Source organism: Neopelma chrysocephalum, unplaced genomic scaffold, assembly GCF_003984885.1.
Source record: "Neopelma chrysocephalum unplaced genomic scaffold, ASM398488v2 Primary Assembly neopelma1_72, whole genome shotgun sequence".
In the NCBI taxonomy this organism is placed as follows: domain Eukaryota; kingdom Metazoa; phylum Chordata; class Aves; order Passeriformes; family Pipridae; genus Neopelma; species Neopelma chrysocephalum.
Genome location: NW_020897732.1, coordinates 11,266,275 through 11,329,266, shown reverse-complemented (window position 1 = coordinate 11,329,266; position 62,992 = coordinate 11,266,275). Strand labels below are relative to the sequence as shown.

Here is a 62,992-nt window from a genome sequence, read left to right as displayed (position 1 = left end):
CAGAAATCACTCTTAATGGGATCTGCCAGAGGTTATAGTGTTTCCCAAATTGCGGGAATGGCATTCCCTGTATGCCAGTTTTGGTTAGGGGTAGGAAGGAGGATTGCAAATTCTCTGAATTTGCAACTGTAGTAAACAGAAATCTCTGCAAATAATTTTCATGGCAAGTGTATCCAATGCAAATGCTTGAATTACCAAAGAGTATGACATTTTATTGCTGATCAGTGAAGTTCCTTCATGACATAAATTTGTAAGAAATATCAGTTATGAGCTGGAATCCTCAGAATTAACAACTGTTACAGTGCTCCAGATCTGTGTTATAAAGAATTATCGCTCCATGTAAATCTGCTACAAATTCCCTGTGTACATATGTGTTCATATAGATGTATATAGAGCCAGGTGGGGATGCAAAAACAAAGGTCTAAAGTGGTGAGACACTATTGATTTTGAGTTTTTGAGGTCACAAGTGTTCACAAGTTGTTTTGGTACTTAATGGTCCATCTTGTTGAATACTTGTTCAGTTTTTTTGATCCACATTTGACAGGTTTTAACTTCAACTTGAAGACCCACCGAGTGTTAAAGCTCTCATTCATCTCTAAGTCTTTATGATTTTCTTTTGAGAAAATCTGTCTGTCATGTAATCAGTTGTTCAGGTTTACAACATGTAAACGGTTCCTCCTGTGTTTTGTGTGATTTTCTCTGTGAACAGTGATTTGAATTTGGTGGTTTTAATGGAGGATCATTGTCATCACTGTGTTTGTCTCAGACTCACTTGTGGTCAGTGCTGGCTAATGGGCACCGAACCATAACCAGAAGGTGCAATAAACTCTGTAATTAACAGTCATGATCTGTCTCTGTGAGAATCTTGACCTAAATTAAAACACTCAGAAAGATATTTATATGAAATTCAATAGAATTCTTCATGAGTGGATGACATGATCTAGTTGTGGATGGCATGACTTGTTTTGCAGCATCCATTCCTTGAAAATATGAAATGTCTTTCTCAGGTTTGGGTAATTTTCTTTTCAACTGTTTTGGTTAAAGTTACTGGAAGTTTTTAGCCTATAAGTAAAATGAGTTTTATTTTTCCATTGAACTTTTGATGATTGTGTGTATTTTCTCTCTGTAAAATACTTATGTACTCAAACTTCCTGTGCTTGAGTGAATAATATGTGGATAGGCCATAGAATAGGTCAGTACACAAATTTCAGGATAGATTTACAGATATATAAGTTGATGATACTCTTAATTAAACTGATCTCAAGAACATACTCTTGTTTTTCTGGAAAAATAACTTACACTGCAATTTAAAATGTCTTATTATTGCTTGCCCCACAGGACACTTAGGGTTTTATTTCTTTTAAAGCCACTTTCAGTTGTTTCCTTCCCTGATGGTACCTATCGAGCAAAGTGTTTGATCACTGTTTGTCTGTTTGCCAGCATTAGGGTGGCCTGGCTTTTAAGGACAGCATAGTTCCTTCAGTAGAATTTTTCCAGCAAAACCCACAGTAACTCCCTTATTGTCAAGAAAGATTTATATCTCACTCAATAAGGAAGAAAAAAACTTTAGAGAGTAATGGATTCTGTTGATGTAACTAAGAGCAATAACTATACTTATCACCAGGGCTTCCCATTAATGTGTTTGTGTTACTGTCCAATACCTGTTGCTAGCAGGCTTTCTACATTTAATTAAATAAATACAAGCAATTTCAGATCTGAGGATGAATGTTGTGGGGTTTTATAGTGTGATACTTAATGTATTTTGGGGTCTGATTTTGTATATAAGAGATAGTATATTTGACTTTCAGATTTTGTCTGTAAAAGGTATCATGAACATACACAGTAGCCTGGGAATATTGAAAAACAGAAAAGACGGAATAAAAACAAATAGTATGTAACTCTAATTTCTAACCAAAAGCTTTTATTACAAGGTAAATTTGGTGCCAATACTTAAGGTATGCCTGAAAATTCAGCTGCTTAAAACCTCAGAATGAAATGTGAAACAGGAAACCTTTTGCTTTCTTATATTTTACACATATATTTCCAATTGAACTAAAACCCCTCTTTGCTTTTAATAAGTGTAACTGTAATTTCAGCAGAAAGAAAATCATGGATTAATACTTAGGTGATTATTCTTCAAAGGTATCACCCAAGCACTTTTCCCTTTTTTACTGTGTTGTCAGTGAGATCACAAAATTTCATTTACTGCTGTCAGAAATTTAGCCAAACTCCTCCCTCCATCCCTCCCCCAGGCATCACAGTACATAAGAAAACTTTCTGCGTGGGAGATGGCCGGGGAGCAAGGATGTTCTTGGGAACAGAATGGTGAAGGTGAGAAAACAAGGACTTTCTGTCTCTTTGGAGATAAAAGCCAGACAACATGAGCTTCAGAAAGCAGTGTGAAGGTTTTTTATTTTGAAGAGAATGTTGTAAGTATTTTGGTTTTGCTAAATATTTTTATACTCTGTGAAATCTCAATTGCCTATTTTCCTAATTTATATCTATGTGAATTTGATCAATATATTCAGGGATGTGTGTGTACAAGTGTATGTCTATATATATAAAAATATGTACACATAGGTTTTTAAGTCTTAGATGTGGTTTTATTTGAGGTACAGGGAGCATTTGCATAAGCAAATGTGCCTTCAATGTAGAATCACTATATTGCTGTAAATATATAGCTCTTCCTATAATATCCATGTGTCAGAAAAACATTTTACTAAATATTGATATATTTTTCATTTTAATTTTTGTCTTGTTTTGTTGTATCAGCTTATGCATGGCATTCCTCAAATCAGCTGTAGTACTGTTTAATCTCAATTATACTCATCTTGACACAGTGAATTTTCTTTACCTACACAAGTCTGGAATGTTTTTCTTACAAAAATGCTGGTGGGTGATTTTTTCCAAGATGTTTAAGAAGTGCACAGTCCAGCCTATTGCATACATTTCTGATTTTGGAAGTAATGAGTGATTATATTACAGCATATTTTATTATATTGCATATTATTATTTTGATATTTTTGAATAACTTTGTATATTACATTTGTTAAAAAGACAAACCAAACCAAACAACACCCCCAAAGAAACCCCCCCAGGCAACCAGGCAGTAGATATTTATCCAAACAATCCAAACACAAAGTTTTTCTTGGTTTGAGGGAGCAAGTGGGAAATAGAGAATGACGGACAAAGTGCTAGTTGTAAGAAATGGCCATGAATATTTGAAACAGTAGTAGTCCTCTAGAACGTCCAAGTTTGATTTTATAAAGGACTAAAATCTCTTAGATCTGCTGATAACTATTGAGATTTAAATAAAGAAAATTGTGATCAGAGAGTAGAAGTATTTACCTTTTATGAAAACTGAGTAGGTGATAGCTGTAGCTTTTGGCAGGGTATTGTACAGCATAGAAAAGAGAGTTTTGTCTGTCCTGTTTCCTAAGGTGTTGCTCTGAGCTGTTTTCTCATTTTTTCTTCTTCCAGATGAAGAGACGAACACATCTTTGTTCCCACGTGGAAGAATCTACTAAATGCATCCTAAAACCAAAATAAGCTGTTAGTTTACTCTTTGTTTTTTTTCAGATCCAGGTGCTCACAGGAAATATTTGGTGAGTGGCTCTTGAAAAGGGAATGGATAGAAATAGTTTGGGACTCAGAAGTGGTTATAATACATGCTAAAACTAGATTGAAACATATATAAGGACATTTTTATGTTTATGTTCCTTCTAGTTTTCCTATCTCAAGAAACTCCTCAAAATGCCCCTTACTGACTTTGCTTGTGTTTTACTGTGCAGTTCTATGAGTTTAAATTCCACTTTTTTGGACTGTTGGAGATCTAATGGTCAATAGTTTGATTGCTGTTACCTTGCCACACTTAAAAGGAACTCCTTCTGCTTTTAGGGAACTGAAAGGAGTTTTGAAATTTGCATAAATGGGACCAAATCAAGGAGTTGTGTATAAGGCTTGAATTTGTATTTTGTTTTTCAATCCAAAAGTCTAAATCTGTTAGTTATCATCTCTAGTGATAAGTCATTACCCCAGGAAGCATCTTGAAATTGTGTCTCTAACACTCTGTATTAATAGATTCATTTTTTGGCATTACTTTGCTATTCTAGAAAATTGTCCCAAAGCCCAGCTTTTATCTTAAGAAAGTTTAATAGCAAATTGTACTTTAGTAGTGCCCAGTGTCTGCTTCTGTTAATGACTTGATGTTCACCCCTTTCTATTGCTTTCCACGTCATTTGCTCAGTAAATTTGATCAGTCTCTGTGGAATTCCTCGGGTAACACTTCACCTCAGTGTCTTAACTTAAAAATTCAGCTGGTTCAGCAGCCTGTGACGAGGTGGCTGAGTTCAGCTGAGCTTCAGGAATTCTGAGTAGTCACTCTGTCTTTTTAAAACGATTTAGCCATCTGTATCACAAGGATTTTTTTCAGTCCCATATTCTTAGCTTCCTCTTTCCTAACCCAAGTCACAATCTGTAAATACTTGGCAGTTTTTGAAAGGCCAAAAAGTCTGTTGTTCTCTATGAGCACTAGTATGTGGCTGGTACAGGTCTGTTGAAGAAATCCTCTCACGTTGTCCATGAATGCTTGTCCAACTATGACTTCTGGTCACTGTTGCTGAAGGGAATGTGTAAGGTTTTCTTGCTCTTGATCACTGCTTTTGTCAGATTCAGTCTTCACTTTTTTTTCAAAAATTTATCTCCCACATCCAGAATACTAAAACAATGTTTGTATTTGCTAAAACAGTTTTCTTTGCTTCATTTATTACAGTCAGTGTAGTTCCCTAAAAGCTCAGTCTCTCTGTTGTCTTTAAAATTGTTTTGAAGATCAAATAAATCTTCTTAGAATTATAAAAAGTGGAAAAAAAAAAAAAGAAAGAGTATCTTGATTTTCACTTTATCTTTTGGGCTTTCTACTGCAAATGGGTCTGTGTGGTTTGGCAACGTACCAGTTCTTTGGTTCCATTTTGTTACCATGGCAAATTCTAATCTCTGAGCTGTGGTTTCTGATCAGATTTGAACTTGCTTGTAAAGTCCCAGAGGAGGAAAAGAAAAACCACCCAAGTCCCATAAACCCAAATAAAATCATTGCACAATCATTCTTGCTTGTATATTCTTTTTAAAGGAATATATCAGCATCTGAAGAAGAGTCCTGTAATTACAAGAGGGTATTGATTCTCTTACATGGTCCAATATGAGCTGGCAAAACAGAAGTAACACAGCTGGACCTCAGCAATCAAAAATGCAATATTTTAAAGACTCGGTGGTGACCAAAATGTTTATTAATTTGGAGTAATCAGTCACAAAGGACAAGTCATCCTGTCCTGTAGTGAGTCAATTTTTTTTCCATCTTTCACGTAAATTGCTGTCATCTACAATAGTGTGACAAATTCAGACATTAGTAACTGAACAGTTACAGTGATTTGCCTCTGTAAAGTTCCCCTTGAATGTTCTCAAAATGCAACTGCAGAAAGCCTTCAGCCAAACTCAGTGTTGGCCTTGCTTTGTGGAGGGGAAGGGTCTGATGAGCCTTGGGGACCTTTCCAATTACACCATTCTGTGATCACATATAAGCAACAGGGGTGGGAGATGCGGAACTAAAATCTGTTTCCAGGAAGTACAGAGAGACAGTAACTGAGGTGCAAGGCTGCTGATACTTTAAGCATCTACGGAGAGAAACAACTTGATGGCTGTCAGAGTTCTGATAGAGATGTGATTTTGTCACTTCCTAGCTGGAAAGGAAAAAAATATCACTTCTGTAACCTGAATTACACAGGGTAGATCCAGAATCAGGTGTTGATCTTTGTTGGGTTTGTTTTACATTGCTCCTTCTTTTAAATGAATGAGCTTCTAGTGGTTTTTGCCTTATATCCTGGGTGCATCAAACAGAGCAAACACAGGGGTGGCCTCACATGGGGCACTGCGTGTGGTTCTGGGCCCCACAATTCAGGAAGGATGTGAAGGTCCTTGAATGCACCCAGAGGAGGGCAAAAAAGCTTGGGGGAGGGCTAGAAGGAATGTCCTGTGAGGAGGGGCTGAGGACTTTGGACTTGTCTAGTTTGGAGAAGAGGAGGCCAAGGGGTGACCTCGACACTCTCTACAGCTTCCTGAGGAGGGGAAGTGGAGAGGGAGGTGCTGAGCTTCTCTCCCTGGTATCCAGTGACAGCATGTGTGGGAATGGTTCAAAGCTGCACTGGGGGTGGGTTTGGGTGAGACATTAGGAAGCATTTCTTTACCAAGAGATTGGTTGAACCCTTGAACAGGCTTCCTAGAGGGGTGATCAATGCCCAAAGCCTGTCAGTCCTCAAGAGGCACCTGGATGTAGCATTTGGGTTCACAGACCCCGTCACTCTGGGTGTGGGCAACGGAATTAATTTTATTAAGAACAAGAAAAGCTGATATAGACAGTTCAAATCATGATACATCATAACATGTGACCACCTCCCATCACATTCGAGCACTCCATTGAGCATGTGCAACAGAGTACCGAAGGACTACAAGTCCCATAATGCCTTTCGTCACTCTTCCTGTAATATAAAACGCTACACTTGGACAGTGAGTGCCCTCACTAACAGGCTTTAACGTGGTCAGCCCTTGTCACATGAAAGGGGGGAGGAATTCACCCAACCATTAGAGAAGGGAGATTTTCTCGACCCACAGGGATTTATTTGTCTGTCAATGACCCAGGGAAAATGAAACCGTGTATGTCTGATCAGTCTGTCAGGTATCCCGCAAGGGGACTCCACCAAGCAGATTCACAAGATCAGAGGGTGTTTCAATTGCCTTTATCGGGGAAGGCCCCTCAGCGGGCCTTCTGACGTGTTGTTCCACCTCTGGAAAAATGTCAGCACTTATAAAGGGCTCACCCTAGCAGTTTACAGAAGAACACTCTTTTCTAATACAAATCGTGGCAGGTTAATATAGTTCATAGGTCATCAGTGATAGTATCTACCTGCAAAAACATATTAAAAACAATCTAACGGTGCTGTAAAGCAAGCACAAACACAAAGCCTAATGTAAAACAATCTACCAACATAGTAGGAAGCATATTATCCAGAAGTATTGGTGGAAATCTTCCTCCAACCTTTCTCCATTTCCAACTTTGTTTTATACTATTTCCTTAAGTTTAGGTGGAGTTAGAGTGAATCTAGCCATAAATACTTAATTGGGTAGTCATCCTTGGGATCTGTCTTGCTCAGTGGGCAGATATAACATGGTCTTTGAACCATAAAGTGTCACCATGTTCCCCTTCCTGCAGGATCTTTATGAAGGGAGGCTGTAGTGCCTTCATGTTACTCCCTTCTCTGTTGCATCCCACATAACAGGTGCTTATCATTGTTTTGGAGGAACTATTGTGGGGCATTGTGACCATGCTTCATATGGGAAGCAGCAGCTGGGTCTCCTCTGTAGTTCTTATTTTCTTTTAATTTTTAATCCTATCCATTACCCCACAGCCCTGAATTGCTCAGACAGTTGCACTGGATGGTTGTTGTGAGTCCCTTCCAGCTGAAATAGTCTATTCCCGTTCTACTCTATTCTCTTATATTTTCATGCAGGGTTTCATAGAAGAAATAATTTATCTAATAGATAGTAGTTTAAAGCTGTGTATTGTTTATGTTATTTTCTAATTGTTCATAACTTTTTTTCTTAAATTGCCTCTAGCACTTGAAACAAACATTCAGAAGGAAAAATGGATCACTGGTGTTGGCCATCAGAAACCAACAGCTTTCGACGTTTCACCCCTGAGTCCTTGGCAGCAATTGAGCAAAGAATTGCTGAGAAAAAAAAGCAGCCAGACAAAGAAAAAGAGAAGAATAAGGACGAAGGAGTTGAAGAAGAACAACTTACTCCCCAGCTTGATTTGAAAATCTGCAAAAAGCTGCCATCTCTGTATGGGGACATTCCAGCAGAGCTCATTGGGGAACCCCTGGAGGATTTTGATCCGTACTACAGTGATCACAAGGTTAAAACTTCCAAAAGCATTTCTTTGATTTCACTTTGTCTGCTGAATTCTTAAGAGATAGTAAAAGCTCTAGTTGGGAGACGCTGGGTTTTGATTGTTCTGCAGACAGGTCTTTTGACATTCCTGACATCTTTTGGGGCAGGAGTGCTAAGGTGTGCTCTGCTTTATGCCATGAAGAGGTATCTTCAGTTCCAGTCAGCAGTCAGATTTAATGATGAGGACATAATACACATGATTGATATACTTCTACAGGAAATATATTCTGGGTTATCCCAGATGGGATGCTTTGTTTTGCAGAGCAATTCCTATGATGCCTGTGAGGCTGAACTCCCTGTGGTATAAAGAGTGCCTGTCCAACAGTAGATCATGCTGGAATTGCAGAAACTTTCACTGAATTACAAAGACTATACCAATGAGGGGAGGCATATTTGAGATATTTCCAGCATTCTGTGTAGCAAACCCATGTATTTGCATTGTTGTAAATTAATGTTCTCTTATTTTATGTCTCGTTGGCTTTGTTTATTGTGCCATATTGATATTGCAAATCCTCCATGCGATTGCAAAGGAGTTGGTGTTGTTGCCTGTGGGAGTGTCTTAAGTAGATGCTGTAGGAATCCCTCCTCAATTAAATGGCAAAAAAAATTAGTTCATTTAAATATTCTATATCCTATAAATCTTTTCTTTTTAGACTTTTATGGTGATAAATAAAAGGAGGACCATTTTCCGGTTTACTGCAACACCTGCCTTGTGTATATTTGGTCCTTTTAATCCAGTTAGAAAAGCAGCAATTAAAATTCTGACCAATTCATATCCTTTAATTGGTTTCCCTTATTTGAATTTTAAAATATTCTGTATCATTTTCTGTCATTCTGTTCCTCTCTTTATATTAATGTGAATGTAAGCTTATACGGCTGTGATAGAGATTTTTTAGAAGTTATATTGAATCTTATGTTACAACAGCTGAGATATTTGCATAATGTTGGTGAAAATGTGAAAAAGCTGATATTTAAAATCAATTTTGCAGATAGTGGTATGAAACAACCTTTAGAGGCTATTGTATGATATTGTAGCCCTTTACCAGAACTTGTTCGAAATCTCTGCTGTGGTCACAAGGTTAAATTAAAAACATACAAACAAACAAACAAAGCAAACCAGGGACTCCCTAGTTTTTAAGATATGAAAGATGGGATTTCTGGTGAAGCTTTGCTGGAGGAGTCTCATGTTCTTCTGAGAAATATGTTCCACACTCAAGTTTAGAATGTTCTGAAGAGTGCCCATTTTTCATATTTTTGAAACAATAGAACTGTAGTTTGGAGAATGTCAGAATGTGGAGGATTTGCAGGTGCAAAACCATCAAGTGAGTAGTTTCTGCTTTTTCTGCTGAACATCTGTTTTCATTTGGAATTATTAGTTTGTAGAAATACATCCTTTTAGTGGAACTTATGTCTGACTTTGAATGTGTATTTCTGCTATTAGAAATTACTAAATTTACTATTAACTTTCAAATTAACCCTAAATTTAAGAACCATATTTGTTTAAACAAAAAAAAAGCCAAACAGTTTTATTAGATGACAGGTGAACTTTTATGAAAGAACACTAGTAATTGGTTATTCAGTGTTTTCAAATGGTTTTCCCAGGCTTAAAACCCCTATTTACTACAGAATTTTGGCCCATTTCTCTTTATTCCATCCTCCTGCTGCAAAAAAAAAATTGAGGTTTTTCAAGTTTCACATAACAGTAGACCATTTTTTTTGTTTATTTACCTTTCTCATCTCTTGTGTCAAACATGTTATGTCCCACTGAAGTCCTAACTTCTGAAACTGTCTGCATATTTTTATATGTAAATCATAAAGTTTACCCAGATGAGCAGGTTTGATCTGTTATTAGTCTCTTTGGAAAACACATGAAAAGTCCTGACCATACCCAAAACCAAAGCCATTATTTGCATGTCTGTATGCTTTTTGTGTGGCAATCAGGACCTTCTATAAACTTCATTGTTTTATAATGTAGCACTTTTTCCTTAACTTACTATGCACATGTTTTGTTGGCGTTATCATATGTACCGTGCTACTCAATTGTGTGGTTATGACTGTACGTCAGCTCCCACCAGCACTCAACTGGACTGAGTAAGTATCTCAGTGGTTGTGATCCCTCTTTTTCCATGGATATTTACACATAGGACTGAAAAATTTAAATAATGTGGTGATCTAATTCAGGGCCTTGAAAAATCTCACTCAGACCTCTGAGGAAGATTGAGGATTGTTATTATATCTCCCAGTCTTTGGTGGAGCTTCAGTGCCTTTTCTCAGAGGCTCACACCATATGCCCTTTCCTCTGTGTTGGCTAATTTTGCCATCTGCTGTGACACAGAAGGTTGGCCCATTTTTTCTTTTAAGGATTGAGCCTTTTAGAGAGACTGTGGGGCAGGATTCTAACTTAAAATCTCTCATTCTACAGAAGTAACCTGAATGTCTGTTATGGTTGGCTCAAGCAAAAACTAGAAAGGGATAAGTGTCCATTCTATTCTTTCTCCCTGTTTCCTGGTAACCCTCCTGGTTCAGTTGTTCCCATTAGAAAGGCATCTCTTTGCAATGTCTTGCTACCTTTTATGCTTGTGCACTGTATCCAGTGCAACTTGACTTAATGTTCTAGAATTAAATCTTGAAAATATGCCTGGAACCTCGGAAGTTCTATAATTTCAATTCCTTTTATCTTGGGGTAAGCATGGTGATAACAATAGCTTAATTTTCTGTAGGATTTCTTTCAGTAATAGAATATATGCTCTATTGTTCTGCCAGAATGTTGAGGCTTTGAGATTTTCCAGCCTGCTTTAGAATATAAACACAGTGTTAAAAATGTTTGCTAAGGAAGTGTGAGCTCTCCTTCACCTAGAAATAGTATTGTATGCTTATGTGAACTTTTCTAGTTACAGATTTACTACCTGAAATCTTACTAGAATTCAGGAACACATCTTCTTATAGCCATGATGCTTCTGAAAGTAATGTAACCAGTCCTATTTTACTTCACATTTTCTACCTTTTTTCCATGCAGGGACTAAATCTTAGGAAATGCCTGAATGTGCCGAATGTGACTCAATCTCATTAATATTTTTATTTCTATAACTTACATACATTTTTTCCTCCTCAGAATTGCTTTTACTACCATATATACTACTGAAATACTGATAAAAATAGTAGCAACAGGATTTGTTTGGAATGAATTTACCTTCCTTCGAGATCCGTGGAACTGCTTGGATCTGTCTGTTATCATTGTAATGTAAGTACAACTCAGTTGTTCCTTTACATCAAAGGGAAAAAGCCACAGATAAAATACTATCTGATGTTTCTGAAATTCCTTAGAGTGTTTGCCATCCTACCTGCTAAAGAGTTACTGTGCTTGAACCACCATTTGCATATCTGCAAAGAGAAAAATAGTCATAGGCTGGCTCAGCATGCTTATGCTTTGAAAAGTTACATCCTTGCCATTCAGTTATATGTGCTTTCATTTTATAGGTATGTTACTATGTTTCAAAAAATAGGCAATGTTTCAGCTCTTCGAACTTTCAGAGTACTGAGGACTTTGAAAGCCATTTCAGTAATACCAGGTAAGGAACAATCTTACTAATATCTTCTCCATTTCACCAGTGTGCTAATTCTGATTCCTCTCCTGTTCTTGTCATCAGTTTTGTGGTCATTTTTTGTGACTGCTAATGGGATCCCAAGGTGTGACTGTTTTACAGTCTGTAGTAACTCTCAGCAGCACCCTAACAGAATTGTTTTAATCATCTTTCCTCCAAATGGTTTTGACAAAGGCAAATTTAATTTCTGCATTTTTTATCCCAACGCTAATGTTCAGTTTTACTTAGTCCGATGCCTTTGTCATTTTACTTTTGTGTTCCTGGAGCAACCTCCTCTATTTATGTGTTCTCTTAACACAACATGGTTATACCCCCATATTTTTGTTTCCTTAGCTTAATTAGCTTGCTAAGATTCATTGGCTTAATCTTCCCAAGAATGATGACTTCAAAATATTTGAGACTTTCATTTGTTTCCTTGCTGACCACAGCCACTATCTGGATTCAGTGCAACACTTTCAGCAATATGTTGCATATACCATCCAGGTACTCGATATGTTTCCAAGTCATACCCTTAACTAGGATACCAAAGGATGATTTCAGGGTCTTCCTGCAAAAATTCATTTGAAAATCTTTCTATGGAATTGTAGAAGGAATGAAACCTAGAAAGTGTTTAATTTCAGTGTCAAAATCACACATAAATACTTTTTCTTTCATATTCAGCATGGAGAACAGAGATCAAATATAATTTGACTTTCTTTCTTATGAAAAATGCTGGATATCACTGTCTGTTTATATCATATCTCAAATTCAATTTTTCTCCCTCAATATTGGTCTTTAGTTTATATATAAGGCATTTTCTCTGAATCCCAGAATGGTTGAGTTTGAAAGAGACATCTGGACGTCCTCTGGTCCAGCCCCACTGCCCAAGCAGGGCCACTGAGACCTGGTTACCCAGGACCAAGTCCAGACAGCTTTTGTGAATCTCCAAGGATTGAGACTCCACATCCTCCCTGGGTAACCCGTGCCAGTGCTCAGTCACTCTCCCAGTAGAAAAGTGTTTCCTGATATTCAGATGGAACATTCCATGTCTTGGTTTGTGCCCATGGCCTCTGGCCCTGGCCCTGGGCACCACTGAAAAGCACCTGGATCCATCCTCTTTGCACTCTCCCTTCAGATTTGTGCAGACATGGAGGAGATCCCCCCTGAGCCCTCTCTTCTCCAGGCTGACCAGGACCAGCTCAGCCTTTCCTCATGGCAGAGTTGCTCCAGTCCCTTCACCATGTTTGTGGCCATTTGCTGGACTCTGCAGTGTGTCCATGGGCCAGAACTGGAGCCAGTACTCCAGCTGTGGCCCCACCAGGGCTGGGTAGGGAGAAACAATCATCTCCCTTGACCTGCTGGCCATACTTTGCCTAATGCAGCCCAGGAAACAGTCACCCTCTTTGTCATTTTAATGTGTATTTGGCATAGGGTGAAGTACTTGTTTAGTGATAATCAAGCACAGAAATCTGTCTATGTTCATTAAAGTTTGTATGACTTTTCTAGGATACCATCTTAATTTAGAATCTGCAAGATAGCAAAATTAGCGTTAGTACTAACCAGAAGCCAAAGAAGTTATGATTTGGATCATCATCATGGCTAGGCTTCGCGAATGAAGATTTGGGGAGGGCTCTATCCACATTTGTTACAAGCACGCTGGTGGCTAATAAGGCCAATACGAGATAGACACGTCGATTGCAAAAGGCACAGCAGAAAGACTCCTTAGGTGGTATATTCTGCAAAACACGGTTCTTTCTGCGTTGTCTTTTCTCCTCAAGGGTGATCCTGCGTGCTTTCTCAAGGGCATCAGCAACGTTATAAATGGTGTGTCTCCAGACCTCCCAGTTGGAGGCCAGAGTAGACCAGTTACGCTGATCAGTATGGCCAAGGCTGAGATGTTGTTTCAGGGAGTCCTTGTATCTTTTCTTTGGGGCTCCTCTCGTGCGGCAGCCAGTGGCAAGTTCACCATAAAGCAGGATCTTAGGGAGGCGGTGATCTTTCATCCTGGAGACGTGCCCTGCCCAGCGCAGCTGCGTTCTCAGCAACATGGCCTCAATACTTGTGACTGCTGCTTGTTCTAGAACAGATGTATTGGTCACATAATCTGACCAGTGAATGTTTAGGATTGTACGGAGGCAGCGTTGATGGAAGCGTTCTAGGAGACGCAGGTGGTGGCGGTAGATGACCCATGATTCGGAGCCATATAAAAGAGTAGACAGCACTATGGCTCTGTAGACACTGATCTTGGTACTTTTCTTCAAGTGTTTATTATGACAAACTCTTTTATGGAGTTTTCCGAAAGCACTATATGCCTTTGCTTACTTGTTGTCTATCTCTCCGTCAATCTTACCATCTGAGGAGATGAGGCTGCCTAGGTAATTAAACTGCTGGACTGATTTGAGCTCTGATTTGCCAATGGTGATATGGGGATGATGGAAGACTTCCTGAAGTGCATACTCTTGAACAGACCAATACCCTCTATAGCAGAAGTTCTCTATGATTAGGAAATTTAGGGAAAAATGGTTTACTCTCTGCTATGCTTTGTTTTACCTCATTTAATATTCAGAAGTTACAAACCCATTTACTCTGACTGTTTTTAACATACTTGCAGCTGTTGTGTCTTGTCATATGAGAATGTCACTGCATTCTTCTTCTCATTTTGCATATTATTGGACTTTTTTTTCCTAGGTCTGAAAATCATTGTAAATTCACTTGTTGAATCTGTTAAGAAACTTGCTGATGTCTTCATCTTGACTGTGTTTTGCTTGAGTATATTTGCCCTAATAGGCCTCCAGCTTTTTATGGGCAATTTAAGATTCAAATGTGTCCTCAATAATACTGTGTACAATGACTCATTCTGTAAGGATCCCAAGATCTATGTACCAAGTGATGAAGGTAAATGTTGTTCTTTTCTCTCTTTACATAATCTGTGTATCTTCCTATGAATGTCTTGAATTTCAGAGGTATGTTAAACTATAGTTGCATGTATTTCTCCCAAGAAGGAAAACCCGTCTTAATAGGAAGTCTCTGGGACAAGTGAATGTGAAATTAGTGAATCTTGGATTTGGAGAAAGATTAGCAGTCTGTGGGATAGAGGGGTCTGAGTTTTCTATAAGCATTTGCCTTTTTACCTGTGCATTGCACAGGGATCCTAATTTTAGGGGTACTGCACAGGGTATGGTTATTTTCCCATCAGTTTTTCTGTATTTCAGGGATTTTGCCTACTTCTCACAGAGATTCTTATTTTTACCAGAGACCAAATGAAATCTTACATTGTGAGTTGTGCACTAAATAGTTGATATTTTTTTTAATCTGTCATAGAGACAGATCCGCCGAGATACAGATCCGCCCTATACGTCCTTTGTTGTGAAAGGATCCTTCCCAGAGCTTTGATCCATCAGGGTGTTTATCAAGTGCAGTAAATGTATGGTTTCCTGTCAGAAGGCTGTGCAAACTGACAACTTCTGATTTTATGATTCCTTGATTTATTTTTTTATTAGATATATGCCACAGAATGAATGGCTCTTCTGACATATTGCTCTGTGAGATCAGTTCAGATCCTGGGTAAGTGAACAAGACATTTTTAATATTTTCTTAATTTGTTCCTCCAGATGTACTGTGGTTTTATTTCTGGTCTAAAGGAATGGTGATGATTTTTCAGGAGGATAGGTTGCTTGTGTGTCATTAAAGGCAGACATTTCACCTCAGAAAAAGAATGATGCAACCAGTATGTATGTAATTTGTTGCTAATCACTGGGAATGTAATGGTAAGGTAGAATGATATAAATGAGGAGAGGAAGAGATCAGGAACGCCCTGTTAGATATTAATAAACTCTCCTCTCTTCATCTTGGTGAATTATTTAAAAGTAAAAATAATTCCATTTTTCCCCTTTCTGTGGATTTGTTTGCACATATCCAACATCAGGGGAGACTTTTTGTCTAGTCCTAAACTAAGGTTTCTGTCTAGTTTTCTCTGATTAGACAAACGGCTTTCTAGGATGCTTTGATATAAATCAGCCCTTCTGGTAGAATTAAATTGGGGAATAATGAAATGGACTTTCAGAGAAACTGAACAAATTTGGTGTTGTCTACTGGGTGCTTTCAGGTATCGTTCAATCTCCAAGTAATTATTGTTTAATCTTTATTTTGTGGTTAGGAAAGAGTGCCCAGAAAACTATACCTGCCAGAAGATTGGGCAGAATCCTGACTTTGGTTATACAAGTTTTGATCATTTTGGCTGGGCCTTCCTCTCTGTATTCCGTCTGATGACACAGGATTCCTGGGAGCGTCTCTACAGACAAGTGGGTACTTTTATTACCTGATAGAATGACTTGACATGTGCAATTCAGAGCTTTATGTCCACTAGAAAAATCTGTACTGGTTTTAACCTTACTGACACCACATTTCCTTCAAAATCCATGTAAATATTAAGGAATTAGGTTCAAGTGACTCAGTTGTGACACCTTCTGCAAGGGACATGGAACGGGAGCAATCCTGCTGGGAATGCCCATAGTTCTGTAGCAGAACACACTGGGGTCAGTGGTTAAGAATGAAATATGAGTATGGAACCACCCAAGGATTGGGATATACAGCAGATCCAGCCAGTGAGCTCAGTGCTGCTGCAGGGAGCGTGAGGACTTGTTGCCTTCTCTGTTCCTCTTCCTTTTAAGTGCTGACACCTCACCAAACCTTTTGGCTTACCGCTTTAGTTTCAGATCATTTTTGACAACTGATACTAAAAATTTGGAGGCTTGATGTTTTGATTCAGAGAGCTGAATGTAACCTCTGAATTCTGGTGGGTTTTTTTTTTTCAGAAATGATATAAAAATGCATGTAGACAACACCCTGGATCCCTTATGTCTATGCAGTGCCTTTGCTAGACAAGAATTATACTCTGCCTTGTTCTGTAACTTTTTGTCCATTTTAACTTTTTTTTTCCATCAACTTTTATTAATTAGGACTTTTTTGAAATGGATATATCTTCTTCTTGCCATTTGAAGCTTACATGGTTTTTGGGGTTTAATGTATCAGAGCTTAATTTTGAGCCATCTCCTCTTCTGCCATTTTAAAAAAGTGTAAAGTTAGTTTGAAATTGTATTGTAAACGTTAGTTTGTTAAGAATATATCACAACTTTTACCTTTTCCTCACAGACTATCCGTACATCTGGAGTGACCTGCATTTTTTTTTTTATGGGAGTCATCTTTTTCTGCTCATTTTATCTCTTCAATCTGATCTTGGCTGTAGTAACTATGGCATATGAAGAACAAAACAGATCTAGTCTTGCTGAAACAGAGGCCAGGAAAAAACTACTTCAGGATGCCCATGAAATTATAGAGAAAGAACAGGTTTGTAAATTATTACATATAATAAGTGGTTCCTTTTGTTTTCTTCTGTATGTGAATTAGGAAAATGATGTTTTGAATTAAACATGTGCTTCTTGCAATGCTTTCTCACACTTCATTTCTCTTTTTGTCTGTATAAACGCATGTGTGTATGTATATATGTATATATGAATATGAATATATAAATATTTCTGTGATACAAAAAACCATCATTGAATTTTAGGATTTGCAGACCTGACATTGTATAGGAATGGCTTGCTGGCAAGTTTGTAGCTTTTATGGTATTGCATAGGTGCTGCACTCCATGGTTTTCCCCGTTCTTGTACACTACCATTATTGCTGTGGACAGAAATTCCTTTCTCTGGGTATTCCTTCTTGCTATTACTGTGTCGTCTCAGGAAGGAAATATGAGTGGATACACTTACCTCCATGAGAAAACTTGTCATTTCTGCAGTTCCCAGAAGCTGGAAGTTCCAGTGCTGATAGATTTCAGGCCTGATTAGAAAGCCTTCCAAGAGCCACCATGCTCAGCATTTTAAAGGTTGTCAGGCATCTTTCTCAGTGACAGCATGCAGGAGGTCTATCAGTTGATGAGAGCAGAAATAGTCTTTAGCCAGGATAATGCTGTTTGTTCCATATTAAGTTTCTTATTGACATCCAGAGACTGCATTAGTTTCTTTGCTGTTGTTTTGGAGAGTTAATAAATACATCAGATTTCCACAGTGTTTCCTCTTGGCATAGTATTGTTCCAGTCATTCATGCCTTGGTCTGTAAGGGACCAGGGATCACCTGCTTTTATTTCTGATGCTCATTGAGTCATGGAATCATGGAATGGTTTGGATTGCAAGGGACCTTCAAGATCCTCCAGTCCAGGATGGACTTGGCCTTGAACACTTCCAGGAATGGGGCATCCAGAGCTTTTCAGGGCAACCTATGCCAGTGCCTCACCACCCTGCCAGGAAAGAATTTATTCATAACATCTAATTGAAATTTCTCTTCTTTCCCTTTAAAACCATTAGCCCTTGTCATGTCACTACTTGCCCTTGTAAAAAGTCCCTCTCCAGCTCTCTTGGAACCCCTTGAGGCACTGGAAGGAGCTCTAAGGTCTCCCTGGAGCCTTCTCTTCTGCAGGCTGAATGACCCCAACTCTCTCAGCCTGTCACCAGAGCAGAGGTGCTTCAGCCCTCGGAGCATCTCCGTGGTCTTGGGCAGGTCCATATCCTGCTGATGTTGGGGGGGCCTGGAGCTGGACACAGCACTGCAGGTGGGGTCTCATGAGAGGAGAGCAGAGAGGGAGAATCAGCTGCCTTGACCTGCTGCCCCTGCTTCTCGTGATGCAGCCCAGGACACAGTTATTTCTGGGCTGCAGGCCCACGCTGCTGGGTCATCTCAAGCTTCTCATCCACCAGAAGGGAAGCTCTAAGCCAAGGCAGCAGGATGGGTTGAAAATTATTGGTAAGACCTATTGTATCTTGTAACTTTTTATAAAAGATACCTCTGATTTACTGCTTAGGGTCAAAAATGTCAGATTTGTAAGAGGTCATGCAAATATCCTGTAGCAACTATCCAATGTCATCATTAAGGTGTCATCATCATGGCTGGGCTTCGCGAACGGAGATTTGGGACCACCTGGCAGCGCATTAAGGTGTAAGACATCACCATTTTAACAAGTCCCTCAGCATTCAGCCAGCGTAATAATTTAATGAGTAAAAATTAAATTGAATATTATCCTAGTCCATGTATTGGCATTTACCTTGTGTTAATAGACAGACCTTTGGACTTTTCTTTTACAGGAGTTGGCTGCAGCAGAAAGCAGTAAGACCTTGCAGGTTGAGTCTGAAGTGCCAGTTGCTGACTTGAAAAATTCGAAAGGAAAAGAGATTAATAAAGAAACACCTATTTTAAGACAAAATGTATCTTTAGGTGATCAGGAGAAAGAGGAGCAAATATTTCATTCACAGCCTGGTCACTGCCACAGGAAGCTTGTAAGTATTCAAAATAGAAAATATATTCATTAAACTTAGGTGTGATATGACAATTCTATGAGCAGGAAAACTTTCTTTATTTCCATTTTTTTCCTCTCTGTTTTTTTTTCTCCTTCTTGCATTCATTGGAATAACTTGTTTTTTAAAGCAATCTGAAAATTATATTTTGGGACGTGAGGGAGACAGCACTGTTTGGACTTGAAAGGGAAGCTAGAAGTGGCTGTCAGTAGTTCATGTTATTATTTCATATTTAAATAATTTCACATTATAAAAGGAAAAAAAACCAAAAGGAAAACCTAGAGCATGATCCAAACAGGGTGAGATGCTCTGACGTAGAGTTCTTTTATTAGTCAAACAAATACAATCTACAACAAATGTGGCAATTACTGGTGTCTCTCCTGCAGCTGAGGACTCTTCAAACAATGTACTCTCTACTTTCAGCACAAAAGAGGCTAAAGATGCTAAGTCAAAGAGAAAAAAGCATATCAGGTAGAAACATCTTGGTAGGACTTAATCAGTTTATAAAAACTTGAATGGACCATTCCTCTAGTGCATATCCCTATTTTAAATCCCAGTTTCTCATCCCCAGTTATTTCCCTCAGCTAAAGACAGATAGCAGCAATAACCAGGCCAGTGCTGATGAACATCCTTGTCCTTTCTAAAAACACTAAGTCTGAATGCTTCTGAACAGCTGTGAACTTCAACAAGAAGACTGAGGACTTTAGTCAGGCTGGCACACACATTTTTATTTGTTTCTGTCCTACAAGACACCAAACATTAGAGAAAGGAATGAAAGGACAAGTTGCACTGGTAACTGGGACATAATTAAAATAGTCTAAATGAGCCTTTTAGACTCAGAAAAAATACAGAGAGAAAAATGAGCATTTTAGCACTATATTACAAATTCATTTGATATGTCCCTTCTATGACAGTTCTATCAGCTTTGATTATATTTTCATTAAAATATCAGAATGACAAAGAGAAATAATTATTATTAAACCTCTGAGGCCAAGAATATCAGTTTCATTCCCTGAATAACAGCTTTCTAGAATATGTTAATAAAATTCATAGTATCAAAAAAGTTTGAAATAATGGTATGATATATCCTTACTTATATACCCTTCCAACTTTCTCTGGAATTCTTTCTGATTTTCTCTGCCTCAGAGTCTCACATATTCTTTGCAGTCCATGTTTTATGATTCTCTACTTAACCCTGAGAAAGTGTGTGGGTTTTAATGTGTCTGAATATTTGATAATAATTCAGTGTATCCCATAAGATACAAGTGTTGGCCTGTCTGTCCTTGAGCTCAAATCAGGAGCACTGAGCTGAGCATTCTGTGGCTTCTAATGAAAACAAAAGTAGTGCCATTCCTAGTTTTAAGCAGTTCAATATCAGAGGAGATCTTATTAGGCCTGGTAGTGCTGGAAAAATAATAATTTTTATTAACTACATGTCTATTTTTCATATTAATAAATGTTTATTTTTTATTATCAATAATTCTTTGTTAAATAGGCAATAGTTTATTCAACCTGATGGCCAGTGTTCTTTTTGTCTGTTCTTCTCATCAGTCACTGGAAAGACGGAAGGATTCTTTTCCCTTGCCCCATTAATGTTTCTATACTTCTTCTATAATGACATTATTATTGTTATTAAATATTTTCAGAAGGAAACAACTTCATGAAGAAGTTTACTGATTTTGATGAAACGCCCTTTGCCTTCAAAAGCAAAGACCTGATGGTGTTGTATTTTTTGTTTTGCGTTCTTTCACCAAAGTAAAGCTTCCCTTCAATGTGTATTTAAAAAGGCATATTTATCTCATGCTGGACATAATTTTTGTATTGCCAGTTTTTCATATTCCCTTGGTATGTTATCTTCTGTTGTCTTTCTAACCAAAGAGGAAGGTCCTGCTGTCCTATGATGTGTCAGTGGAGTCTATTAATGATCCTTTCCGAAGACAGAGGTTAATGAGTGCAGCCACTATTCTTACAGATAATTCGAGTAAGTCATTCTTTCTTGCTATGGGATTGTGTAACGTGACCTGAGAGATCAAACTGTCTCAAACACTCAGTATTATTTTAAAAGCCATTAGGGGAAATTATGCGGCAAATGTAAATTTCAGGAAAATAAATATTCTCATCTCTCATATAATTGTGACTGTAACTCACAATTCCATCTAGAACGCTTCCATCAACGCTGTCTCCGTACAATCCTAAACATACACTGGTCAGATTATGTGACCAATACATCAGTTCTAGAACAAGCAGCAGTCACAAGTATTGAGGCCATGTTGCTGAGAACACAGCTGCGCTGGGCAGGGCACGTCTCCAGGATGAAAGATCACCGCCTCCCCAAGATCCTGCTTTATGGTGAACTTGCCACCGGCTGCCGCAAGAGAGGAGCCCCGAAGAGAAGATACAAGGACTCCCTGAAACAACATCTCAGCCTTGGCCATATTGATCACCATAACTGGTCTACTCTGGCCTCCAATCAGGAGGTCTGGAGACACACCATCTATAACGCTGCTGATGCTTTTGAGAAAGCACGCAGGATCACTCTCGAGGAGAAAAAACAATGCAGAAAGAATCGTGTCTTGCAGAATATACCACCTAAGGAGTCTTTCTGCTGTGCCTTTTGCAATCGGACGTGCCTGTCTCGTGTTGGCCTTTTTAGCCACCAATGAGCTTGTAACAAACATGGGTAGAGCCCTTCCCAAATCTTCATTCGTGAAGCCTAACCATGAACTCACAGTTACCAAGGGTAAATCATGCCTGACCAACTTGATTGAAAGAAGAGAATTTCAAAGTGTGTGTAAGCAGAAACATTGCCCATTTTCCGAGGAACAGGTTGTGCAGCCTCCGACCTGATGGCTGACCCTGCTTGGGGAAAGGAGTTGCACTACAGATCTCCTGAGCTCTCCTCCAACCTCACTTATAACCCTGTCCTCAGCTATGGACACCTGTGGCTGGGCAGGTTCAACTCACAGGAAACAGGTTGTCATTCTCCCAGAAACAGTGATTTCTCTCCTTAATGCAGATCCTTTATCATCCTTTAATAGTGTAATCATAGAATCATGGAACTGTTTGTGTTGCAAAGGACCTTAAAGATCATCTTGTTCTTCCCCCCTGCCATGGGCAGGGACACTTTCCACTAGACCAGGTTGCTCAGAGTCCCATCCAAGCTGGCCTTGAACACTCCCAGGGATGGGGCATCCACAGCTTCTCTGGGCAACTTGTGCCAGGGCCTCCCCAGCCTCACAGGAAAGAGTAATAAACATATGAAGAGGTGGATAATATCCCCTTTTTCTGATATTTGTTGATGGTGACCTGCAATAGCCTGTGATTATTTTGTGTAGTAGGAGTGAAACAACTTTTTTCAGTGATGCCATTCTGCTCACATGAGATTGATTTTTCTTTCCAATCTTTTCTCTGTCTTTTTCTTCACACTATGATATTCCATATAGGATTACTCATATACCACTTTCCCTCTTTCTCTGCTAGAGTCAAAAGTGAAATGTCCTGCATTGTGGAAACGTTTTGCTCTAAAGTGTCTAGTTTGGAATTGTTGTCCATTCTGGAGAGCAGTCAAAGAGAAGGTGAAATTGGTGATTTTGGATCCGTTTGTTGAACTCTTTATCACAGTTTGCATTATCTTGAACACCTTATTCATGGCTATGGAGCACCCTGGCATGTTACCAGAAACCAGAGCAATGATTACTATAAGTGACCAGGTAAGTGAGGTCTATGTTAGGGTGAATATGGAGTTATAACCCTGTATTTATACTGGAACAGTCCCATAAGAAGACAGACTTCTTCAGTGATCTTTTCTGAATTTTTTTTTGTCTTTCCAGGTCTTCACCCTGATTTTTACACTAGAGATGATCTTGAAAATCATTGCTCTAGATCCTTATTACTATTTTCAGAACAAGTGGAATGTTTTTGATAGCTTGGTTGTTTTGATTGGTCTACTGAGTTTTGGAACCAATCTGTCACCTTTCAGGGCGGTAATGATACCTTTACTATTTTTTAAAGCACGTGTATTGTATAGATTTGTAAAAGATTACAGTGAAATACCCTCTCATTTTTTCACTGATGAATCTGTCAAATCAGTTCTCTTTGCTGGTAAATAGGAAGCCAACAGGAACATTTCATTAAAGCAAATATTAATTAATATTAAAGAATACTTTCAGTATGTTTATTATACTGTGTATATTGGATACTACAAATCCTCTGGCACAGTGTGCTCCCAGGGAGATCTGACCCAGCAGAGAGTACAGTGGTTCTCTATTAGGTCTGTACAGTGGCACTGCTCAACTACATTTCGGACCTACAATCAGGAGCAGATATTATCTGAGTGTTTTCCTGAGCTTAAGGATAGCAAAGATTCCTTGGCAGCTTTTCCTTTTGAGCTGAGATTTGTAAAATAATGCTTTCCTCAGGGCTTAGTCTTGGCCTTGAGAGCTCTTCGGTGCTTTCCTCTATTTTAGGGAGAAAGAGGAATAGTTCTGAGACATCTATGTTTAATAGTACTTTTGTGCTTATGTCTTTCATGAATATTTATAATGCTAAATTGATTAATTACTTCAAAATTCTTCATAGTATTTCAGAGTCCTCACACCTAGAAATGCAGTTGAATTCTGTTTCACCTTTGTATCATGACTGAGAGATTTTCACAGCCCTGAATGCTAATTTGACTAAATACCTCCTTTTTACTCATGGGGGTACAGAGGGTAGGTCCCATCTGGCTTTTCAGTTTGTTTGGTGAGAGGTGTGAAAAAGTGTTTGTCTTTTACATTCCATCTAGTCCAAAACTCAGTCATTTCATAACCTTCATCCATGTATTCATAAGATATTTATATTCATGTGCTTTTTATTGCTATTAATATTATTTGACTGGCACATTCTTGTATCTAACTTAGCACAATCAATTTGAAACCTTTCTTTGATAGTTCTCTGCTCTCACTAATATTAACTGTTGGAGCTTAAGCACAGCACTTTTGCACCAAAACAATTAAAAACCTAACTTTGGGGGAAAAATAATTACTGCAGTAAAAGTAGCATGATAAATGCAGGGTCTGGTTTTTATGTGGGCTGTGCTGTCTGGGCTGTGTTTGACCTTACCTTTTTTCTCTTGTGTTTTATTTTACAGATCAGGATCTTCAAATTGGCAAAGTCCTGGCCAGCCTTAAATACTCTTATGAGAATAATTCTAAACTCATTTGGTGCTCTGAGTAACCTCACTCTGGTTTTGGCTATCACTGTGTTTATTTTTGCTATAGTAGGAATGCAGTTTTTGGGCAGTGATTATGAAAAAAAATTCCATAAAATAAGCACCAGTAAGGATTTACGCTGGCATATGAAGGATTTCAATCATTCAGTCCTGATTGTATTCCGAATATTATGTGGAGAATGGATTGAAATGATGTGGGAATGTATGGAAGTGGCTGGAAAACAGAAATGTATTATCATTTTCTTGCTAGTCCTGGTGATAGGAAACCTGGTGGTGAGTTTTAAGTGATTCCCAGTCCCCGCTAAATGCACCCAGTTACACTGGCAACTGATTTTTTCAGAGGCAAACTTTATCATTTCAAGAGTATTCACACTATTCTCTTTTCTGGATGTCACTTGACATGTTTTTCTTCTACCTTATTTTTTTTTTTTTTTTTTACTTTTCCCCTGTTTTTCTCTTTCTCACACAAGAGGTAGAAGCAATACAAAATTATTCCCTCTACCCACAGTATAGAAGTGCAGTGCTTCTGATAATGTGGTGTCTGATGTCTTCATCTTTTGTGTTGATAGGATCCAATAACCAACTGTTCAGTGCTTTTAATGCTTATCAACTTGTATTATCAAGAGTTTACCATACCCAGATTTTCTGGTTTGTATGACATACAGTAGATGGAATGTAAATGTTCTGGAAGACAAAATCTTTTTCATCTGCTTGGTTTGTTGGTCCATACCAGAACCTTTGGGATGGTGGTGTTATTAAAATTCATCTTTGCTCTTTTTCAACATATCTATCTCCTCATACGTTATGGACATCAGAGCAGGTGAAAATATATTTGATACACCCAAACCCTCACTTCCTTCCTTTTTCTCCTGCCATTCCTTCCAGAAGGGGCCAGATCGTCCTATAACAATATTGCAATATAATAGTAAATAATTTCATGGCATTGGTTGATGAAAGCAAGACTGAGGGTTTCTGAAGTGTCTTTTCTGTTAGCAGTGGTGTCTCCAACTTACTTTAACTATTTCAAGGTGCTCAACTTGTTCATTGCCCTGCTGCTGAGTTCGTTCAATACTGATGCCTCAGCGGGACAAGAGGAACCTGGAGAAAGGACTAAATGTCAGATTGCCCTTGCACAGATTTACAAGGGCCTGAAGTCTGTGAAAGACAGAATTCTGGATCCTTGTGGCAGAAAAGTGAAAGGAAGCCTCAGAAAAACAGACAAAAAGAAGACTTTGGAAGAAATTTCTGGTAAAAACATAGAGGATAATAATTATGCCATGACAGATGTCAGAAAATACATAGACAACAATTGCTTTGACACAGAGTGTTACCATAATGAAGAGAATTCCTCAATAATAAGGAAATATAAAGATCTTTCCAGCAGTCACAGTACCTGTGTTCCCATTGAAGCAGCAGAGAGTTACAGTGACAAAAGTGATGATCAGCACATTGTATTCACAGAAACAGAACACAGAAAACAGGTAAGAACTATTCACATTTAAAACAAAATACTGTGACTTACATCTGTAATTGCCATCTCAAAGACAATAGTAAATATTATCCCTTCTGTCATTTCTGCCATTTTACTTTCTTTGTTCTTCTAGTGCAAGGGCTACCAAATAGTCTTCATTTTCCAAAGAGATTTTGAATGTCCACTTTTCACCATTCTCTTCATGGACAGCCCTAATTCTGCTTTTGTCAGTTTTGTTTCCATCTATTGCTGTCAACAAATAAACGAAGTTTGATGAAGACAGACATTCCTTCTTTTTGTTTCCTTTGTCTTATACTTGGCTAGTTTCTAACACAGGCCTCTTCAGCTGCTTACATGTTGCTTCACAGTTGCATGGCATCCAAAGAAAATGGAAAGAAAAGCTGCACCTCAAAAAAGAATTATTTTTTTTAATTACCTTTTCACCTCTATGATACTTTGGACTCCCCTTTATATCTTGTGATTTTCTTGCATCGGGTAGGATAAAGTTCAAGTCTTTCTGCATGTGAGTTAGACATTTATACTGTCCTGATCATACATAGGCATGTTTGAGATATTTCAGGTGTCTGTCACACCCATGCAGAACTGTCAAATAAGACACAGGAGCTATAGGAACTCTTTTCACAGAGTTACAGAATTGTTTGGGTTGGAAGGGACCTCTGGAGATCATCCGGTCCACACCCCCTGCTAAAGCAGGGTCACCTAAAGCAGGTTACAGAGGAATGTTTACAGGCAGGTTTGGAATGTCTCCAGTGGTCAGTGTCTAGGTGGACTGCTAGGATGCATTTCCTAGGGTTTTGCTCATATTAGGAAGCATTGTCAATGGAATATCTTTGGACAAGTTCTCAAAGAAGCAAAAATTGCTGATCACCTTAGAATCATCTGTGACCATTTCAAATATGTTATCCAGAAGCATTTGATGACAAAAACTGCTGCAGTGGAATCTGGTCTTTCTTGGAATTTGTGGAGGCAAAAGGACTCAGAACTGATTGGGATCAGTTAGGTCTTCTTGGGGAATGATACATTTCCACAATAAAACCTCAGTAGCACAGTATTTGAAATCGAGGAAGAAACCATTCTATTACAAGCATTTTTGAGATATCATTTAATTATCTGTAAAAAGACAAACATGATAGTGGAAGATTCTCTGCCCATGACAGGAGAGTTGGAACTAGTTGATTTTTAAGGTCCCTTCCAACTCAAACCATTCTGTGATTCTGTGATTCTCTTATTTTAAATTTTGTGGATGTTTTAGATTCTGTTAAAGAATTTTGACTTTTAAGAAAGACTGTCAGGAAGGAAAAATGTGGAAAATCGACTAGTTTCCATTATTTCCTGCAGAGAGACAGATTAGGACATAGAGATCAGCGTCAGAGTTCAAGCAGCTTCAGTCAGATTTCTGGGACTCCTGAAACTAAAAATGTTTTCACAGTAACACATGAAAAGCAAGAGCAAAAAGAGGTAATTCTAACTTTTATCATCTTGTGGAATATGCTAGAGATTCAAACTGTCACAGACGTTCTCTCATTCAGCAGTGACAGGACAGGTTGGGATCTTCTGAAGAGTAGCAAGTATAATGCCTGTGGAGGTGGCACATCTCTCTAGAGGCAGTAATAGCATGGAGGTTTGTTTTCCTTATTGTCTTTAGTTTTACAGGTGTGTAGGTTACCTACCAATAATTACAATTCTTTGAGATGTGTACTCCATACATACATTTCTATCCTGCTAGGCCTTCCCATCTTCAGTCCTTTTGAGACATGGTTTGTATCTCTGAAAATGAAAAGAGAATTGGATTGGCCTGAATGTAGGGATTCATATTACAGGAAAAGTGCTGCAAAGCATTCTGGGACTTGTAGTTCCAAGTACTCTTACTGACATGTGCCGTGGAGTGCCTTCTTGCGATTGACTGAGAAATCATTTGTCACGATTTAAACATTGTATTTAAGCTGCTGTTCTTTTGTAATAAAGCTAATTCAAACCACACCTCGTGTAGTTTGGGTTCGTGTCAAAACAAGTACCACAAATGGCGTCCGAACAGAGACATTCAACAGGCATCTACCACACCTGGAGAAGTCAGACTTTTCTCCAAAGCTGTAGCATAAGAAAGTCTTCTTCTTCCTGCATGTCCTGTTTAGATGACAAGAAGAAACCAAGAAACTTATTAAATTAAAAGCATGGAAACAAAGAGAGTAGGGATTGGCTTTTTCTGTCCTATTATTTGTAATTGCATTTTGGTAGTTCAGCAACAATAAGATAATTTATAGACTGCAGAATTCTTTTGGGGAGGGGGGCGGGGGGGTGATAAATATAATTTATTTTTGGCTTGTTAACCTTGTTAATGAAAAGCAAATAAATTCTCCTCTTTCTCCTTCTCCCATGCAGAAATGTGGTGCTGCTCACAGCTTTTCTGAAGCCAGCAGTGTGGATCCGGCTGTTGGTCTGGAGATGTTTTCCCAGACTAAAAACTCACAGCTGCCTAAGGACTGTTTTGCAGAAAGTAGGAATCTTTTCTGTATTGTGCTAACACCAAATGAACCAGTGTTAAAAAACATCCACTTGGAACATGTCCAAATCAGCAGAATCTGTTTTCCTGCTCATCCCAGTGTTGACATCTGCCTTTGATTACCTGAACATCTCCTTAGGCTCCATTGACTCTCATGCTTTATCCTGCTACCTTTACAGATTCATGAAGAGTTTTTCTGGTGCAAAGCAGTGAACAGGGAGTGTAGTTGTAATGTCTCTGCAGTGAAATAAAGTGTAATAATCAGTAAAAATAATAATTGATTACCCTACTAGTAAGATACTCTCTCTTTTCAAAACAAAAAGGAGAATGCAGAAAATAAACATTTTTTTAGATAGAGGTAAAGTCTTTTTTTCTTGTGCCCACCAGCCTTTCTGCAGAAGGGCACAAAAGCAACTCTCTTTTTCCCATGTATGAGTTGCTCTATTAAAAGAGATTAATTTTGCATACAAGTTTTTTCTTTTCTTTAGCTTTAGATCATTTCAACCACAGCATCACCTCATAGGTAAAACAGCACATTCTTTCTCTAGTCTGTAGAAGTTCTCTTTAAGATGTCCTATACTTTTTTGATTTCATGTCTCAGCATTTTCCATGGAACCAATATACTGTTCTTTCTCTTTTCAGATTGTGGTAAATGTTTCCCATGTTGTGTAGTGGATATCACCAAGTTTCCAGGCAGAAATTGGTGGAACTTGAGGAAAACCTGCTACAGAATTGTTAACCATAGCGGGTTTGAGTATTTTATGGTTTTTGTGATAGTATTGAGCAGTGCAGCACTGGTAAATTGCATTTAATTTCTCTAATTTTGAATAGATTGTTGCCAGTAAAGGAAAATAATAGTATTTAATTGTTTTTTCTACTCTGACCTTCCTTCCCACAGGGAGAGAGAAAAGTGTAGTAAATGTATCCCTTAAAAGCGATAAGGCTTTCCCCCACTTAGATAAGATATTTAAATATATGGATTTAACTAAATGGAATTGTAGTTTTTCATGGAACATAGTTCTTCATACACTTGTGTGTTAATTACAAGGCTAAACCAGAGTCTGATATTAGTTTGCACTTTTAAATAAAATAATAACACTTCTACAGGTTTAAAGCATTTTCAAAACATTATGATTAGAATCTAAACGTGAAGTTGGCTGTAAACTCATAGGTGAGGTAACTTCATTGCTACCCTGATCAGACCCATTTCTACTCAAGAATAAGAGAACTTTTATGATTTGAAAGCATATTCACTGTCTACTAAAAGTAATTTGTTAAACGAAATATTTTATAATGCAGAAGGAACATAAACAAATAGTCTGAAAGGGATCTATGTGGTAAATATCAGAATTTTCCAAATCAAATCTGCTCTGTGTACGTTAAGTTCAGGTTGGTCACTGAACCGTAGATTTAAACTGTCTGCTTTTAAATTCCCATGGCAAAGTGTCCAAGGGAAATCCCTGGGATTCCTGTGAGGGCTCCTCTCTATTCATGTGGAACCAAGCTGAAGTAAGGAAGGAAACTGAGTTATTCTTTAATGTCCTCTAGGTTCTGACTAAGTTGAACACAAAGCTAATTGATACCCAGGTGCAAAAATTACACAAAACAACATTTTCTTGTCATCAAAGATGTTTAGCAGTGAGAACTTTCACCTTTCTAAGATATTGTTGTCCTTTTGCAAAAAGAGACTTGTCCATTTTTTGTTCATTTGTTTTCTTTGTTTATAAAGTTGTATGCTGATAGGGAATTTTCTGGACCAGTTAGAACAAAGGGACACCATGGTGTCCTTGCCTTGAAAGGAAATTAAATGAGATGGTGATCACAAACAGAATGCACAGAAAAGTCCTTGGTAAATGCTCAGTGCTCAGAGCAAAGGAAGAGTAGTTAGGAACTTAAGTAGATTCTAACTTTTTAAGGTAGCAGCAATTAAGAGTAACTAGAAACTTTAAAAAGTTAGAAAAAAAGTAGTTAAAATTATGAAAAAGCATTACTGCTAATGAGCAGGTGGTTTGACTGGTAGATGCAGATCAAGGTAGCCAAGGTTTAGCACGGAATGAGAGAACACATTATCAAACTTGCTCAAGAAAAAAGGTCAGAAATGTCAAATCGGTTTCTGTACATGAATGCCAGAAGTTGTCATTTACCCACACTCAAATGAACAGTCCCATGGACACAGGGACAGCTCTGCTCTGGAGGCATTTCTCCTAATTGTGGCACAACTGAAAGACCCCTTAGGTCCAGAAGCAGTAGCACTGTTTTCTAACACTGCAGAACAGGAGTGTATTGGTAGAGGGGCATAAACATAAAGCTCACAGACCATTATGGTCAGCAATATGTCCAATTTATTATTTAAATAAGTCAACTTTTATACAGTTTAGTTTGTTTTGGGCACATGCTTACAACAAGGTGATTGGATAGCTCAGTCTGTGCATGCATCTCATGTCTCCAGTTCATTGGACCTGATGTTCTGTCCATGCGGCCTGAAATCATACTTGGCATGTAGAGGCCTTCATAATTAGGGGCTTTCCGAAATCTGCAGGTGTACCTTTAGCTGTACTTTCTCAAGGCTTTCTTGCTATAAACATACTATGTTCTCAAACCTTATAATTAGACACACAGATAACAAGTATAAACATTACATATTTTCACACAGTCTATAAGTATAAACATTACAGCTTACAACTTCTAAAGTCATGTCAAGCAAGGCCTACAGAAAGCAGGAAAAATTGTTCAGAGAAATCTCTTTGCTCCAGCCACAGGAGTGCATATGTTTCATTGGATTATACATAGGAGCATCTGTGCTCCATGTTTTTTCAGTGGTCTATGCTCCTGCTCCACCTTTTCCATGGCCTTTTAGATGGGTTTTTTTAGGCATATCTTAAGTGCAAGTGAGCTAATCAGGTCTGCTGTTAATACCTCAATGAAGTGGGTAGGGGAGAAGTGGAGGCTTGGTGAGGAAATAATTCAAGACGTAAAAGGAATTGGGAGTAGATTGGCAATATCAAAAATTTAAAATTAATTAGCGAGGCAGCAAATGCATTGAACACAAGCAAACACTGATGTGAACAGCAGCAATCAATAAAATATTTTCCTAAAACCTCAAGGTCAAGGTTTAGGTGAAAAAACCTGCAACTCCAGGAATGAACAGTTCCAGATAAGGAGTTTGTCATTCTTTTCCATGTGTGTATTACAACTCTGCAGGCTGACTAAAGATGATTCATTAGGAAGGTTAGAGTCTGAAAGACAGGGTTTAATGTGTTTAAGTCAGGCTTTATTGTGAAGAATTTAGACCAACACCTTCAAAATTATCAACTACCTTGGGAAGCCAGAATGTGGTAGCCACAATTGCCCATCCTCAGACAAGTTTTGTAATGTTGAGCATAAAAACCTGAAAGTATGTGATTTTTCAACAACCTGAAAATGAGATTGTACTTATTTTACAATTTAGTTTGTTACTTCTAAGTATAAAACTAAGTGGGGGTTGCCCATAGTTTAATATGAAATGGTTGTAATAAGACAAACTGTGTATTCTTGTGCAATTTAAGAATAATTTTCCATACAACTACTGACCTTTTTTAAAACTGAATTCTGAAATTCCAGGCATTTGAAGATATTCACCTGCAGAATAGAAAAACAGTGAAAATGATCCTAGATTATGCTGATAAAATATTTACCTACATCTTTTTGATGGAGATGCTTCTGAAATGGGTAGCTTATGGATTGCAGAGTTACTTCACAAATTCCTGGTGTTTGCTTGACTTTGTCATTGTATGTGTAAGTATTACATTCCGCTTGTCATACATTTTGATTTTTGACATTTTCTATCTGGATAACTACATGTAACTTCTGATTATGAATAACTACAAGTGTGAAAGACAGTTCCCAAAAGGTGAAAAATCTGCATTCCAAACAGACTTTAGGACAAATTCAAATTGAAATTTTCAGCAATAACTAGAAGTTGCTTAAGAAAATTCTATTAGGTATCACGGTCATTGAGGACCATGATGGCTCTAAAAACCTTTTCAAGTGGGGAGAAGGATTTCAATTAGTGATCAGAAACAAAACTAAAATAAATTACTTAAAACTATAGAAAAATGAGAAGTTACTGGCAGTTCTGGACTAGATGATCTTAAAGGTCCCTTCCAACCCAAACCATTCTATGATTCTGTGATTTTGGCATTTAGAAACAGAAAAAAGGTAGAGTTGCTTCTTGAAGGCGAAGAACTTAGATAGTAAAGGGAGTTGAAAAGTATTGTTGGAAAAATCATTTACCAGAATGATAAAGACATAGGAAAGTACTTTTTGCTTTGCAAATGAGAAATCCCAGAAATCCTTTGCATATCTATAAAGAGACATGTTGAAAACACCAGTAGTGAGATAAGTGCAGTATTCAATTCCTACATATTTCTTATGAATTCAGACAATATTAATTATTATAATCTTGCCATATAAAAATGAAACATCTATGCTTGTCAACATCACACTGGGAAGATTCTGAAGTTAAATATTTAGAAAAAAGAACATGTAAACAGATGACTGATGTTAACATTAGAGTAATTGTTTGATGGCTTCAGAATAGTCAGCATTGAAAGTTGTAAAGTAGTAGGAAATTTCTACACAAAGGTCTAATGTTATGGCTAGTTATAAAGAATATGTAGCATGATTTTAGCCATTACGGTTTTCTAATCTTAATATCAGTGCTGTCCAAAACAGGGGAAAGCCATGTGTCATGGGTTAAGCACCACCTCTCCCCCCAACAGGGGACTATAAGTGGTTGGTCCTAGGAGAGTTTCCCCTGAGAGACCAATTGCAGCTGTTTTTTCGCTCCTGTGAAATTAGATATCACAACAGCCGGAAGTTGTTGGCAGAGTGTGAGAGTGCCCGAGAGAGAGAGAGAGAGAGAGAGAGAGAGAAGCCCAGGGGTGGCCAGGGTTGGAGGCAGCGTGTAGGAGTGAGTGTGTGTTGTGAGGGAGAGACTCGCAACCATGAGGTGAGAGGAGGGAGGCCTCCAGCCCCCTATGCGGGGGGCCAGCCCTCTTCTTCCCCCCCCGGTTAGGCTGAGGGGAGCTTGGAACAGTTTATAACTGGACCGAGTACCCGTGGCCAAGGCTAGGGGGCTCTTTTTCTTCCCCCACTGCCCAGGGAGGCGGTGGCGTGGACTTAAGCCTCAGTACCGGAGCTGAGCTAGGAGACAGGCCAAGAAGGTGGTCTGAAGCCCAGAGAAAGCAGCTGCGATCTGTGCAGAAACTGGAAGAACTCCAGGCTGAAGGAATTGGAGATGGGCCAAGGAGGCTCGGGGGAGGCTCTAGGCGAGGTTTGGGCGAGGGCAACCAAAAACTGAAAGCTGCAGCAGTTAAGGAAGAGAGGAAGCCAAACCATCAGGCTTTTTCTGGGTAAGGACTTTTCATGAAAACTGTTTGGGGTAAAAGACTGAGTGAGACCCAGAAGCCTGCAACCTGGAGAGTGAGAATGGAACATCTTACTCTCTGGGGAGGAAACCTTCACGAACCAGGGAGAAAGGACTCAAAAGCTGACTCCTTGGACCTTTTCTTGATGAACACCTGGTGAAGTGAGTGTTTCCCTTGCAGCCCAGGAAGAGACCTCAGCAGAAGCTGAGGGCTGGTGGGGGTGCAAGAGAAGACCCCTTCCCTGATACCCCAACAAGAGAGAGACTTTTAACTATCACCCTGCAAGCTTCTCCTGAACTGATGTGGGAGGGTCCAAGGGGTGGTAGAGATTGTGTTAATATTGTGTATATAATTGCTTTTTAGTTTCTGTAGTATTTATTGTGTATAGTAATAAATTGTATATAATTCCCTTCCCCCATACTGAGGTGTGCCTGTCTGAAAATTTCTCTTCAGTGTTGAGGTAAAATGTGGGGGGAGCTTGGAAATTGGATTTTTGGGGTCAACCCCCCACACCGTGAAAATATATGAACAGTTAAAAGTAAGAACAAAACGAAAAACAACTGCCTCCCCATCTCAAATTAGAATGAAGAAATCCTTTTATATACATATATATATTAGAAAGGAATGAAGTAAAATTACAATAACTTTGAATTTAATGTGTATTTTCTTAATTTGACTTACTGATCAAAGATATTGCACCATTCAGGTAATGATTGTTTGCTAACACAAACAAGGGAAAATTTGTTTACCATTTAATAATTGCAGTTCTAATTCTATGAACACAGTTGTCATTTGTTTCCTGGGGACTAAATCCTGGTACGGAAGACAAGGCACGTTGTTCCTCTGGGAGTGGCCTGAAATCTCTCAGGACTCTTAAAGCATTGAGGCCTCTACGAGCTTTGTCAAGATTTGAAGGGATAAAGGTAAAGATATTGGGGGTCGGTGTGAATATTTTGTAATGGCTGCATTTGAAGATTTTTTTTTGAAAATGACAACATAAAATTCACTATTATTTTCATTCATTTTGTTCAGGTTGTTGTCAATGCACTCCTTGGAGCTATCCCCTCAATCTTCAATGTTTTGCTCGTCTGTGTTGTCTTTTGGCTCTTATTTAACATTCTAGGAGTAAAATGGCTTGGGAAAAGATTTTCAAAGTGCATACTCCAGGAAGGAAATATCAGTCTCATTAATAACAAAAGTGATTGTGAGTCTTATGGTGGAAATTGGACAAATTATCCTGTAAACTTTGATAATGTTGGGATGGGATACTTGGCTCTTCTCCAAGTGGTGAGTTCTATAAAAACATTCTCAGTTTTGTTTTCTTTAAGGAAGTGGGTCGAGCAGCCCAACCATGGGACACCACTATGCTTCTGTTTATCCCACTGAAATTGGGGATATTTTTTAACTTCCATATATATTTTCCTTGTTGGTGCCCTGCTCAGTTCCTCCTAAAGAACACTTGGGCATATGCAACCTTGAGTTAAAATTAAGAACTCTGTTTCATGGCTTTTCAATGTTGTTTTAATCTTATTAACACACTAAGCCTGAAATAGTCTTCAGGTTACTCAATTAAAAATATTCTAATTTTCTCTAGTTCAGAGTGGATGAGAAAGAAAATCAGGGCACAGTTTATTTATATTTTCTTTTCCTGTAGAAGTCATGAAGGACTGGGATACTAATTTATTGAGCTCCTTCACATGACAACAAAGGAGAGAAAGGCAATTTTTAAATTGGCTGTTATGCCTGTATCTTTTTTAGATGAAATTCTTTGCCCTGGATCCTTCAAAGTATTCTACGATTCTGCAGAGTTGCTAAAAATTCCAGCAAGGAATTGTTTGCTGTTTTCTCAGAAATTGTTTTTATCTTTTCACATTTTATTTGCAAGTTGAGCCGAAAATTTTACTGCGATTTTTCACAAAAAAAAATTTATTTTAAGAAGAATTAACATTAAGACACTTTTCACATGAATCATGATTTTTTTTTGGGTTAGGAAATATTTTTGTTTGTTTGTTTGTTTGCTTTTGTTTAGTTTTCAAGAAGTATTTTTTCTTTTGACTAAACTCTGGTGAATCATACTTCCCAGCAGATCTTTAGAAGTGATACACATTTTTTATAGCACACTGCTCCTTTTCCACAACTATTAACACATTTATATTAGCTACATATATTAAATATATATATATATAAACTATAACAAGCTTAAAAATGCATTTTTCCAGGCAACTTTTAAAGGCTGGATGGATATTATGTATGCAGCAGTGGATTCACGTCAGGTATGTCACTAAAATGACAATTTAGTTCTTTTCCCTTTTCTTCTTCCCTTTTCCATCCATGTAATTAATTTTTCACCTTGTTTGCAATATCAAGTCAAAAATACAAGCGGTTGAAGGCATCAAACAACACAGTGAAACAATAATCCTTGGAGTACCAAATATCTAAAACTTAGACAAAAGAAACTGGTCCAAGTAGAGTGACACCACACAGAAGCCTGCTATGTCAGGAATGCAGAGGGGAAGATGTTGCAAGCTTTGTGCAAGTCTCTTTTGGAAACAGAATACAGAAGCTCTTGGAGGGACTGTGCAAATTTTCCTCCTTTTTAAACGTGTACAGGAGCATGGAAACAGCATGCAGCTAGAGCAGTTATTTCAGGAGATTTTCTACCCTATGTTTGACACCCTCACTATTTCTTCCTCCTTTGCATGTGTTGTTCCTCACTCTCTTACCAGGACAGTGTGTTTTAACTTTTCTATGTTTAATTGAATTTACCTTTTTCTCACTCCTTCAGTCTCTGTGCTCTTGACTGCAGTGAAATAGCTGCTGATTAACATGATTGTTCCTTGTAGGGCTGATCTTAGTGAGCTGGGGCTTTAGAATTGCCTCTTGTCTGGGACAGCATTCCAGAGGATGGCTGGTCAGCATTATGTTTAGTCTGAGCTGTTGTTTTTAATCAAGGCGTTCACAGGATCCCTTCTGATTGGAACTGGTTCTTTATTACTTAAAAATTTGCTGAAGCTGGATTTGTCTCTATAGCTCTGTTTGTCACGATCTTTACAATCAGTAGCAAGACGGAAAAAGACAGTGGTTCTACCTGTATATCCAGGTAAAGATGTAAATGTGTGGAGATAATTTATCCCTCATTACAATAAAAAGATCTCTTATTATAAATTGGAAATGGTAATTATCTGTGATAATGGTAATTATTATCTGTGATTATCTCCTTTTTACCAAAATTATTTTTCTGGTTTGACTTTTTTTTAACAGATCGATGAACAGCCAAAGTTTGAAGCAAGCTTACACATGTACATATACTTTGTGGTTTTCATTATTTTTGGATCTTTCTTCATGTTGAACCTTTTTGTTGGAGTGGTTATCAGCAATTTTAACCAACAGAGGAAAAAGATAAGTACTACTTGAGCTAACTCGGTGTCTCCTGTAATCCCAATTTGCTTAAGTGAATGCTGGTTTGACATGTAGATGTCTAACATTTTGAAATAACTGTTTAACTGGATAAATTAAAAATAATAACACTTTAAGCCATATTTTGAAAACAGGAGTCTCCTTTTCCTCAAAGCTTTTGGCAATTTACCTGTAAATTCTATTTTCCTCCCAAGTCCTTAATTTGTTCTAAGTAGAGGAGGAGGAGGAGGAGGAAGGAGGGAGTAGCTTTAGAGATGAGAAGCCTGATTCATTTAGATGTTAAATTATCCAGAATAGAATGGAAAATGGAGTAAATTATTCCACTTGGAAGACTTGAAACAAATAAACCTCTTGCTCATTCAAAAAAAGCACACCCCAACAGGAGGTTTGGAAGACAGAATCTCTACAGGAACCCTTTTTTATTTCCATAGCCTGATTCATACACCAAGTATCAGAGCATTGCTGCTCTGGGTAGAGAGAGAACAATAAAGCCCACAAGAAATTCTTCTGCTTTCTGCATTTGAACAGGGAAAGGATATTTGGGGGTTGAGGAACAACAGTCCAACTTCACTCTAAGAATTTCTTTTTCTAACAAAGTCCCAGTTACAGTAATCCAAACACATAGAAACAACAGTGGTTAAGTAGTTCATAAGCCTGAATATTTACTGGAAGTTTATGTGGATCTAACACTTTTTTCTTAGTACATGCTCTGATTGGCATTTTTTTCTTTTTCAGTTATTCTCTTTCATTTCTTTGCTGCTTCTCAGGAATTTTCCTTGTGATTCCATATAGTGAAGTCAAATGGAATTTTCAGAGGTCTTGCCAGAGTGATTGAAATTGCAGATGCCCTACTGAACGTTGTTGTGTGTTTGTTGTGCAAAATGCTGATCACTCATTACTTTTATGATTGATGCGTGGCTTCTGAATCCTGGGTTCAAAGGGATTGCTAAGTAATACAGGGGGTGTAGATGGGAATAAGACTGTCAGGAACCCCCTGTAGAACTGGGTCCCATCATCCTCCATTTACCGGCTAGTCCAGCAATACTCTTCTGTTTCTACTTTTCCCAAAAATAGAAAGTATTTCACATTTTGATGAATCGTATGTAATTTTTAAAGTATGAAATAGATTTGCAAAGCTTCAGAAAGGCTCTCACACTTGAGGGAACTGACTTGGGAACACTGCCTAGACTAGACTTCCATGATCAAACCCAGATCAGCTCTTTCCAGTACATCTTTTCAAAGATCAAGGGGAAAAGGAGAAATGGTGAAGACACAGTTTGTCTTTATGCCCTCTTAGGTCCCACTCAGGACAGCTGTAACTTACTCTTTTTTACAGAAAGTTGCTGGAATTTATTTAGGGAACTGCTTAAACTTCAGCTGAACAACAATATTCTTTCCCTTTACTTAGGTGGAAAGGATCTGTTTTTGACTGAGGAACAGAAAAAGTACTATAATGCCCTAAAAAAACTTGGATCCAAGAAACCTCAAAAACCCATCCCAAGACCATCGGTAAGACCATCTTAGATAGAACGTGGCAGAAGATACAACAATGGTGACCATATTTGAACTCAGTAGCCCAGGCATAGGGAAATAAACTTTGCATTAGAGCCCATCATCTTCTTTATTCAATGTAGTATTCACATTTTACTCTCTTTTTCTTAAAACAGTCTTTCTTTGTGGGTATTTATTAGGGAAATTTATATCCTATATATGACCTATCCAAATGTACAACCTGTTTATAAAGGTTCATAATTAGTATTTGATAACCATACCATGACCTTGGTTACTTAAGTTGCATGATGTTGCTTCTGCCACTACATTGGATTATTGCAGGTGAGAATGAATAGAGAATAGTACATGCCCTATGGCAGTTATTTGCTTTTAAATAAATAATAATAATAATATTATTATTATTATTATTATTGTATATGTATAAGCGCCAATGTGCTCGCTTGATACCTGAATATACTTACCCAAGTACTGTGAATTTTCATTGAAGATCTAAAGAAATCACCTAAAAATGCTTCTAGTAGCTTAGTGTTAAAATTATATTACCCTAAGTTCTTTTTCTAAGCATAAATTTATGATTGATATTTGAATGCGTTTCTTTTTCTCTCCACAGAATGCATTCCTGGGATTGCTGTTTGATATCGTAATGCACAAAGCATTTGACATCATCACTGTGATTTTCATCTGCCTAAATATGATTGTTATGATGGCAGAAAATAACCAGGAAGGCACCAAGGAGGTTCTTAATAAAATCAACTATTTTTTTGTGGCTGTATTTACAGCGGAATGTGTCATAAAAATGCTGGCCTTAAGGCAGCACTACTTCAAAAGTGGCTGGAACTTATTTGATCTTATTGTTGTGGTCCTTTCAATAGTTAGTAAGTACCAATCACGAAATCAGGTAATGTGTCTTACCAATATTGAACCAAATTTCAGTATGAAGTAACCACTTAGATACATTTGATAAACAAGTACCAGATCCACTGTACTTTTTCAAACTATAGGCTAATGAATTCCTTCAAAATTCCTTCTGTATTTTCATTTATATTTTTGCATAGTGCTAAAAGGTAAATGGAGTTTTCAATTTTTATTTTTCTTAAAATATGTGTTTTTTGAGTAATTAATAGTATAGGAACCTAATTCATTTACATATTCACTAAGTTATTGCTCTTAAATTGTTGTCTAACTGTTTTTATGCTTTTGATTTACATGTTGTTATGGTAACTGTTGTTTTCACAGTAAAAGTAAATTCATGCAAAAAATGCATTTGCATGAAAAATGAGAAAGATGTATTTATTTCACCAGGACCTCTTTTAAAGAAGGCAGATCCTGATTGCTGATTTAGAAAGCTCAGGAAAATGTAATTGCTCAGCACTATTCTAAATCTGGGCCACTATTTGTGACTGTGAAAAGTCTCATTAAAACTGGCTTGGGTTTTTTTGGCTTTTCAAATAAGACTAGATGCTGATCATTTCCTCTACAAAGGGTCATCCATAGCTCTAGTTTATTGTACGGTTTATTTGGTCTGTGCTTCCCACTCAGGCTCAGGTTATATCACAGAATAAAGGACAGGAAAGAAAAACTGCTCTGAGTTCTCTGTTTCGTGCCTAAGCACAGTAACCCTTTGCTGTCCCGTGCAACCCAGGGAAATGATGACTCCTTAACTCCTCTGTTTGTACCCTACTCATTTAGTAGGGTCAAAGAACGGGGTGTAATGGGGGATAAATACCAAAAGACAGTTTTTCTTTAGAATCCTCTTGGTCTTCTCTGATCTCCTTCAAGTACCAAGCATTAGTCAAAGCCTCACATTTGGCATGTTATCAGGCCTGTAAAGAAGCAGCAGATGACAGCCAGGAGGCAATCCCCATAGCTTTCAGCACAGGAGCTGAATGGAGCTAAAAGCATTTTTAAGTACTTGAGCAATGAAAGTGTAACTTCACCAGCCCTGAATTAGAGAAATCTGGGAGGATGCAGTTTCCAAACTATGCATAATCTTGATATCTCTCTACTATGGAAAGGTATTATGATTTGTCTTTCTTTTCCTAAGCTGTCTTGTAAGCAAGTGCAGTATTTGTGTGGAAAGTGGTGTAATATGATCAGTGTTACTTCTGACACCTAAAGCACAGAATATAACAAAGCAGACAAAAATTTGACTAATATGCCTTGACAACATTTTGTTTTCTTTCTCCCTTCAAAGGTATTGGAGTTTCTGAAGCCTTCAAAAAATTCTTCTCTCCTACACTTTTGAGAACTATTCGTTTGGTGCGAATTGGCCGAATACTGAGATTGATCAGAAGAGCGAGAGGAATTCGAACCCTTCTCTTTGCATTACTGATGTCTCTTCCTGCACTAGTCAACGTTGGCCTTTTGCTTTTCCTGATTACATTTATTTATGCCATTGTGGGCATGGCAAACTTTGCCTGTCTTCCCTGGGAAGGTGGGATTGATAACATTTTCAACTTTCAAACCTTTTCTGGAAGCATTCTCTGTCTCTTCCAAATTACAACATCAGCTGGCTGGGATACTCTTCTGGCCCCTTTGTTAAGTGAATCTGGTATATGTTCTCCCAACTTAGTTTTAAAAGAGAAAGATAAAATTAATTGCAAAAATAGAGCATTTGGTATTTTTTATTTTGTAAGCTATGTCATTATATCATTTCTCATTGTTGTAAATATGTACATAGCTGTCATTTTAGAGAACTTCAATGTTGCCACTGAAGAAAGCACAGATCCTCTTTGTGAGGATGACTTTGATATGTTTTATGAGACCTGGGGAAAATTTGATCCTCTGGCAACACAGTTTATTGACTATTCTGCTCTTTCCGACTTTGCAGATGCTCTGGCAGAACCCTTGCGCATTCCAAAGCCCAACAACATCCAGCTCATATCCATGGATCTCCCTCTAGTGAGTGGAGATAAGATCCACCACTTAGATATCTTGCGTGCTTTCACTAAAAGGGTCTTGGGAGAATTTGGAGATTTAGATAGTCTTGAATTATTCATGGAGGAAAAAATTGTGGTTGCCAATCCATCTGAAATTTTTCACAAGCCAATTTCTTCCACTCTTAAAAGAAAACAAGAGGAGGTGTCAGCAGTTATTATCCAAAGGGCCTTCAGGAGGTATTTGATACAGCGTTCTTTCAAAAATACATCTTTCTTATGCCGTCACAGACAGAACAGTGCTGCCTTTGGAGAAGAAACACGGGAGAAGCAAAGGCTTATTGTATCAATGCTTAATGAAAGTAGTGGCAGGAAGACACATAAATCACGGCCTGTTTCTTCCACATCTCTCCCTTGACTTTATGATGCTATTGCTGACACAAATGAGCTGGACACATAAGGTTACCCCAGGCTGCAGCATTTTTGACATTCAAAGCAAAGTCACTGATTTTCAGATGGAGACAATATGTAAATCCTAGAGCATAATACTCTAAATTTAGAATAATGATGGCAGCCTTCAAGTATTCTGATTGTTCAAATTTGCAAATTCTCCTTAAAATGATTAAGGTCTGAACAACTATGTCATAAATATTGGAGGAAAATCAAACCCTAGAACTTTTTTCTCATTTACTGGAGTAGGTGGGTTAATTTTTTCACCTGCCAGATTTGTCCTAGTTCATGTGTTTACGGAAGAAATCCATAAAAGGTCGGTTGTAAGCACAGATTTATAAACACACAAGGCCCTAGAAGAATGTATATCTCATTAGAGATAACCAATATTTCCAACCAGGCATTATTGTAGCAAAATGAAAGAATTACTGCACTTCTGTAATAGAACTCATTCAGGACACTCGAGTATAATCAGCCTCTAATTTTGATGGGTTTGGGACCATCCTCCTCTGCCACGGTCCGAAGGGGGGATGGGGCCGTGACACAGCACGGATGGGTCCGGAGACAAGGTAGGAGTGCAGATGGAATGCTTTATTGAGGCATGCATGGGATTTTTTATCAGTTCAGGCAGGGAAAGGGCTAGAACATGGGTGGAACATGAGACAGACAAACGGGGGAAAAATCGGGATAGGGACACAGGCAAAAGAGGAAGGAACGTGGGAGGAGCCGGGGAAGGAAAGGGCGAATGGTGGCTGTCTCCTCTCTGCAGCTTCTGCAGCCTATCAGAGAGGGGAGCAGGGAAGCAGGGAGCAGGCAAACTTGTGGCAAGCCCGAGCATGCCCAGGCTGGGCATTGTGTAGTGTGGATGCAATGAAACCACATAATAACGATAAAGTCCATATAATAACTGTAAGGTCCATATAATAAAGTCCTGTCAATTGCTGCATGTTTTTCTCTACACCTGGAACCTCTCCCATCCTGAATCTTGTTCCTTCACACTCCTCCTACCATGTTTGGGTGGATTTGCTTATGCTTAAGAATTTTGGAGTTGTCTGTATATGTGCACCTCAATGGATTTAACAGATCATCCTCAGTTGCCTGTGCATAAAGTTTGTATATAATTTGTTCTTTGTATCATTCAGTGTATGAAAATTGTCATAATCATAGCTACCAAAATCAAAGGATGTTATACAAGGGGTATTGCTTCCAGAAAATCTTGAGAATCATTGTACATAAAATTTCATCATCATCTAAATGTCATAGAAAACATTACTTAGTAATCTTAGTGATATGAGGCAACATTTAATAAAAGGTAGAGGAAGCATTTATTTGATTGATTCTGAAAAAGAAAATATGAACAATGAGTATTAATGTTTTACTGATTTTTTTTCAGTTTAGGTTGTTCGGATGAAGGAGCGTTGTGGTGGATTCAGAACCACTAATACAATACAACTGGTTTAGATTCTTCAATAAAGAGCTCAGATGCTTAACATGTTTCTGTCTGTTTTGTAAGGAGTATCCAATTTCATTTGTTACAAGAAATAATCTGTTCTTAAAAGGAAGAACCACAGTAGTACCACTTTTCCACAAGTAGCTACCTATTAGAACAACAAAACTGAAAATGTTTCACTTTTTACAAAGAATCAGAAAAGATTTAACATTTTGAGGCCAAGAATAGCAGGAACAATAAGGTAATTACTTAATTTTTACTGTCGTTTCCCATGTTAAATACTATTAAATATGACAGATATTGTTAAGCATAAGTTAATTTCAGGACAAATAAAGACACAGGAAAGCTAAGAGTTTAAGAGTTCCGATACAGTATGGTTTGAACGGGCTTTATTATGGTTGAGCATCGGCTCCCCAGGGAACCACCATCCCCAGAAATGTTCCAAAAACAAGTGGATGTGGCAGTTAGTACTGTGGCTTAGTGGGCATGGTGGTGTTTGATTAAAGGTTGGACTTGATGATCTCGGAGGTCTTTTCCAACCTTAATGATTCTATGATTACTTCCAGAACCAGCTGCAGTCCAGAAAAAAAAGGCTGATGAAGAAGGTTTGTAGACCTCTTAGGATAACTCAGGAATTTGCCCTTGGGAGCTGCCACACTGGGCAGAGGGATGCAGAGATATTTGGTGGCTCTGCTTAAGACCTGCTCCTGTCCAGCTTGTGTTGTTTCATGCAGAGTGATGCTTGTGAGGTGAAACTATTTATTTTGTTCTTTGAGAGCTGGACTGAGCCGACAGCTTTTGTTCAGTGATCAGGTACCATTAGATGGCAGCATTTACTGCAGTTTAAAATGTGGCCAGTCTTCGGTGAAAGGTGACAAACTTGCACACTTCAGCAAAAAGGTATTACATTGAATGTAAAAAAGTTAGAAAAAAACATCAAAACTCTGTTTTTTCCTGTCCTGTGCTTTCAAGTTAGCCACAGTTCTCAGTAGGTGCTTGTTCACTGACGATTAATAATTAAATTCCACATCTGTTGCAGATTAATGCAACTGGAGAATTGCCCGGTGTTGAGTTCTTCACAACAGGAGACATATTGGAGCTTGTCCATTGGAGGGCCATCAAGATACTGGATCATGTGTCAGATAAGGAAAAGCTGAAAGATTAGTTTGTTCAGAATTAAGAAGAAAAAGTGAAAGTGTGGATCTTACTTTTGATTTCAAATACCCAGTGAGTGGGTTTGGGGAAGTGAGAGCCAAACTCAGATGTACACAGTGCTATAGATAGAAGTCAGCAGACACAAGTTTCAACAACGGAAATTCTGATCAGACATTAGGGAAAAAACCCCACAGTGAGGGTGGATAAACGTTGAAAGAAATCATAGAATCATAGGACCCCAAAGGGTCTTGGTTGGAAGGGACCTTAAAAGATCACGTAGTACAATCCACCTGCATTGAGCAGGGACACCTTCAAGCCACAAAACACTAAGAGATGTTGGGACATCTCTGTCCTTGAAGAAATACAGAACTTGACTGGACAAGACACCAACCAGCCTGATCCAGCTCCAATTTGAAGGTGCATCTGCCTTGAGGTGACTTAATTGAGCTTTTGAGATCCCTTCTGACCCAAATTACTCTGTGATTCCATGACAGCAGCCACAGCTTTCCACACTTAAAGATTATGGCTAAACAGTCACATTATTCAACAACCTGGGTATTATCTGGGAGTCTGAGTCTATCAATCAACACTATTTTGGGCATGCAGTTCTAGTCTCTGTGTACAAGAGAGTGACAAATTAGTGCAAGTTAACAAGAGATTTCTTACCTGTCCATCCCTGGGAGCCAAATGATGAGTCTTCTGTGACTTCTACAACATCCTGTCAGATTTCTTTCTGCAAGTTTTTTCGGCACCTTCATCCATTAGAAATATTTGGATAAAGATACTGACTGGTGTCAGAGCCGGATGTGGTGCCACAAGTTTAGACCCTTTGCTCTGCCAATTCCAGGGGAAATATGTCAAGGCATCAACTTAGTAAGTGGTTTTATTGATCTTCAGAGACTTTTGAAAGAGCAATAGAGATGTTTTGGCAACTCCTCAGGAAAACAAGATGTTGGGGCAAATCTGCTGCAGTTATCTGCCTCAGGGTTCCATGGAGTTAAGGTAAGATAGGCCAAGCTGACTTTGATAATTACCTTAATGCAGAGCTGCTGGAGTTCTGGGCAGACTGAGGGCAAGGCAAGTTTGTCTCCAGGTTCCAGGGAAGTTGGGTTTCTGCAGGAGCATTCAAAAGTTAGAGATTCATAGGTTAGACTTCAGACAACAGCCACCATACCTTGCTGCCCAAATGTTGGGTAGAATTTGTCCCCAGAGATTATTTAAATTAGTCACTGGAAAGGTCAGCTCTTTTGTAAATTTTCTTTTACATACTCATACCTTTCTTGAAATGAAGAGAGTAGAACTGGAGATAGTATTTTAATAGTGCTACCAGTCCTAGCATTCTCTGCAGAATTTATCAGCAAAATTCATACCCTTCAATTACCTATTTTTTTGTGCCTGTGGCTGAACTAATAACACAGACATGATGAGGCAAATAAAAATTCATCCGTGTATTCCTCACTTAGTATGTTTTTGCTGCTGCTACTAGTGACACCTGTAACTGCTGCTGCCAGAAATCTGTGCTTGTATGAGAAGACAGATTCTTCAATATCTGTGCACAGAAATTCATCCAAATACTTGCAACTGTTGCTTTCTCCACTCCTGAGCAGCATGTATAGAAAATTCCTCCCCATTTCAATGACATAACAGAAAGTTTTAATAAAACCAGCAGCAACAAGGCTCTACTACAGCACCTGTGGAGAATGACACTTCCTCCTTAAACATACGTAGTGCTTATCACTCATTTCTCAGGCTCTCTGACATCCCATTCAATATAACACTTATGTTTATGTCCATTATGTCCACTCCACTTCAGCTTCCTCCTATAAATTGTTTTGTCTGCCAGCTCTGCACAAGATGGATTATCTATGAGAACATCAAGTATGATGGGTAACAGTTGATGTCTCCTACTTTATCTCAGTTTGGGTCTCACCCCTTAACAAACAGCCAATAATCCAAATGGCAAACACCCAAAAAATCCAGATATGAAAGAGAGAGTATTAATGTGTAAGCACAGGTAAAAGTCAGTGCAACCTGCACTTTCTTATAGACCTCGGAATCCACCAACAAGACACAGAGGCATAAGAAAAACTGGTTAATTCTGCTGCTCACAACACTAGTTGGTGTTTATTGAGAGTACTCTATCTAAAAGTATGTCTGCACTGTTGTTCTGATTAGTCTACAGCCTACAGTTTCAGCCTGAAACATGTTCAAACTGACAAATACTGAAAATGTAGCTCCTTCAGCTAAATACCATATCAAATAAAAAATCATCTCAGTCTAATTGGAATCTCAGTGTAATTATGTCATATTTTTTCATTATGCTCATGGTGATGTGCACAGATATACCTGGCTGCCAAAAGAGAAACTTGTTTGTTGTACTGATACTGCCCGACTCGATTTCCTACATTTACCACACTTTTTTTCTGGACTAAAGGTATATGGTACTCCTGTATGACTGACCAATAAAACTCCCCAAAGGGGAAAGGCTCAGAGGAGATGGGCAAGGGTGATGCCCACGAAGCTCAGGGAGAAACACAGGATGTGACTGACCACAAGCTGTTGCAGACAAAGCCAATGTATCTCAACACAAAGGGGACTGGAGGGTGGCCTTAGTTTTAGACAAGCAGCTATCAACATTTGGGTGGATCCACAGATTACATTGACAGTTTTTTGTGTAAATATTTCTCCCTGAGCTCACTGAAAGAGAATGGTTCGTTGAGTTGGGGACACAGCATGAGGGGGGTTATACAAGGCTCAGCCCAACAGAGAGTATAAAAACTGAACAACCAACAAAAGAATTCCAGTAAGGGTGATGGACTTGAGCTGCTTCACCCTACATACTTCTTCCCAGTGACTGGGGACATCCAGCATCATGTTGGTGATCATATTACAGAGAGGGCAGTGGAGGTCACATGGGTATTGTGACTGAAATCTATGTTGCGGTTGCTGTATTTTGCTAAGTGTGACCTCACATTTGTATTGTGATTTTGTCACGAATGAGTGGCTTAGGTGGCTCAAATAGTAATCAGCAAAGGTGTTGGCAAAAGGAGGTTTAATATAAAAGTGAAAGTGTGGCTAAGTTCATTGGCAAGATTTGCTCTACTGCTTACCGGGTGGTTACAGTACACAGAGAAAAACCAGACTAAAATCTAAAACCAAGCAGTCTAAAAATGAAATCAACATAACATGATCTATGTGGAGTCTGGGGGTGGAAAAAGGGTAAGGTTAGGAAAACATAAGGATAAAAAGGAATAAGGGAGTTTCTCCCATTGAGTCACAAGGTTCAGAGTGCACAGTCTTGCCAAACTTTACCCCAGCCTTGACCAACAGTTTAAGGCTAAAGATTTTAACAGCACTTGAACTTAACAGAACTTAATTGATAGCCAAATTTAAACAATTTAACAAAAGAATATTTAGAAAGTACTATAAGCACAGCAGTAACCCACTTACAGACCTAACTTACTTAGGAATCTAATATACTTAAGAATGTAAGAGAGTAGCATTCATAACACATTTGCTGTAGCATATTTACACTTGCATGCACACAGACCTAAGGAGTATGCAGAAGGTATACCTGTGAAAAAGTCAGCTCGAGTTCAGTGAAGTACTCTGAGTACAGCAAACTTGAGAGTTCACAACCTCAAGAGATGTCCCACTCAGAGGGAAATGCTGGTTGCAGCCTGCTGTGGTCCAGGAGAGCTCGAAGGGTCTCACTTGGGTCTGCTGTTTACAGGGAAGTAAGAGAGTTGGCCTTAGTAATTTTCCATCCTGAACAAAATTTGGGTTGGTAACTTTCTTTGGAAGTTCAATAACGAAAATGCTGTTCCACTTGGGTTGTTATTCAGGCAAGAAAAATAAGTTTCCAAGGCTGTTTGTTGAAAATCAGGAGCTCATTAGACAGCAGAAGTTCCTGGGAGCAGACAATGTTTCCAATAAACCCAAGAGGAGCTAAGCCCAGGAGCTGTTCATCAAAGCTTAACAAGCATTTCTGAGGTCATAGTGCAGCCTGAGGGAGCGGGGCTGTGAGGGGAGCAGTTGTACCACCACAGGTTTCAGCATTTCATGTATCATTCTGCTTAATCAAAAATCCAGTGTAAAATCAAGTGTATTGAAATAAATGAATTTGACATTAAACATCACACACTCCACATGTGGAATATCTGAAAGAATCTGGTGAGATTATTGGACTCTGCAAACCAAGCCTGGCTGTTCTGCTTTCTGAAATTATCCAAAATCAAGAATACAAATGAGCAAACACTTAGGGAAAGGCTTTTCTATTTGTTAAAGATGGGGCAATGGCAAAAGTAAAAGCTATTATTATAGAATCTATTAGCTCATCTTAATGATTACAAAGACTGTGACAACAGCCATCTTTATTTAAGGTTTTAAATTTTGCATGTTTATCTATGTATACAGAAACAGGTATTTTAATTACAGTGCAATAAAATTAACTTCATGATGTTTCATTGCATGCCATGAATAATATATAAGAAGCACAGTGAAATCTATCTCCATATTCCCAAGTTTGATGATGCAGATTAGTGAATTTGAATATTGTACTCAGCTGTAGAGAAGGGAAAACGACGGGTTTGGCTGACAGAAGCTTTCATTTCCAAGTGCCACCTCTTCACCCCACTTATGTTATACCAGTGAACACTTTCCAATGAGCCATTTCTCACTGGAAAATGCAGAGGTTCAAATCTGGCTTTGTGGCCACTGCTTACACAGTGCCCATCTCTCGTAGATTTAAGCAAAGAGCATCACTGTAAATGTCTGTGGAGTGATACACCATTTTCTCATGAGACACTTTCTGGCTTTCTGGAGGTGATTTAGTAAACTTGCCTCTCTGCATAACCAAATGTCATTCCATCCTTCTTGCCAGGCTTTTGTCTTATTCCATCTTTCCATGGTGTGAAGGAGCATAGTGTTATTTACCGGGTTTATGATGCTGATGGCCTTTTGATGGTGTCAGTTCTGCTAAACCCAAATTTGAATTCTCAAGTCTTTTACCTCACTGGAGAGGAAAGGTTTTGATTGCCCTCAGACTCCAGGAAGAGAAGTAAATCCCCAGAAATCTTGTAAAGTTTACCTTCCCAAACACTTAGGAATCACTTGATTGTATATCAGGTACCCCAAATAATGAATACAGACAGTCCTTTGGTTGCCCAGTACTGTAAGTGAAGAGTGAGAGCATGCTTGAATGTTCCCATAAATCCCAGTAAATTGTAAGATTGTGGGAGGTAATGAAACTCACCTGTTAACACTATCCCTTTAGCTTTTGCTTGAATTTTAAGCCAAAGAATGTTGATGGGCCAAACACCTCACAAAAAAAAAGTTTTAATGTACCAATATTGCTATAAAGGTTTCTATAAATCCTCTTTTTTTTTTCTTTTGGGTGAGCATGCACTTGTGTGTGTGTTAGTGTGTGAAAATTGTCAGGTTTTGCTACCCTAGAAAGTAATCCCTACCCAATGCACCAGCTCTGGCATTATGAATTGATCATTTTGTTTGTGAAAGAAAATATCGTTCATGTCAAAAGTCAACCTCCTTCATGAAAAAAAGAAACTGAATCCAGTTTCAGTAGAACTGAGTAAGTTCAGTAACTGAGTAGGATGTTGTATGAAACTTGTGGATAAATACAAGTACTTCCTCCCCTTTCCCTCTCCCCTTTTCCCATCTTTTTTTCCTTTTCAACTTTAATTTCTTTATATTTTATGTGCTGCAAGAAATTTCATGATAAAAGCCTGAAGACACGAGATAAGACACAAGAAATAAACCAACCTCTAAAAAATCTTGTGTTGTGTTTCATTTACCTATAAAACATTTGTATTCTTGTGAGTAAATAAGAATGAAAGTGCCTATAAAATATGCAAAAGTTTGGCCTCAGCTTCAGGATATTTTATTTACTTGGGAAAAAACCCCACCAAATTTATGCAATTTTATGTGTAAATATGCTTGTGTTTTCATTATAAGTTACACCAGGTGCCAACTACAGGGGGCAGATTGCTTGAACTTTCCCTTTTGAAGGATAATGAAGCTCACATGTTCCAAGACATATTAGGATGACACAATGATGTTATTTCAGATTATTACTTCCTCTGGCCTTTATATTATTTTGACACCAGAATGCCTGTGACTGACAAAGCACAGATCCTTAGAACATTACACATTTCAATAGGAGGAGAAGATCCCTTTGCCTTTTAGTGTGTGTTCCTGTTGTCACAGAGTCAAAGCTCTAGTTTTAGCATTAAAAGATGAGTGTGGGATGAGGGATGAAACAAATGCTAAATTTTATTTTCATCCTGTTTTTTTGAATTTGATAGACTTTTAAAATCTGGCTTATGAGAGGCAATTTCAGACACTTCTCTTAGCACTGTCCAATTATGCTTTGGCTGCAGCTCACCGTATCTATCAAAGTGTCACAGATGCTTTCATGTAGGCAATATATTGCTTTTTCAGACCCAAGAGAGGGGAAAAATCAGGCACCCCAGCGCCCTCTCCTTAAGTAGGTGTTGAGCAAATTAGCCCCATTACAATCCAGCATGCATTAGTCCATTAAAGAGCTGGAGGAAGATTCCTTTGTGTAAATAACGGAATGGTTTCACTGTGTTTTTGTATTAATCATTTCCTGTTGTTCTTTCAAGAAAGTTCTTGATAACTGATATTTAAAAAGGTCTTGATTTCCACATGAGCATACCTTCAAAACAAACAAAAAACCAAAACAAACAAACAAACCCCAACTAATGGAAGAAAATCTTCTCATATATTTAGAAAGGTAACTAATTATTTTTTCATATCATCAAATCAAATTGCTTTTTGGCTCAAAGGACACAACAATTTCTCAATTTGCAAATACCCATATAGTCATCCTGTGATTAATGTGGTGGCTTATGTACAAAACTATCTTCCTTCCCCAAATTATTTATGCTGCTGTTTCCAGATTTAATGGTAGGCCATGAAAAAGAGTAGGTATTTGGGCCTTCATTTAGAGGACTTAGACATCCCACCTGGAATGAACCTGCTCAATTCAAATCAGCAGGACTGGGGCTCTTTGAGTGTCTTGAGATACTGGTTTGGAAAGTCTCATGGTAATGAACTGATGCCTCGGTTGTGAATTTGGCCTCTTTTCACACTCCTCTTGCACAAGAAGTTTAAAGATCAACTGAAAACGTACAAAAAGTAGAAAAAATACTATAAAAAATGCTGTATGATGTTGAAGTAGGGGTATTTCTTTTCTAACACAGACTACAGGAGAGAGCGAGGTCGTTGTTGGACAGGAAACCACAAAATTAGAGGTGGAGATGCTGAAGAAAGACCTCACAGAAACATGTAACAGATGCAGAATTAGTGTATCAAGGGAAAAAGTGAAAATTCCTGCAGAAAACTGTTGAAGACAGTGGGTAGTGATGAGCTCCTCTGTTCCAGATAAGGTGGGAAGAATAAAGGATGTAGTCCCAAGAGCATCATCTGGCATATGGAGCTGTTGGGGATTATTCAGTTTAGATCTTCCTTTACAACTATTTTGTAGTTGTAAAGTAGGACCTCATTTTCTAGACAGTATCTGACACTCAGTTTTTTTCAGCTATTCCAGTCTGATAAATAATACAGGTCTCTAAATCACCATACTCTGCCAAACAGATGCTTTAGTCAATCATCTTATTATGTATTAAATAGCTCATCCTCTGCACTCTGCGTTTAGGTCCTTAAAATCAGCTGCTCCTGAAGGCTATCATTTATTCTGATCTTTCTGGACCTTAATTCCAGGGTGTCACATCTTCAGCTATCTAAAGCTACCTCTGATTTACATCAGATAATCAGATTTTTATGCTTTGCTTCCTCATAAAAATAAAGACAAAATGGATAAAAAGGGCTTCTCAACATGCAGATCGCCAGTGTCTGAAATAGTGAGAGAAATCTCTAGATATACTTAATACTCCTTGATGAAATAATATTAGGAATATAAATTTTCTAACGTGATTTCCTTCACTACTCTAATTCTCTTGGTATTATTTTGATAGACCACTGAGGAGAGAGAAAAGAGCAATCCATATTTTTCCATTTGAGTAGATAATAAGCAAATTTTCCTGATTGAAATGTGCATTGGACCATTTAGAAAGATGAAGATTACTGTATGTAACAGAATGATTTTAATACACACTTACAAAGAAAGCAATTTCCTGTTACTCTGTAATAGCAATTATCCATTCAAAAGAGTCTGAATTTTGCATCACCACGATTTTTTCTTAAATATAATTTCATTCTCCGATAAAAGGAAATGAGATTCCTTTATACTAGGTCTTTATTTTGACAAAAATGCCAATTAGCTACTTTATACCATTTAAGACTTCCCTATTATGCGGATCAGAAAATGGCTTCAGCTATTCTTTTAAAATAAAGCAGCAATGTAATGTATTATAAAAGCTATTCTATAAAAGCTAATCTCTGTGCAGTAAACGGCCTCCATAAATCACTGGAAGCTCTCTCCAGCACCATTCCCTCAGTTTCAGGCTGGGCTACAAATCCACATATGTTAATACTCATTCCATAAACAGCAATTTATGAGGGTTTCCCCTCTTGACCAGAAGGTCTCAGTTTCCTTTAATAGTGTTATAAAAAAAAAACCCAAAGCACTGAAAAGCTTCTAGTTCTGTAAAGTCACGGGAACATTGCACAGGTAACTCCCGAGCTGACAAACAACTTTTGGGAGGTTTGTTTTCATGCCACAATTTCATTGATCAAATAAAATCAACAATATATCTCCAAATGATGGAAATTCTATTATATAAATACCATCCTGGTGATTACTTTTGGGGAAAGAAAAAGCATAAGGTGGGTAATATGGTCTTTTACTTACCTGTTTAAAACAGTGTCAGTTAAACAATTAACTATAATTTTTATACTGAAATATTACATGCATCAAAGTTGCAAAATTAATTCGTTGCAGTCTGTGCTGGTTGGCATTAGAAATCATAATGCTTGCAATTGAAAAGCTGTCATTTACTATTTTAGTTATAGGTGTGTTGCTCAGAATGTCTAAGGTTTCTTTTGATTAACGACTACATAATTCTGCATTGCATTTCTGAAATCTGTCACAGAATTTCAATATGTAATAGACAACAGTGAAGAAAAGATATCAAAACACTGACACTTTTCCTTTCCCAGGTGAAGAATTCAGGTCTATTTTACACGCTAGACATTTTACACACTCCCTATTTGGTTTTCATCTCCTTTCTCCCACATCATGCAGCTGAAATGGTTCTGATTGATGCATCTTTATGACATGAAAAATGAGGATCAGTTACCAAACGAAACCCCACTCTTGTGTCCTTAAAGGAAGGTAACAGTGAAATGGAAAGGAATTTCCAGTTAAGATTTCCAAATCATATCTAACTTCCCGGAAAAGACCAGAAATCAAACTTTACTAAATCTGGTGATGTGGGAGATTCCGGAAATATATTAAAAAATTATTGCACTTGTGCAACTCATCTGCTTTCTCCCAATTAAAGCTGCCATTGTATTTGCTATTGTGTCCTTGTTACTGTAGTGATGGAATCTATGTAGAAACCTGGACAGATATTGGGTGCTGCATCAGATATATATTTTTTCCCAATATAACTTTGTAAGGCAAGGCTGTAAAATAGTATCATTTGTCTTAAAAGAAAGGTTTGTACAGACATCCCAATTAGAGCATTGTCAGGAATCACACAGAAATAAGTTGGTGGTTATTTTTAAAACTACTAAGAGATGAAATTATTTTGTATTGTTTTTAAGTAACCATTCCCTAGTTCAAAGTTATTGCTACGCTGTGGAGGTTAAAATTGAATGGCAATTTGAATCTCACTTAAAGCTGACCAACTTTATTGTAGATTAAACTACTTTATATTTAATGAATATTCTTCTCCTCTAATAGCAAACATATATCACATCAATGTTTCACTTGTCTTTAAGTATTAATTTTTCTTAAGCTCAAATATCCATTAATATCAAATATTTGCCTGCTTCCATTTAGCCATTTCTGTATAATTCGCAAATGCAGATATTGCTCAGCTTTTTAAATACCTCGCCACATTTTCCCTTTAAACACCTTGCTTTTAATAGACTATTTCCATGCTGTTTTTTTTTTCTTTTTTACAAATGGAGAATGCTTTTTTGATTTTCTTCTTCATTTATGAAGGTTTAGATTCTGTGATGGCAGCATTTGCATTTCTACTTTTTAGAGTTTCTTTTATTTTGAGGTTTATGTCCCTCCACCTGCTCTCATTGACTTGAATTTGCTGAGGGAGGAGGTTCCTCGCTTTTCCTACTGGTGGAGTAGAGGGGACTCAAACAGCCCTGCTGTGAGTACAGTGGGCAAAATGAGGATTTAATTTTTGAAAGGCAAGGAAAAGTCAAGTCAAAGGTTCCTCACCCTTCCCTGTCCAGCAGGGAATGTCTATTTTCTCCCCAAGCATTTAACAGGTTAAATGGGACACATCTAAATTACTGTTTATACTCAGGGGATATTTCATCAGCACAGTCAGGGGAGTCCAGTGAGCTGCTTCTCTCACCTTCAACTAAACGTGATTTTTTTTTTGCTAATGTAATTCAACATTCCTGCATTTTTCATGGATACCCTCTGGGATGTTTTTAATTACCTAGAGCTGAGCTTATCTCTGATTCAGTCCGGGCCAGAGCTGACAAGTAACTTGCCCATCTCAGGGTTAGCACAAGGACTTGGAAAGTCAGAGGTAAACATGAGATGCCATTCCTGCTTTCTTCACACATAGATGACAATAACTCCTTCTTGCCTCTAGAAACTGCAGGTTGTCTACACCCCAAGCCAGAGGGGAATAACTAATAGGGAGGAAGCCAAGACCAGATGCTCTTTCAAGTCTGCTTCTCATCTCCAACTTTGGATGAAATATAAGTAACTTTGGGTGAAATTTAATTTGGAATTAGCACTGTAGTTGGATAGGAAATCTGCCTACGTAACTGATGCTGGAGACATCATGGCATTCTTAAAAGTGTTTGAAAGCTTAATTCAGATTGATTACAATGTCATTCAGGTACTTAAAAACCTATTTGGCATCCACGTATTTCTTTGGGAGGCATAAATATATTTTAAAATGTACCCTTATTATTCATCTGTTCCTTACATAGGAATGCAAGGTGCAGATATGTGTACAAAGGAGGTGAGCTTTACCCACCTTCATGGATACCTAAGCTTCAAAGAGCTCAAGCTTCATGAAATTAATGTCAGATGGTTTAAAAGCTATATAGGACCTATGACAGACAGATAGCTTGGAGGGAACAAGAGATAATATGAATTGAATTTGTATCCTGAAGTCTGAGATTAATGTGACTGATCTGAACATGCTACTTTCTGTATGTGGTGTTACTTTGAAGTGTGATAGTGATGACAATTCTGAAGTCAGAGGGATTAATAAATCTTTTATCTGTTTAACCTGCCACGAGATTTCCTAATTTCATTTGTGGATAGTCTTCCTGGTCATTACACATGCGTGTCTTCCAGTGAAATCAGACTTGTCCAAAGCACCCAAGACTTAGTTTAAATTTCTACAGCGACATTCATTAAATTTAGACCCCAATGAACCAAAGCTTTTGCAAATTTTCCACATCAAAGGTAGAGATCCAGTGTTTCATCATGAATTCTTTCCTCCATTTCTCACAGCCCTACGTGCTCTGAAAGAAGGCAACTTTAAAGATGGGATGAAACTGTCAACCAATCTAAATTTGACAGAAAATAAAATAGAATTTTTCTCAGAATATTACAGGACTACTTGCCTTTCTCTTCTACCTCACCTCTACCTCAAAGCTGCCAAGGACTAAATGCAGATGGGGTAAAAAAATATTGTATTGATCCTGACTGTATTTAGCGTAGGGAAGAATCCTGCACCCACATCTTCTGGGTCAAAACAGTTTTTAGTGCATTCCCTTGCTGGAGAGGCACCATCTCATATTCTACACAGGGATCAGTTGGCTTTCCTTCCTTTGCTTCATCTCTTTTTAACTAGTGCAATATTAGACATCCTGAAAGTGAAATATTATCTGAGATGATTGTACCAGCCTTAACTTCTCTCTTTGGTGTCTGATAACTATTTTTTCTCTTGCACAGACAATGTTTAATGCAAAGAAGACAGTTTCATTGTTTTAGGGGGCTCCTGGGCAGGGTTTTGCAGGAGTCTCTCCTTGGAGAGTGGGACTCCTGTTTTCCCTCCCTATTTTTGAATGATAACGTAATTTTAGTTTTATGTTTATTGTTTTATTTTGCTTCAGGGCCATATAATGAACCCTGTCTCATTTTTCTAGGAGTGCAGACATAGCTGCAAAGACAAAGGCTCTCTCCCATCCTACCCAACAGTGGCTTCAACCTGGGAGGAGTTGCAGGTCTCAGGCGTGAGTGAACTCTTCCAGGTTTGTCACCTACTCCCTGCCTATATCATCCTCTATATACAATTAATATAAATCACAGAATCATATAATCATTTGGGCTGGAAAGGACCTTAGAGGTCATCTATTTCCAACCCCCTCCCATGGGCAGGGACACCTTCCACTATCCCAGGTTGCTCCAAGCCCCATCCAACCTGGCCTCGAACACTTCCAGGGATGGGGCAGCCACAGCTTCTCTGGGCAACATGTTCCAGGGCCTCACCACTCTCACAGGGAAGAATTTCTACATCATATCTAATTTAAACCTGACCTTTGTCAGTTTAAAGCCATTCCCCCTTGTCCTATCACTCCAGCCCCTTGTAAAATGTCCCTCTCCAGCCTTCCTGTAGGACCCTTTAGGTTCTGGAAGGTGCTCTAAGGTCTCTCCAAAGCCTTCTCTTCTCCAGGCTGAACAACCCTGGAATAACCATAAATATACACTGAAAAGCCCATATCTATGAATTGTATATACACTCTGGAATATTATTTATGTATATGTGCATATACATGCACACACATACACATGGATACACACACAGATACAGAGGTACTAACAACCAGTTTTCCAGAGTTCTATCCAGCTTCAGTTACAGTATTTCAGTTTAATTTATAGATTCATCCTCACATGGTTTTGGACTGTACTAAAGCAGAGAACTGAAACTGAAATATTCAAATAAAATATAAAGGCCAACACCTTTTATAAACAATCTCTTACAGTTCAGACAGTTCTCACTGTGAGGTTGAAAAACACATTTTCCTTCATGTTTCCATCCACTTTGTTCTGCTTCACTCCTGATTTTCTGTGAAAGACACTCAGAAATCCAGGGATGAAACAAGATCGTAAAGAAATGCTCAGCTTGGAGCCTCCCCAGCTTTGCTTACTGAGGTTTCTGCCTTTCCCATGAGACCTTGTGTAATCACATCAGTTATTTTGATGGCTTAAATAGACACTCCCTCAACACCCCCATGTACAAATAGCTCAGTTCCTGGAGGAAAAGTATCTCCAGAGTGGTGAGGGATTGCTGAAAGGGGAGACAGAGATAATAAGGGCAGTGAGGAGGTTTTTCCAACTATTTCTTGGGAGATAACTGGGCTGAGATAATGTTTCCCTTGCACAGAAAGAAGTGACTCCTTGAACCTTCACTTAGGGATGGAAAATAATGTAAGTCCTGTGGTTTACTGCACTTTCTCTTCTTAGAAAAAAGGTGGTTTGTGGTAGACTCTTCTATAGGATTCAGCAACCTTTTATTTGCCTAACAAACATTAAAAAACCTGAGCAGCAATTTTTTTTCCTGACTGGCAAGTAAAAAAATGGAAGTGGGGAGGAGTGAATATTTATTTACTCCAGTGCAGTATGTTTGCACAGGAGCTTCCCCAATGTTATTGACTTGTTATTTTGCTGAAATAAGTCAACTAGGGTCAAAAGTAGAATCTTAGAAGAGTGAATAGGCATATAAAGAAGTTTTTCTTCTGTGCATGAAAATTGCAGATATATCCATACAAAGTTCAGATTTTTTAGTTATAAAATTTATTTCAAAGTAAAGACAGAAACATTTCAATAACCTTAAATTTTGTAACATTACTACCTCCTGCATAGGTTTATACTTAGTAACATTGTTCTGATACAGATTAACATTAGTGTTTTGAAACTTAAAAACAGATTAAATAGGGTGGGGGTTTTTTGTCAGTAAAGTTTAATTAAATCTGTTTTATTTGTGGAATATGCTGGACTGTGTTTGGTGAATGCTTTTATCATGATAAACTGTGGGGCAGAATAAACTAATAACTCATGGGGAAGTAAATTAACAAATGAGGAAAATATAAATTTTACTGTGGTGAATTGGCAATAGAAAAGATGACAGTCCTTGAAACTCACAAAAACAGGTGTCTTTGCTTTTGAGGAAGCAGAAGAGATGAAACATTTCAGGTTTGCATTTGATGCAGCTGCAATAGATGTTGTCTGGTAGGAGTGGCTCGTATGTGTTCAGCTCACCACAGACACAACAGGTAAACTTCTAGAGAAATGATCTTAAGCGGAATAGAGCTGGTGTTTAAGCTGTTTTAAGTGCAATATGAAGGTGTTTTATTAGGATGATAAACTGTGGAGGTGACCAGTACAGAGACCTAAGAGAACCAGCTGCTCTGGAGGTTCCTCCCGTGCTGCTGGTGCTGTTCCTTTTCCATGTCTCATAGGTTTTCCTTTTTTGTTGTACTACATTTTGGTTTTCTTTGTAATTATTTGACTTGATCTGGGATTATTTTCCATATCTATGGAGAAAGGTTCTTCGAAATTTGAATTTCTTTCTGTAGGATGAAAGGGGCAAATGGTGAAGTTAATCATGAAAACTGAGGAACCCAATGATGACATTGGGTATGTCATTACTAAATGACACTATTAAATGACATCCCCAGTGCAAATGGTTTGTTCTGAACTGTCTTTGGATTAGAGACATTTTAATTTATTTAGAAAAATATTTCTGTGTAGAAAACTATCAAAAGACCATGTAATTTGAAAATTTCATTAAATTATGGAACTGCTAAACTTCTGGCAATCAAAGTTAAATTTTAGATTGTATACTCAAGATAAGTGTTTTTTGGTCTTTGGTTTTTTTTGAAAATCGCATGCTAAAAATTTTCTCATTCTAATTTATTTACAGGTGAGGAATTTCTTTCAGGTTTTTATCTCATGGACCATTTGATTTTTGTTATGATCTTAGGAAAATGTTTCTATTGTGTTTCATCCCAAGTTTTATCCAAATCATATATTTCCCTGGGTTTCTATAGCTTTCGTTTGCTGTAATCAAGTCATACTAATATGAGCTGAAAGTTTACAGAACCATTAATCATATTAACCACATCTGAAACTCTGCTTACATGGAGCAAGACAAAAAAATTGTCATATTTTGAGTCTGACCTTTAAAGCCCTAAATCCCAAATGAAAAAAAAACAAGTTAACCACAGCAACTCTTACATGGATATCCTTAACCTCTTGTATATTAGGGGCAGTGGCAGCTCTTATTCCTTAACTCCTTGTGGAGACAATTCAGATTTCCCCTGTTTTCTGCAAAACTTAAATATCCATAAGACCTGCAGATGGCTCAGTACGGCCCTATAGAAAATATATGGATAAAACTTGCAACTTGTCCCTCTCCTGGTAGACAAGTGTAGCCTCCCACATGTGCTCCTTCTTTCTACTGTTGTCCCTTTGGCAGGACCCAGCCTGCAAACTTGGTGAAATGCATGAATTTCCCTTTCTCCTTCTCCTTTTCTTCCTCCTCTTCCCCACTTAATGGTGCCGCAAAATGTGCAATTCACACTGTCCGGCCACGTTTCTTAAATCTGCTCTCAGACCAGCTGATATTTCTTGGTGTGGCACTTCTAAATCAAGTTATATCAATCGTGTTATATTCAAGTTAGGAGAGGGCTGAGTCCTTACCTGTCTCTGCTTTTTGTTTTGTAAAACTCCACACTTGAGGTTAATTGCCCTGTCATCTGTCCAGGATCTGGTCAGTCTTCCTGGTAACAGCATAGGAAAGTTTATTATCTCAGGTGTCTGTGCAATTGTCACCCTATAAGACCATAGTGTGGAGGATCAATGGACTCAGATATCATCACACTTTAATCATAAATATATGCAATTTTGTAAGTTACATGATTTTCCAGTAAGGCAACTCCAGCCATGCCACGCGTAGTCCTGGGCCATGACGTTCCTTGGGGTCTTCTCCACTCCCTGGGTTCCTCAGAGTTTGGAGAGATGATCCTGCATCCTGGTGTTTGATCATGGAGTTTCCCACCAATGTTTCTTTGTTCTCTGCACCCACTGTTCTTAGGGACAGGGATGGGTAGGGAATGCCTGGTTGGTGATTACTCAATTCAAAACACGTTTTCACATTTGCTGTTGGTATTTACAATCTTGTTCTTTGACGACTTTTGTGCTTCTTGCTGACCAACAGCTTTGGCTGTTTCCTTGGGTACACCAAAGCTACCAGTTAAAGTTTATGGGCTTGTGCTGATTAACAAGGTGATTATATCTAACTCATCCTAACTCCTGCAGCAATGGACTAGTCCGTGGTCATTAAAAGCTTTTCAGCTCTTTTCTCTCAGATTCATTCTTGTACTGCCACAGAATTTCTGCACTTCCTCAGTGCTTGCAACTGGCCATTTGACAACTTGTCAATTGACTGCTCAAGCACTTACAGAAAGTGATCTCTGCACAGATTTAAATTATTTATGATAGCAAAGTAGCTGAAAATTAGTGCCCCCTTACCAGGCAAAAGCAAATGTGACTTAACGCTTCACTAATTGCTAAGAAGGCTTGTGCTGGAAGTAGTCATTAATGACACAATGTAATATTAGGCAATCCTAGAATTTCTGTGTGTTCACAGTCTGCTGGTGACTAATGATGTTTGCCCAGTCCTGACTGTAGAATTACCAATCTTAGGAAGTTTAGCAGTTGTCCATTAGTTGAGGCTGGGAGAAGAATAGGCATAATGAATGCAAAGAGCTGAATTTATGTTGTCTCACTTGAGACATCCCAGGTCATCAATTATAGTCAACTGGCATTTCAGCCTGAAATAAATGTGAAAAGGGGTCTCAGCAGGCACCAGGAGAGCTCGTGGAGATGTATCTGTCCAACTCCAAGATGTGTGCCCTGAGGTGAGGTGATTCCCACCCAAAGGGCCTTCCTGGATAAATACTAAGTGGCTTTATCAGGTCTCTGTAAAGTGTTTTGTGAATGTTCACACTGTTTGCTACCTTCACTCCCCATTGCTGGTAATTGTAAGCTGCAAATCGCAGTGTGGGATTTATCTTACACTGTCTTCTTTTATAGGCAATGAGAAAAATCGGTTGTGTTTTTAGCACTCTTCATGTGTCTTAATCTCTGTTAACTCATCATTAGCTCCTCTGTGTGAACAGTTTTGTTGATTGCAAAGAGGGTTTAGGGTCTGTCTCCCCAGGCAATCTCAGTGGAGCTACACTGGATGGTGTAAATCAGACCTAGGAGAAGCTTCTTGTAGGCTGCTAGACAGGTAGACTAAATAGCCTGAAGAAAGTATAACATGCATTTTGGGGGTGCCTTTTACCTTTTCAGTTAATGACAGGCTCAGTGGGTTGGGGTACTTCTTCCTGAAGAAGCAACAGCTCCAGGGAAGCCTTAGAGCATCTGCCAGGATCCTAAAGGGGCTACAAGACAGCTGGAGAGGGACTTTTGACACGGAAATGGAGTGATAGGACAGTGGCTTTAATCTGAAAGAGGGCAGATTTAGACTGGACATCAGGAAGAATTTCTTCCCTGTGAGGGTGGTGAGGCCCTGGGACAGGATGCCCAGAGATGTTGTGGGTGCCCCATCCCTGGAAGTGTTCAAGGCCGGGTTAGCTGGGGCTCTGAGCAACCTGGTGTAGTGAAAGATGTCCCCACCCACAGCAGGGGTTTGAAACTGGATGATCTTAAAGTCCCTTGCAACAAAAACCATTTGATGATTCTATGAATGTAATATTTTCTTTATTTTTTATTATTACAGTGGTGCACAGTGGGAAGACAAGAGGCAAAGGGTATAAATTAAAACAACAAGGGGTCCAAACGGATTGAGACAGTCAAGTATTGCCTGCCAATACAGTTGCTCAAAGAAGCTGTGCTGACTCTGTCAATGGAGATTTGGCTGGATAAAGCCCTGACCTCATGACTGACCCATTTTGAGGGAAAGGTTAAATGAGATGTCTCCTGCGTTCCCTTTCAACCTGATTTTTTCTATGATTAAAAAGTTGCATGTGTTAATATACAAAATTTATTCATACAAGTCTCAAAGATCATTAAGAAAATGTCAGTTTGGTTTGATTAAATCATCTGTCTCAAAATATGGAAATGCTTTTGAGGAAAGAATAGAACAGTTCTAGAGAAGCTTTGAACTGCTGTTAACTAAAATTTTCCTTAATCATCTCTACAAAGATTTGTCCTGTCTTCTGGAAGTTGAGATGTAGAAAGATGCAACACGGTCCAAGTGTTCCATAGTAACTTTGAGTGCTGCAGTTGGTGCAGATTTCCAAGGTCCATGTCGATATTCTTGATTCCTGAAATAAGTGCTGGATATACAAACATCTAAGTCAGTCTAGAGTCCCTAACTTTGCTCCTCCAGGCATTGGATATTATCTCTGAATAAGATGCAAAAGT

The 62,992-nt window shown here is 38.3% G+C and overlaps 1 protein-coding gene and 1 long non-coding RNA gene across 2 annotated transcripts; both read left to right on the top strand.

Annotated features, from left to right (window-relative positions):
- The first annotated feature begins 2,278 nt into the window (after positions 1-2,278).
- Positions 2,279-42,438, top strand: LOC113969337 (sodium channel protein type 5 subunit alpha-like). Its single transcript, XM_027686939.1, is given in 27 exon segments — positions 2,279-2,331; positions 7,663-7,963; positions 8,652-8,770; positions 10,000-10,089; positions 11,111-11,239; positions 11,476-11,567; positions 14,268-14,474; positions 15,080-15,143; positions 15,736-15,880; positions 16,731-16,925; positions 18,716-18,907; positions 20,804-20,906; positions 22,406-22,635; positions 22,756-22,908; positions 24,054-24,407; positions 25,163-25,615; positions 26,965-27,084; positions 28,006-28,120; positions 28,769-28,923; positions 31,727-31,900; positions 34,320-34,457; positions 34,567-34,821; positions 35,754-35,807; positions 36,796-36,937; positions 38,360-38,460; positions 39,074-39,338; positions 40,658-42,438. Coding segments are annotated over 26 exon segments (5,460 nt in total). The 5' UTR covers positions 2,279-2,331; positions 7,663-7,690; the 3' UTR covers positions 41,800-42,438.
- Positions 32,806-33,954, top strand: LOC113969338. The gene is made up of 2 exons (XR_003534829.1): positions 32,806-33,519; positions 33,715-33,954. It is a non-coding gene; the product is annotated as an uncharacterized LOC113969338 (long non-coding RNA).
- Positions 42,439-62,992: the final 20,554 nt, after the last annotated feature.